The sequence below is a fragment of the Tiliqua scincoides genome, chromosome 2, assembly GCF_035046505.1.
Source record: "Tiliqua scincoides isolate rTilSci1 chromosome 2, rTilSci1.hap2, whole genome shotgun sequence".
Classification (NCBI taxonomy): Eukaryota; Metazoa; Chordata; class Lepidosauria; order Squamata; family Scincidae; genus Tiliqua; species Tiliqua scincoides.
In genome coordinates, this window is record NC_089822.1 from 21,650,816 (window position 1) to 21,722,904 (window position 72,089).

At 42.1% G+C, this 72,089-nt stretch overlaps 1 protein-coding gene across 1 annotated transcript; it reads left to right on the top strand.

Annotated features, from left to right (window-relative positions):
• Positions 1–6,231: 6,231 nt before the first annotated feature.
• NDUFS4 (NADH:ubiquinone oxidoreductase subunit S4) lies at positions 6,232–53,337 on the top strand. The gene is made up of 5 exons (XM_066617835.1): positions 6,232–6,442; positions 18,219–18,297; positions 46,645–46,817; positions 49,386–49,459; positions 53,123–53,337. The coding sequence occupies exons 1-5, from the start codon at positions 6,315–6,317 to the stop codon at positions 53,224–53,226; spliced, it is 558 nt and encodes a 185-aa protein (XP_066473932.1). The 5' UTR covers positions 6,232–6,314; the 3' UTR covers positions 53,227–53,337.
• The last annotated feature ends 18,752 nt before the right edge of the window (positions 53,338–72,089 follow it).

Sequence of the window (72,089 nt, forward strand, 5' to 3'; positions counted from 1 at the left end):
AGGCTATTGCCCGCATGTTTGGGCTTGCTTCATAGTCTTCTCTTCACCTATGTGGCTCCACTTTATTCAGAAGATTCACTTAGTCTTTGTCTCTTGCCTCCATGTCCCCTGCATTGCGACACACTCAAGTCTTGCAGAAATGGTTGTTGGCGCAGCCTTGCCACCCCGTCACAAATTCTAACTTCTATCAAGGTATGCAGTCAAATTGATGACACGCTTAGTATTTGTGACTCTCTCTGTGAGTGCTGTGTATGTGTGAGTGAATTCTATTTTTTCAACCTATTGGAGAATGTCAGCCAACATACTAATCCCCTACCAATTCCTTTTAGAGTCCTGGAATATCAGTGAAGGGTATTTATCCAGTGAGAGAGACTAGCTTCTCCATAGTGAGCAGGGGAAGAGATTTCAGGGCCACCTCTAGGCCTACCCCTTGGCCATAGTCCTTGGTTCAAACTACAACAGCTGTCCAGCCATGGTCTTTCACCATGATCTGAATTGCAGCAATCTTTTGCCATCCCTTTTCACTAATCTCTCCAGTTTGCCTCTCTGTTCTCTAAACCCCAAAATTTCTTAATACCAGATCTTTCTGGGAAACCCATCTAATTTCTCTTCACCCTTTCTTTTCCCTCTTATCGCACTGCCCCCTCTTTCCCCTTCTCCTTTTATGGAGTCCCTTTCTGCTCCTCTCTTCTCTTCCTAACAACCGCAAGGGCTTCATTGTGAGAAAATGATTATAGTTGTTTGTTCTCCTGCTTGCCTACAGTAAGTTCAGCTTGGCACCCTTTTGTATTTCCCCTTTTAGCCTGTTGGGTCATTCCAATAAATCTTTTTTGTTGAAATTTTCATCTATGTTTCCCTCTTTTTTGTTTGCCACTGAATTGCACAGCTGTGCCATTGGCCACTACGCATGACCCCTGTGCCCAGATTGATTTCCCCCACAAATGTGTTTTTAAAAAGCACTGCTGGTAACAATATTGAGTCCTCAGAATCCCCATCAATATTGGGACTGTCACAGGATCTTGTTCCTCTTCTCCTTAGGTTCAAAGACCAAGACTTAGCTTCTTGGTCCAAAGACCAAGCACTGCTGAGTTAAGCACTTGTGGGTGGCAGTCAGATGTATCTGATTATAGCATATCATTCCAATATATAGCATATTCATTAGGAAGCTGGTGGGGAAACCTGTCTAACTCTGTATTATTGATACTGACAATCTCCAGGATTTCAGACAGGGATCTTTCTCTGTCCTGCTTGGAGATGCCAAGGACTCAATCTTTCTGCATGCAAACCATGTGCTGTACTAGTTATAGCAATTTCCTTTATTAATTATTAATTATTAATTATTATTAAAAAATTATAACCTGACTTTCCCCTCCCCAAGGTGGCTTAAAGTTGCTGCTTTTACAATCTTTCTCTCAGTGTCTCTTCCATGGCACCAGCACACATGTTGGACATGAAATTCTGACGCAGTGGCTAGTACCAAGTGGCTCTCAATGTGAATCCCAGCAAAATTCCAAAAATATTCCCAAATCAACATCATTTTCAGAAACAGTCCAGAACAACAATGTTAGAGGTTATTTCAATACATCCTTAATAAAGAGAGTCATTCTGAGAGAGATGTTAGCACTGATATAAAACCACAGTGATTTATCAAGAATGTTCATGTGACTAAGTACCACTGGAGTTGTGAGCAATCATTAATAGCCACAGTGGTGCAGGGAAGGTATTCATGACCTCATTTCATGGAGGGATTTCACGCTGTAATTGCAATGGTATCACCTGTGGAAGCAAGAAAAATACCTGTGATTTATTTGCTTTTGAGAGTGGTCCCTGGAGTACCGTCTCACAAAGTGACACTATACAAACCAAGGGAAACTCAAAGAGCGCAGCTCAAAGAGTCTACCCTGACTCGTTCTGATAGCAGATGTTGAGTGGGATTCTTACATAGCTCTAGGGTAATATTTAAACAGTAGATTTCAATGTATATCCTAAAAGCCAGCAGCTTGAAATGGTGCCCGTTAAAAATGATTTTTTGCAGACTTATGGAGAAAAGGTGGAGTTTCCTTGTAAGTCTGTTTGGTTGCATGTGAAATGGACAATGGAGCAGAAGTTGCCTGTTTTCAATTTTTCTTTTCCTCCATGGGCTGTGATGTTTTATTGAAGACTCATGCAAAAGGCAGAAAAAATTAAAACCAGACAGCTCTGACTTTATTGTCAATTTCATATGCAGGCCTTCACAAATTGCCTCCCTGCCCCCCAACCCAGTTATTTGGCTGCCCCTTTTATTTATCCCAAATAAAACATGTCACGTGAGAATCCAGACTGATGTCTTAGGATGGAAATTGGTGTCAAAATAAAAATGCAATCTGTTATTACCGTATAACCTAACAGCAAGTTTAGTGAGACTCCAGGGATGCAGAGGATGGAAAACTACTTTTATACCTCTTCAAATCCTAATTTGGACAACACAAAACGAGAGTGGTGGCTGATATTAGCAACAGGAAAGAAAATTTTGCATATGGAAAGGAACTGACGTACAGTATACCGAAACAAATTATAGCTCAAAAAGAATAAAGGAGTTGTTCTGTCACAATGTTTGTTTTTTTAAATATTTTTTCACAAATATTTTGTTTCACCAAGCCAGTATGTCCAGGAATACTTACACAATCAAAGAGTCATGATTAATGGAAACTAAAGCTTCACTCCAGAACTCATTTACTAGGAAGCAAATCCCATCCAAGCCAGTGGGATTCACTTCCGACAATGCAATGTTACACATCTACTCAGAAGTAAGCCCCACCGAGTTCAGTAGGATTTGCTTCCAAGCCTGTGTCTAGATTGCAGCTATGCATCACAGTCTTAACTTTACTTAGGGCCCAACTTTCTAGTGCCAATGCAGCCACAATGCAGGCCTGAGGTAAGGTCACAAACATTCCCTTATCTTGAGGAGCCCTCCATAATTGGCTCCCCACTCTAGGATGCAGCGCACACCTTGTTGGCATGGCTGCATTGCTACTGGAAAACTGGATAGGATTGGGCCCTTAGCCTGTGAGCCACCTCTGCAGGCAGCGCATAGCCAGCTCGTAATTGATAAATTATATGTAATAAATAATATGCAATTTAGTTTTTAATTTAATAATTTGTAATACAGTGTTTATATTTTGGTGTGCCTTGTCCTCTTTTGCAGTTATGACATCTGGTCACCCTGTACAGTGCAATCCTAACCCCCACAGGAGCCAGCACGTCCCTTAAGCCAGCTCCCATCTGTTGCGAACGTGCCATAAAACACATTTGCGACAAGTCGGGAGGAGAATGGGCCAACCCACACATGTGAGCGCATTGGTCTCATAGAGCTGGCACAGGGGTTGAGAAAGGACGGGGGAGGGAGGCAGGAGGGAGAAACGGCGGTGAGGAGAAGGAGTTTCTAGGCAGGGAAAGGCAGCCGGGGGGGGGGGTGAGACTAGCTATGGCAGTGCAGGCCGGATCCCAACATAAGAACAGCCCTGCTGGATCAGGCCATAGGCCATCTGGTCCAGGTTCCTGAATCTCACAGCGGCCCACCAAATGGCTCAGGAAGCACACAAGAGATCTGCATCCTAGTGCCCCCCTTTCCTCTGGCATTCTGAAGTAATTCATTTCCAAAATCAGGAGGTTGTACATACAAATCATGGTTTGTAACCTGAGATGGACTTTTCCTCCAGAAATTTATCCAATCCTTTTTTAAAGGCATCCAGGTTAGATGTCATCACTACATCCTGTGGCAAGGAGTTCCACAGACTAAATGCATGCTTAGTAAAGAAATATTTTCTTTTGTCTGTCCTAACTCTCACAACACTCAGCTTCAGTGAATGTTCTCTGGTACTGCTGTTACGTGAGAGGGAAAAGAGCATCTCTTTATCCACTCTATCCATCCCCTGCAAATTTTATGTTTCAATCATATCCTCCCTCAGGCACCTCTCTTTTAGAATGAAGCACCCCAAATGCTATAGCCTTTCCTCATAAGGAAGGTGCCCCAGCCCAGTAATCATTTTAGTTGCTCTTTTTTGCACCTTTTCCATTTCCGCCAAAGATCTCCAGCAGCTCATGGATCGTTTTAGCAAGGCCTGCCAAGATTTTGGACTGACGATCAGCCTGAAGAAAACACAGGTCATGGTTCAGGATGTGGACTCACCTCCCTGCATTACAATCTCTGCGCATGAACTGGAGGTTGTCCATGACTTTGTGTACCTTGGCTCAACGATCTCCAACACTCTTTCTCTCTATACCGAACTAAACAAACGCATTGGTAAAGCAGCTACCACGTTTTCCAGACTCACAAAGAGAGTCTGGTCCAACAAGAAGCTGACGGAACATACCAAGATCCAGGTCTACAGAGCTTGCGTCCTGAGTACACTTCTGTACTGCAGCGAGTCATGGACTCTTCGCTTACAACAGGAGAGGAAACTGAACGCTTTCCACATGCGCTGCCTCCGGTCATTCTCGGCATCACCTGGCAGGACAAAGTTCCAAACAATACAGTCCTGGAACGTGCTGGAATCCCTAGCATGTATGCACTGCTGAAACAGAGACGCCTGCGTTGGCTCGGTCATGTCGTGAGAATGGATGATGGCCGGATCCCAAAGGATCTCCTCTATGAAGAACTCGTGCAAGGAAAGCGCCCTACAGGTAGACCACAGCTGCTATACAAGGACATCTGCAAGAGAGATCTGAAGGCCTTAGGAGTGGACCTCAACAAGTGGGAAACCCTGGCCTCTGAGCAGCCCACTTGGAGGCAGGCTGTGCAGCATGGCCTTTTCCAGTTTGAAGAGACACTTGGCCAACAGTCTGAGGCTAAGAGACAAAGAAGGAAGGCCCATAGCCAGGGAGACAGACCAGGGACAGACTGCACTTGCTCCCGTTGTGGAAGGGATTGTCACTCCCGAATTGGCCTTTTCAGCCACACTAGATGATGTTCCAGAACCACCTTTCAGAGCGCGATACCATAGTCTCTCGAGACTGAAGGTTGCCAACAAGTATATCCATTTTGAGATGTGGCAACCAGAACTAGATGCAATACTCCAGGTGTGGCCTTACCATCAATTTGTACAATGGCAGTCCCCATCCCGAGTGGCATTAGAATTAACTTTTAAACTTTGAAGTTTTAAAAAGTTTTATTGCAAATATCAATGAGAACTGATCCTCTTGTGATGCTTACTATTTACATCATTTATATCTATATCAAGAGATAGAGAATAAACAGCCCACAATTTATTGTGATTGTGAGAACGGCCCCTCCTGACCAACAAATTAAGTCAGATAGAAGTTAAAAGAGAAGATGTTTCAGACCTCATTAAGAACATAAGAACAGCCCACTGGATCAGGCCATAGGCCCATCTAGTCCAGCTTCCTGTATCTCACAGCGGCCCACCAAATGCCCCAAGGAGCACACCAGATAACAGGAGACCTGCATCCTGGTGCCCTCCCTTGCATCTGGCATTCTGACATACCCCAGTTCTAAAATCAGGAGGTTGCGCATACACATCATGGCTTATAACCTGTGATGGATTTTTCCTCCAGAAACTTGTCCAGTCCCCTTTTAAAGGCGTCCAGCAGGTCAGTCGGGCTAGGTGCAGTGTGCCCACCTATAAAAACCCTTTTGCAGACGTAGGGGAGAGATTGTGTTGCATGGCTTCTTGCTTTTCCAAGATGGGGCACACCGGACAAAACACAGGCCCACAGTATCAGTGGGCAACTTGGTTGGCAGCAAGCCTACAGCACCCCGTATTGCCACGCAGTCTCCCATCCAAGTACTAACCAGGCCTGACACTGCTTAGCTTCTGAGATCAGGCAAGTGCAGGTTGACAGTTGCTGCAACTTAGGGAGGGTCAATTAATACTCTGTGCAATGGTTGAAGTGGTCAAGATACAACTTAAGGAGGTGATCAATATAGAGAGGTGGTCAGCTTTGGAGGTTCTGCTGTATATAACTATATAACAACAATTATATAAGTTATATAGACAATAATACAGGATAAAATATTATTAAAGACTAAAGAATCCTAACAGTATAATAATAATTAAACAGGTCATTTCTAGAACTAGCAACAATTAGTAGTTACTATTCGTAATTTCATTGGAAACATTGATAGATTTGATGAATAAAATTAGCATTAAGAGTAAATATTGCGGCTGGTGCCAGTTCTCAGCCCTCTGCAGCCTCCTCGCCGCCCCCTCCCTGCAGCACGTGCAGAGGCTCCCGCAGCGGCTTCGCTTCCTGGGCGACGGCAGAGTTTCGTCCCTCGCGGCGCGCCGTCCCGGCCGCCACAGCTGAGCAGCGTCATGGCGGCGTCGGGGCTGCTGCGGAGCCGGTTCTCGGTGGCGGCGGCTTGGGCCGGGCGCCTGGCCGCGGGGGCGGGAGGGGGGCGCGGGGCGGCCGCCCCCCCCGCGGCCCGCCTCACTCCGGCCAGGTACAGGCTCTTGCGGGGGGCGGGGGGGCGCGCTGCGTGTGCGCTGCAGTGACCTTCGCCGCCGTCCCGGGGCCGCAGGCCTGCCGCGCTCCCCCCGGAGGAGCCCCTCGCCCCTTCGTGGCCTCGCTTGAGAGCAGACACGCACAGGCGGGCTCGGAGGCTGCGTCCTGTCCGCGCTGTCCTGGGAGGAGGCCCCACTGGCTGTCCTGGGACTGGCTTCTGAGTGGCCAGGCACAGGAGGGGCTCGGACGCTGCGTCCTGTCCACCCTCTCCTGGGAGGAGGCCCCACTGACTCCAGTAGGACTTACTTCTGAGGAGACAGGCACAGGCTGGGGCCCCTACTGCCTTCAAGACCACAGCAGCTCTTGCTGCTCCTCCCTGCCTTTCCTTCTCAGATGTTTGCTCCTCTGCCCTGCTAAGGCCATTCTGTCCCGACTTGACTTGGAAGAAGAAGCTCTATGGAGTTCTACTCTCAAGCATAGAATCAGGCAGGGACCTGTACTGGATGGGGAGGCAGGTGAGGCAGAGCCTCCCCACTGTAGACCTTCCATAAGCGGCACCGCCATGGGAGGTGTGAAAGCACCCATAACTGATGCACTGGGCAGAGGGAGGAAGTAAGATGATTACGGGGCTGGGGCACCTTCCTTATGAGGAAAGGCTACAGTGTTTGGGCCTCTTCAGCCTAGAAAAGAGACGCTTGAGGGGGGACATGATTGAGACATACAAAATTATGCAGGGAATGGACAGAGTGGATAGGGAGATGCTCTTTACACTCTCACATAATACCAAAACCAGGGGACATCCACTAAAATTGAGTGTTGGGCAGGTTAGGACAGACAAAAGAAAATATTTCTTTACTCAGCGTGTGGTCGGTCTGTGGAACTCCTTGCCACAGGATGTGGTGCTGGCGTCTAGCCTAGACGCCTTTAAAAGGGGGGATTGGACAAGTTTCTGGAGGAAAAATCCATTATGGGGTACAAGCCATGATGTGTATGCGCAACCTCCTGATTTTAGAAATGGGTTAAGTCAGAATGCCAGATGTAGGGGAGGGCACCAGGATGAGGTCTCTTGTTATCTGGTGTGCTCCCTGGGGCATTTGGTGGGCCGCTGTGAGATACAGGAAGCTGGACTAGATGGGCCTATGGCCTGATCCAGTGGGGGCTGTTCTTATGTTCTTATGAAGTGCAGAGAGTATGGGTTCTGTGGGTTGCACACCTCCCAATGTGGTGCTTTTGGAAGGACTTCAGTGGGGAGGCTCTGCCTCACCTGCCTCCCCACCCCACTGCATGTCTCTGGAATTTGGCTGTCAAGGTGTGGGAGGGAGTAGCTCTTATTTCCAGTAAAAAAAAATAAGCACACATAATGTGGCAGCCTAAAAGCCCAACAGATTTAGGGCCCAATCCTATCCAGTTTTCCAGTGCCAGTGTAGCTGTGCCAATGGGGCATGTGCTGCATCCTGTGGTGGGGAGGAAGTCACAGAGGCCTCCTCAAGGTATGGGAACAGGGCTGCATTGCAGCTTCACTGGTGCTGGAAAGTTGGATAAGATTGGGCTTTTAGACTGCAATCCTGTACACCAGTGGTTCCCAAACTATGAGCCGTGGCTCCCTGGAGAGCCACAGAAAGCAGCCAGGGGAGTCATGGAATCCTTGCAAAAAACCTGCTACAATGTATAGTAGGGGTCTCCAGACTTTTTAGTACAAGGGCCATGTCACAGCCACATTGCAAAATTTGTACATTTTTGTGGGCCAAAAAAATCAGTTTTATGAATGAATGAAATTTAAATGAATGAATAAGTTTTATTTGGATTTGTAATTTGCATGATTTGATTGAGAATTTATTATTATTAATAATAATAATAACTATTTATATGCGAAGAACAAAAGTATAATGTGACAAAGAAATAATGCCATGCTTAAACTGAGAAATGATATATAATGAGTAAAAATGTCAAACAGAAGCAAAACATGCTGACAAAAAAGACAAGTAGCTGAGAGCTGGATAAAATCTTGTAGCGGGCCACTTATGGCCCCCTGGTCACATGTTAGAGACCCCTGATGTACAGAATTGTAGCTTCAATGAGGAGCTGCGGCCAATGGCCCAGTAGGTCAAGGGAGCCACCAGTCAGAAAGGTTTGGGAACTATTTCTGTACACCCTTACCTTGAAGTAAGTCCTGTTGAAGTAGATGGAAGTTACTTCTTAGTAGACATGGATTGTGCCTTGAGTGTGGTATAAGTTTTTGTGGACTTACTTCATTAGATGCATGTCTATTAATCTAGTCCCTAATAGGAATGCCTTCAATGGCAGAACAATATTTTGCAGTTTAGTTTTGTTAATGAGAAATGAATTTCATAAGTTCTAAACACCTCAGTGGCAGTGTGTGTGACAATAGGGTTTTCCCCCCATAAGACAGTGGTTCTCAAACTGGTGGGTCACGACCCACCAGCTTGTGTAAAGATGCCCCATTCCCTTTAAGGGACGGGGAAAGCAGCAAAGCGATCTGTAGGATCGTGCCCCTGCGGGGGGGGGCTATTTTTGAACAAACCATATGTGCTCCCATGGTCCAGGGATGTGGGGAGCCCCGCAGAGCACTTGCAGGGCTCTCCGCAGCTTTTAGACAGTTAAAGTTCCAAGCGCGATTAAACTGGAAGTGGAATTTCCGGTTTCGTTGCTCTTGGAACTTTCACTGTTTAAAAGCCACGGAGAGCCCTGCAAGCGCTCTGCAGGGCCCCCCATACCCGCTGGACCCTGGGAGCACGTATGGTTTGTTCAAAAATAGCCCCCCTCCTCCCATAGGGGCGCAATCCTGGGGATCGCTTTGCTGCCCCTGCCCCCGCAAAGACTTACCCCAGGAGTAAATCTCCCGGGAAGTTTGAGAACCACTGCCATAAGGTAATATTCCTTATAGCTCAATCCTAACATGCCCTGGAGCAGGCCGGCCAGCTAGCCTGCACTGCATCCAGAGCAGGACTGTCCCAGGCTGCAGAACAACTGAGCTAGGGGAATTCATTCTCTTTACCCCATGTTGTTCAGCAACTGAGGGCCCTTAAACAGGGTGGAAAGGCAGGGTATAAATCTCTTAAATAAATAAACTGCCCCATGGGGCTATGGGCTACTCGGATCTGTGCCACCTAAAGAGGTGGTGCAAATCTGAGTGGCCTGGTGTAAGACCGGCCTGGCCGGGAGGGGAGTTAGGATTTAACATAAGTGCTGGCTGCACGCTCCCCCCCCCCCCGGCTTGGTCCTCTCACCGACCTGCTTGCCCTCTCCTGACCCCTGCACCAGCCTGACTTGCAGTGGTGCCGGATTCGGCTTCCAAAAGCTGACACACTTCTGTGCGCGAGTCTCCTGACTTCTTATGGCATTGTTGCAACACTTCCGAGTTTCTGCAAGAGACTTGCACCGGCCCAAAAGCTCATCTGGATTGCGCTCTTAATCAAAGATTCAGATACTGAAAGAATAAACCAATTTTGACTAGTAGAGAATTGTATATAATAGTAATGTGATTTAAACCACCTTTCAGTGTGGGCTAGTAAGATTTTTGTGCAATGATAAAGAGAAATCCAGGTTTCTAGAACTAAGATGATAGCAAGCCTCTAGAATTACTGCATATTCAACTTCCTCTCCACATGGTATATTTCAAATCATAATGCAAATATGGTTTTGCTGTATTCAAATAATCAAGTTTCATGAGATGTTAAACATTCATCCTGTGTTCTGCAGTGTCATGATTTTCTATTGTGTGTCTTTTTCTTCTGATAGCTACATATTCTCTAGTGGATAAACAGTCCTCTTTGAAAGACCTATTACTTACCCAGCCATTATGTTGCTGCAAGAATCTCAAGAATGTTATTCATTACAAAGCACATATTTGATTGTCAGTGTGAGAAACCTCAATTCTGTTCATAAGGTCATTTTCTGTATCCAAAAGAGAACCAACAGTTTCAAGCAGTAATTGAACTTTGTTCTTCAGTCAATATAATTGCCAATATGTATTGCAGATTTTTTATAAATTAGCAGTTTTTCCAGGTGAACTATCCTTTATTTAGAGACAGAAGAAGCTTTTCCAATTTTATATAAACAAACTTTTCATATTCTTTAATTTGAAAAGTGCCTATTTTTGTTTGATTTCAATGGTATGCATTTTATGTATAAAAAGTCCTTGTAATATATTTTTAGGGATCTGCTTGAAAGGTTAATTATCAGTTAAATGATATCCTTATGAAAATTGATTCTTAAGCTTCTGGTCACAGTGTTTTTCGTTTACATTCCCACAGTCAGTTTTGTACTAGTATTTATTTTATCATTGAATGACTCAGAGCCCAATCCTATCCAATCTTCCAGTGCCGGTTCAGCCGTCCCGAAGAGGTGTGCACTGTGTACTGTGTTGGGGAGGCAGTCACAGAGGCCTCCTCAAAGTATGGGGACATTTGTTCCCTTACTTTGGGGCTGCATTGTGGCTGCACTGGTGCTGGAAAGTTGGATATGATTGGGCCCTAAGATGTGTTTATGTTCCATGAATATAGGGGGTTAAATGCTTGCCAACCCGTTTGCTGACATCTTTGGAAACACTGTCCTCTTTTTCCCAGTTTAAAAAGTTCATCATCAGTATCCTCTTTTTTTCTTTTTAGTATTCCTGCTGTTTAAGTAGTGTTTGCCTGATACCAAAGGATAAAACTATCAGGCTTCTACAGATCTTTTTGAAATCTCTGCTTTTGAGAGCATAATCTTTTTGTTTGCATATAGTGGATTGTATCTTTATGGGACTTTGTGTGTTTTTTGATTGGCTTTTGTTTCTTCTAGAGATCAGTTGAGTCTGCTCTTCACACAGTTATATTGTAAATCTTATATCTGGGTAGCTTGTTTGTATGTTTTTGTGTAGAGTACCATTTGTCTTGAACACCCAGCATGACCAAATGTAATCCCTTCTTGTCTATAGTGTGCTGTGTACTTCTGAATCATCTGGTGCTATCTCACTTTGCACTCAGCGTTTATAAATGTTGTTAGAGGACTGTCTTTGATGTAATCTTTTGTTACCAGACTTCTCCATCTTTCAGTACACTGCTTTAAAAAAAAAGAAAGTGAAGCCTTTGGCTGGCCGCTACTGGAAACAGAATGCTGGATTAGATTAGCCTTGGTTTAATCCAGAAAGAGGACTCAAGTGTCTTTAGGATCTGCAAGTTATTATTATTAATCAGAACGAGATCTGCCATTTAGCTGATTTGTAATTTGGGTTAGGATGTATAGATTGTAATTGGATTTTTAAAACCAGATATCTTGCACCCAGAGTGCATGTAGTGTCGGTGCACCACTAAATGATACGGTGGTACAGTGCTTTAAAATGCCAGCTTGAGGGCAAGAAGCAAGTTCACAAATGCACATGACTTCAAACTGGTTTATAAAGATTGTTTTACAAGCAGTTATTAAGACCCTGATGGAGAGTGTTGAGAGATGTACAGTGGGGAAAGGATGCTGGAATTATTCACTATTCAAATGAATGTTTGAGTTGTGTAAGTGTTAACAGTGAGTGTGTGTTAATTAGAATGATTTAAATTTGTATCAGCTTCTTCCCATAGGTTCCTTGAGAGTATATCTTATGCCCTTACACATTGCGCAGGTACATCAGTGGTGTGCTAAATACTATGTTCTTGTTCATAGTTTTACAGTTCAGGAGTACGTCGCTTAACAACCGTTTGCTTAACGACAGATTGCATATATGACGGTGGTCAAAGCACAATAAAGATGCTCTTAATGAGGCAATCATGCCTGCAGCAGAGTGTCTGTTTACACAACAGAGAGGCTGTTAATGCAAAGAAGAGGCAGTCTATCTCCAGTAGCCTGTGCAACCAGCTAGTGTCTGGCAAGGAGTGTCTTGTTTACACAACAAATGCAATAGATTGGTCTGAATTGTCACTTAATGACCTGATCGCATAACAATGGGAATAGGAGAATGTATACCCGTTGTTAAGTGGTGCACGCCTGTGGTACTCTTGGCATGAATTGTACATATGATTAGTTAATTTATATGTACAGTACGTCTTTGGAACTATTCATAAGGTCATTTATATCAAACTAAACAGTTTTTCTATATAGAAATGATAAATACACTATGTTTCTTTGCATGACTTAATTTCTTTCAATAGCTGCAAACCCCTCTGCAAACAAGCTGCCAGTGTTTACTTCTAAGATTAACAATATAATGGAGATCTTTAAAAACTGCCCTCTCACTGTGAGTTACTGGAGAAGAAGATAAAGATAGACTGTAGCTGCAGATTTAAACATTAGTCCTGAAAAGTGTTTGTAAACAATTTCACTGATATTGGTAGATAAGTCATGGCAGCAGTTAAGAAGGCAGCACGAATTGTATCTTGATGGTAGCTTGTCAATAACCTTTGAGATAATGAGCCATATTACTACATATGATTCTTCCTTCATATCTGATTGGTAAAAACTCTCTGCATATCCTGGGCATCTCTTGCCTCAAATTACTGCATTTTCTTCTTTGATCTCTGTTGTTTCACAGAGGTACTGGATAGAGATGAGAGGTTATCTCATCTCTATCCAGTACTTTGCTGTAAAGATCTTACACCTCTCTTCTTGCTCAGTCTATGTCACACTCCTCCATAGATCCCTGCACTGGCTTTCTGACTGCTCCTGGATTCTGCATCAGCTTCTCATCCTTACTTTCAAAACCTTTCATGGCTTTGTCCTCCTTCCTTATCTCTCTGCCCATGTAACCAGAAACATCCCTACCTGTGACCTGTATGCATCTAGCTTCACTGTCCTCAGCCACCTAAGGTGTTCTGCTCCCTCAAATGTTTCTTCTCTGTCTTACCAGCTGCTTCCTTTGCTGCTCCTTATGCTTGCAGCTGCTTCCCACAAAGCTTTTATGAAGTCACTTCCTTTTCTCCCTCTTTAATTCTTCCACAAAGCCTACCTTTTTTAATGAAGCTGTTTGCCCCAGTTCCCATACTGCACATACTTAAGCCAAAGGAAGCATACACGATAAATATTGTCAAGTTCTTCCCCGGCATCTACTTCCCTCCCCTTCCTCTGTTGGTTCCCTTCTGTCTCTAAATTGTTAACCCTTGGGACAGGGAGCTGTCGCTTCACTCTGTGTACAATACCATGTACATTTTTGGTACTATATAAATAATTTTATTTATATCAAATTAATTCTGGTTTCCCCTTGAAATTTTTGTAATTAATAATTTATTTCAACTTTCAACAAGCTGCAAAAGAGGTTTCTCTCCTGTAATTCTCAAGAGAAGGTTGTATGCTGTGAAAAAGCCTAGTGAAGCTCTGCTCTTGGGGATGGGAAGCCTCTCTTTTTTTTAAAGGCAGTATCTAAACATACCAAACTCAGAAGCATTTTGGAACAGTAAAAGACCATAACGTTTCCCGAATAGAGGTGGGTTGTGGAACATTAGCTTTTTTATTCCTCTCAGTTCTGGAATTAAGCCCTTTGACCTTTGTGCTGCTTTGTGATAATAAAAGCATGCTTGTTGGTCACTGTGGCTCTTGGTATGATCTGAATATATTTGTGTGGGGAGACGTTTGACATTTCAGAAAACACAGGCAGGGCAAAACTTAGGTCACCTGTGGTTTTTGCAGATTTGTAATCCTTCCACCCCCAGTCTTCTGCCTGTTCCCACCAGTCAGCCCACAAATGTAGAATTCCATCACCAGCTAGGAATTAAGAAGATGCTGCATAGGCATTGTTCTGCTAGATTTGTTTGCCTTCTTCAGTTAAAGCTTCTGCTGTTGCAGAACTGGTGAGAGCCAACATCACAACCTGTGTTGTTTGGTTTAGGGCCCAATTCTAAACATCCTCAGCGCTGGTGCAGTGCTCTGGCACTGGATGTCGCAAACATGCTGTAAGGCAAGTCCACAGCTTCCAGAGAGGAGCGAGCCACTGGCGCTGGTCCAGTGCTAGTTGGCGCTGAGCCTTAGCGCCACATAGAGGGCTGGCTGGCACTCCAGCAGTGCTGCCTGGCAATAAGTGGTTTCAGGAGGCAGGGATTGGGCAGGACGGGATGGGACAGGGTAGAGCAGGGGGGGAACAGGGGTGGGTGGGGGTGAGATTCTGTGCCGGCTGAAAAGCCCAACATGGAGCCTCTCAAGTCTGCACCAGCTATTTTGCCAGCACAGACATGAGAAGCCCCATTCTAGTACCTGGGGTTTTCCCCAGGGGAAGGGGGCAGTGTCGGTGGTGCCACTGGATGCAACGGTAGCTGTTTGGGTGCTACTGCACCCAGTGGAGCTGCTGACTCCAGGATTGAACTGTAAGACAGCAGTTTCTTGATCTGTTTATCATTGGCTTTTCTTTCAGAACTACGGCTATTGCACTATTTATATGTCTAAACAACATAGTAGTAGAGCAGTTTAGACACCTGATGTCATGGAAGCATAAACACTTTTTTTTTCCTTCACTGAGTTTGACAGTACTTAAACCATTCCTTGGGACTGGCATTGAAGAACCTTTTTTGAAACATTCAGCCAAGCATGCTTAGTGGTTTGTGTGTTTCTTTAATAGTGTATTTAGTACCTAAAGAGGTCATGAGTTCAATTTTAGGAGACAGGTGAACTTTCTATAGTAATTGGCTTTGATATATGATCCCAAGTAGCTGCGTGACCTTTGGCTAGCAATGTTAAAATTAGTTTTAATTTGTATTTATTTAAGTACCAGGTGACCAGCATCTGTGTGTTCCAAATCAGTGCTGTCCTTGGAGACAAAAATAGTAAATTCACCTGTCCATATTGTTTGGATATATACATGTCATGTACCTGTTTTCTGCAGTTCAACTGTTCCTGTGTGTTTGCCATCTTTTGAATCCTATTCATCTGTAAAACAATGCAGAATGTTTTTGAATTTATTGTAGAATGATGATTGTGTTCAGGCATTTACAAAAATGTAATTCACAAATGGAGGCTTCCTTCTCCTAGAAATACCCCCCCCAACCCTTGCTACGTATATAAGCATGTCAAATAGTAGTTTACCTACACATTTTCTTCTAAAGTCATAGATGTGGTTATTTGTAACATTTAAAGTATCAGAATGGGAAACTGCCGTGCTTCCTGACCATTTGCAACAAATTAAACTTTAGGAGGTTAAACTTTAGAAGACATAAAAACAGATAATTCGTGTTTCTTATGTATGCTCATATATGAGAAACTTGCTGATCTTTTGTAATGCAAATGAATTACAGACTCTGGCCCTCAGTATCTACAGAGACAGGACATTGCGTGGATACCAAATTCTGTGGCTAATGTAATCCGCAGGGGGCATATGTGGTGCTGCAATTACTTACCTGGTGGCTGTGCTCAGCCCTCCAGAGATCTCACATGGCCTCTTGGGCTCATCAGAAGCCTCCTGAATGCAACTGGAAGGCACTTCCAGTTTGTGCTGGACTGAACTGGAAGTACTTTCCGGTTACATCTTGGAGGCCTTCTGAGGCCTTCCAGCTGCAGGTTCCACATCAGCAGTTATTCACATCTTCTGATGCTGAGTCCGCAGTTATCAAATCCTATTAGAGTCTTACACCACTGGAACAGGTGTTCCAGCAATGTGAGGGCCTTTACAGCTTTCACAAAATGTGACAAACCATTTGGTGCAGCCTGGCTGCTGCTAATGGCACTGGTAAGTCAGCACAGGGAACAAGGCCGGGAGGGGCAGTACTGGAGGAGTGATGGGAGAAGTGTGGATCAGGGCCAAGATGGGGGTGGTATCAGCGGCAGTGGCAACACACTGATATCCTAACCCAATCCCAGCTTTGGTGCTCTGACCTGGGTTGCCCAATTTTGCACCAGCTATACAGCTGATGCAGGTCCAAGTAGACCCAGTGGCCTGAAATGGGTAATATTTCTTTACCCCGAGGAGGCCTTCAGATTCTGAAACTTCCCCACAGGATTCAGCAGGCACCGCATTGAGAGTTGAGGAGGATTTTGCCTACATTTTGCAGGATTTTGACTTTCTTGCAGGCCGTCTCTTGCAATCGTGATAGCATTGCTCATAAGAAATGAAGAATTTTAGGATTCTTTACATCTTAGCTTGGAACATGAGAAAGTGCTAACTGCCTGATAGTCAGGTTTTATTTTGTTCGTGTTACATTTGGGAACCATTCAGACATGTTTTCTACATTGGCAGAGCTCACAGTGGCAATGTTTGTGAGCTGCTAACCCTCCACGTCTAATAAGTGGAACTTTGTCAGTAGAATTAAAATATCTTTTTCAGTCAGTCTTTCAAATGCAAGTGAGATGTTCTCCACTTCAGAAGCTTGTCACACTTGTTAAAATGAAGTTTATTGTACATCTGGGTAGGGTGATTTCTAGTAGTCACTTAGAAGTGACACTTGCATACCCTTGTACAACACTACTTAAATTTGCATTCTGAGGTGCTTGAATTTAATCTTAACACCGAAGTAGCTTTCTGTTTTTGGCTTGCTGTAGACATTTGGGTTTTGTGCGGGGAGGATGAGGAACATATTGTCTCTCAAGCAATTGAGGTTATATGTATACCACATAGATAACTTTCAGAAACTGTGTGATGCTTAGTGTTAGAATCTGTACCAGAAGGCAACTATAACCCCCTATAAACAAACTCAAAGTTCACTTGCGTTTGGAGGTTTTTCAGCTTTGTGACTTGTGTTTCTATTCAAAGGACGTCAAAAACTAAACAGTTGTGTTTTTGAGTTCTTGTACTAAATTTGCTGATCAGTGCATTCTGGAGGAAGAGCTTAATAATAGTCAAATATAAAGTTTCATTTTTTTTTGAAGGGCGATGATCCAAACATGAAGCATGCACCTCCATTAAGTTTCAAAAAAAGATGGGTCTTTTTAATCTTTTCTTTACACAAACTCCTTGATTTTATTTTGTTTTCATTTGTTTCAGTTAAAATTGGTAACTCTGGTTGAAAACATCTAGATATATCCAAATAACCTTGAGAAAAAGGGACACAACCGCCACTGCTGTTCCACAAATGCTTGCTTAAGATTTAACACAATGCTATAATAGGTAAATTTTATAGCTGTTCTCATGCTTCTGCTTATGGAAAAGGTTGTCCAGCTCTTGCACAAATGCTGGAGCATATTTGGATTTATTTCATTGGGGTTTTTGTTCAAAGCTCTAGGGCAAAGGTGTGAAATGTCAGAGGAAGATACCATTTGACTCCACCCTGAGTATTTGCAGTAATACACAGATTTTGAATTAGTGTTACGATTCTTTGTGAATTCCTCTGATGCACTCTTTACAGAATATCAACATCATCATTTAAAAGATCTGCCTTCGTAGAGAACCTCAGACTATATCTTTGATCTAGCCTTGAAATGTTTGATGCCTTTACTAAACTCTACAACAATTTGAATTGAGAAGTGAAGCAAATACTTTTTAAAAAAGTTTTCTGATACTGTCCTTCAGGTTTTGAGTTCCAGACGAGTAACAGTAGCTTTATATTTTTTTTTCTGTCTGTTCGTGACAAACCAGCTACTGTACTTTCATAGAGTAGTACAGTCCTTGCCACTGGCAGTCTCTGTGTGACAGCCTGTAGGCTGACATAAAGTGCAGCCTGTTGTGAACTGCTAAGTGGGAGTCTGCCAAAAACTCAGCAGACAGAACTAATTGGGGAGGGGGGGAATTTTGTGCCCTCATCTCTCTTCCATTCTTTTTTTTTTTTTTACAAGACAGATATTGTTAGAGTAACTTGTTTATGTAAGATTTGTCTGTCTCTATTTTCTCATTGCATGAATCATTTTTTTTAACTTGAAGTTTTGCACTGCAGGTCACTGAACACTTCCAAATGGCGTCTGGCACAGAACCAACCTCAAGACACGCAACTTATCACAGTTGATGAAAAATTGGTAAGTTTTCTGATACATATGAGGCCTTAAAGACCATTTCTGTGCAACAGGTAGTACTCCATGGTCGTTTGCTCTTCTAGGGGAAACAATGTCAGTGTAAATGACCAAGTAAAATACCTTTCTTAAGGCACATGTGCATTTTGATAGGACATAAAAGCCTTTGGAAATATGTATACTCTAAATGCAAGTTTTTAAAACATAAAATGCATGTATCTTGATGTTGCTCACACTGTGCTTGGAAGCATAAAGAAGCATTTATGTTTTTCAACAAATATGTCACTTTAAAATTCAGTCAGTTTCTTGTTCAGTGAAGTTATTCATAATTTGCTAATACATCCTGAAATTAACTGTTGAGCTTTCTCATTTTAAAGAAATAAGAAGGAGTTATGCAAATTAATTGCAAACTGCGTACATACACCCTGTTTCAATATGCATTAAGGATTACAATTGTGTGGCATTCTTTTGCTAATCAGTACCAGATCACAAGTTTGGCAGCTTTTAAGTTTTAACATTTTGCAGCGTGTGGTCTGTTACTAGCACTGTGATGCAACTTGATATTTATGCTTACATTATACAATAGTCTAACTTTTGTCAAGCATCCAGAACTTTTGGTAGAGATGCTGTAGCTAAAGTCATAATCTTCATTGTTGTATCACTTTTGATTTGAAAGAGGGGAAAAGGTGCACCTGCACCTAGGCCGCACAATTCATAATGCACTTGTTTTGAGCATTATAAGAACATACCTTTCAAAACAAAAAGATTGAAAAAATTTGTAGAGTAACTTGCCATGATGACTATAGTTGCCCCTCATTTTATGCTCAGTTGACTTGCACAAATTCAACTATACATGCTTGGCAAACAAACCGCCCCCCCCCCAAACCCCAGTTTAAATAGTACAAGTGATTCCACCCACCATTCAGTTACTAAAGCCTGAACCTGAGATCAGTGAAGCTGCTGTTCCCTCAGGTAGTCTCTGTTCTTGCCTGCCTCTCGTAATTTTTAAAGAGACAGTATACATTTTCAGATGCAATGAATTTTCAAGGAAATTTTCAGTATATGCAGTTTTGGCTATACGCTCAGACTGTGGAACATGAACCTTGCAGAAGGCAAGGGATGACTGTACTGTATTCCATTGTGGTATTTAAAGAATGGATTCAGTCCTTTTTCCATGTCCAATTCTGCATTTTAAAATTGCATGCTCAAGGTGAATCTTGTTTAGCTCCCTGCTGTGTGTTTGGGGCTTGTTTTCATGTGCTGGGGAAAGGTTGGATTGTATTGCTTGTTTTCAGTGTTGCTTTAAGATTAATACTAATAATTAAAGGAAATCTTTCATGCTGACTTCATCAAGGATGCAATTCACTAATCTTGAGAACAATTCTTGGCACTAACTTCACTGAAATCTTTGACTTTTGTGTGGGAGCACAGCTCCTACACACTTTCGCTTTTGTATTTTTTTAAATATAGGCATATGTGTATAAATACACACTTGCTAATGTTCATCATGAAAGTAAAATGCACTTATTTTTAATCCCACATAGCTGTTGCATACTTTTCAGCTATCTTTATAAATGAACAGTTTTTTCCTAAATTTTTAAAGCGTAAGTCTTTGTGGTAGGTGCAGTGGTCTCTGAAAAGTTTTTTTCCTTGCTTCTTAAAATTAAAATATGCCCATCTCCTCACTTTCTCTCATCTCAGCCTAATTGTATGAACTTCTGTTCGTTACATTGATAATTTGGAATAGTCCTTGACTGGTTTTTACTGTTTATTATTGTGAATCTTGAGTAGAACAGGCATCTGTAAAATAACTGAAATAACAGAATTTCAGTTTGAATTCTGAAAATGGAAAAATGCAGTCTGCTTTTGACAAAGGTACTGACAACCTTCACCACAGTCAATCTCAAAATCTTGTCCAGATTATGTATCACATTTTAATAAACATAACATCTGAATACCATTACCTCTGAATACCAGTTGCAGTACAACAGTGACTGAGAGGTATGCCTTCATCTTCTGCTTGTGAGTTTCCCAAAGGTATCTAGTTTGGTAATGTGGGAAGCAGGACACTGGATTACATGAGCATCTGAACACTTTCTTCTTATGTAACCTTTCAGACTGGCCTCTCCACCTGCAAGATAAATGTTTAGCTTGATGAAACAATTTGAAAAAAGAGACAGGGGCAGGAGTTGAAAGCATACACTAATGATAAATGTTAATCCTTAGCTCCTCTTCATAAGTTAATCATAACCAACAGCAGAAGGACTGTTGTTTTTTTCCTGACAAAAGTATTGGGATACTCTGAAACAATGTGAATAAAGAAGGATATTTTTAATAAAGAAAAAATTTAAAAGTGGCTGTTAGATTAGGATGTAGTCACTTGGGCATTGATTGATCCATTTTGCAGAAGTTCTCCCATTTAATTTTGTGTTCTCTTTTGCCAATTGGCATTATGGTGAAAATGATTCTTTCCTTCTACATAAAGTGTACTTAAGTTGCATTCTGCTTTTCTTCCAAAAAATATTTCTACAGCTGCAGCGTGTAAGGAATCTCAACTTTACATAGACCTGCCAACAAGTTGTGTAACTTGAAATGAGTTATCTACTAGCTGTAACTAGAAGTCTTTTCCTGACTTTGCTATGTGCAATAATAACTCCTAGGATTAATAAAATAAGTAAAATGTTGTAGATATTCTTGGTCAAGGGAGTGCCACGTGGAACTTTTCAAAGGATATTTTTCTGTTCCTTCGCTCAGTTTAATGGATCATGAAGATATTCTAAATGTAGCAGAGGACTGCTTTGAGATCAAAACATTAAATGTTATGTACAATAAAAAAGATTGCCTTAAGAGAATTTGTGTAAACCTTTTCTAAGAAAGATTCCCCACTTAGTCCTGCCACAGGTGCCACAGTTGCATTTTCTACACAGGAAAAGTAAACTTGAAAAATCAGATCTAACACATGGGTTCTGCTGCAGCATCTTGAGTTTTTGTAGCCTTACAGCGGCCTCAGCTGAGCCATCAGTGGGTTGAATTCCAGAGGTCTGGAGTTTATCCTGAGGAGCTGATTGCTAGGGCCTGCCATCTGATCTTGGCTGATGTGATAAATTGCAGGGTGAGAGGTGGCCCCTCTAGGCTTTGTCTGTGTTGGGAAATTGCCCTGTTGCTGATGTGAGATGTCAGCAGCGGTCTCCCTTAGTGTAGCTTAAAATGATTTAACTTCTAATGTATGAAACAAAATTGGTTCCAGTACTATTATAGAAATCATGTTTCTCTGTGTGTAAAGCAGTGCACCTCCCATATGGTTCTCTTAAACTTAAGTAATTTCTGCAGTGTTTTCTGCATGAGCCATCATGGTTATTGTATACCTGTTAGACCAGCTCACTTGAATTCTGGTTTGTTGTTTCATGGTTATTGTTCTTACAGATTATTTTCTGACTCAAAAGTAGAAATGTACAAAAGTAGCTGTCTTAATTTGAGCAGGTGCTGCAATGAGTGCTGCTGAAACCACTAAGTATTGTAATATCTATGATTAGTGTATCATCAGTGAATTAGTGAATATCTATGAATCACTCACACAAGTGATTCACAGATTCTGCTGGAGTAACTTGGGCTTGGAGGTGGAAAGCCAATTGCAAAGATGATTTTTGTCAAATGAGCTCTTTCATATTGTTGGTGCTGAGATTCTTGATCAATACTAGAATTTTCAAGTTTTTCAGGTCAATGTGGAAGAGACCACCTCTTCTGATTCTAGTTGGTCTTTCTGTGTTTAAAGGCAAAAAGGAAGAATGTCCCAAAATGGTTGACTTCAGCTGGGGAAGAGAATAGCAGGCAGCTATTTTATGGTGGAATGGACCACCAATGGAGCAATCTTCCTGTTCAAGTGGATAGCACTTAGAGGTGTGTGGTATCTTCTGTTTATATAGATACACGCATACCCCTAGATCTTTTCTACCCTTACTGTGGCTTTTAGAAAAGCAACTCTAAAAGTACTGACACAGATGTCTCTGAGGGTCTGATCATACCATAGCTCTTCCTCAATCAACTATACAGTCTATGGATTGGATCAGAAGGCAGTGTTGTGGTGGTCTCTCCTAGTCAGTGGCTTTCTTGCCCACCCACTCCATGCATTGGTAAGTGGTAAGCAGTGCAATCTCTTATTTTTCATGGCCTCTTTGTTTCTGCAGGGGACCTGAAAGCATTTCTCTGATCCCTGTCTGCTTCTTTGATCTGCTTGACCTCAGACTGGAGATGAGTTGAATACTGCCAGTTGAGCTGTTTGTCTTTACTTTGTGTTGGCTACGCTTGGGGGCCCAAATAATTCTTTTGACTTAGAGGAGCTTCACTATGATGCAGTTTTAGAACCTCTTGTAAACAATGCTACAGACGTTTCAGTATCCAATTATTGGCAGACCATAATATACTGAAAATTATGGTCAGTGTGTAAGGTTTTCATGCATATGCTGATTAATCCTTAAACAGATAATGCAACACCGAAGTATTGATATCTTAATATGAGTAAATGAAGAGTAAGTACTTATTCCATGGGTCCCTATAAACTATATATTTAAAAATATCAAACTTGAGTACAAGCATTGCTGATAGTCTTATTTTTTTTAAGATCTGTTCCCAAAAAATAGCTACCGCACCAATAGTCTAATACTAATTGTCCTTCACCCCAGACGCATGGTATGTTGCTAGCAGAGAGAAAAGTTTCTTTTTCAAAAACAGGTGTAATCTTCAGTGGCAGTTTTCAAGAGCTGCTCTTGTAATACAATTTTAAATATTGCTCTTGATTAAAAATAGTCTATAAGCCATAAATAGAAAAATATCAACATTTGACCTACCCTAGAGCATGAACTGCAGCCATAATGGTGGTGATGATGTGTAGAATACAAGCAAAAGTAGAAAGGTATACAGGTAGTGGCAAATTACCTAACAGCACTGCCCAAGGGTAGTGTAGTGGTTTGGGAGTTGGACTTAGACCTGGAAATCTCCACTCAGCCATGAAGCTTCCTGGGTGACCTTGGGCCAGTCGCTATCTCTCAGCTTCACCTCTCAGGGTTGCTGTGAGGACAAAAGGAGGGAAGGAACTATGTACACCACTCTGATCATTTTGAAGGTAGGGTAGTATAAAAATGCAAAAAATAAATTAAAAATAATACTCTCAAGTCAATCCTACCGTGTTCAGTGAAATTTTATCCCATGCATAACATTGCAGCCGAAATAGGTTGTGTACATTTTTTTTTTTAAACTGGGTCACTACTTCTGGGTAGACATGCCAAGGACTGCAATGCTATCCACATTTACCTGGGAGCAAGCCCCATTGACTATAATGGGACTTATTTCTGAATAGATATGCATAGGGTTGGATGTCTCTCAGTCAGCAGTCTGTCCCATCCCCCCCCCTCACTGGCAAGAACTGCAATTAGCCAGCTGGAGCTGTTAGGGGACACACACACACACACACACACACACACACACACACACACACACACACACACACAGGAGAACCAACTAAAAAGTCAAAGCATAAGCAACATTCCTTTTCAGTTCACTCTCAGATTGGATGTCAAGCATCCTTCAAAAAGGGGGATGGGTGGGGGAAAATAAAGCATGTTTCATGGTGAAACTGGGGGGGGGGTAGACATGCCAAGGATTGGGTTCTCTTAGACTGAAGAAGCAGAAATCTGGCAAAATGATACTGTTTGGAAGTGTTTGTAACTGATTAGCTACACCTTTGTTTTGAGTCTGATGTAAATATGCAATGAGGGCAGGGTCATTTTCTGGGCATATTCACATAGGAGAGATCTGAGTTGATGTCAAATGCAAAACTAGAACTATAGGGAGCTAAACCCCAGAAGAGGTTTTTTCTGACTGGCTTGCAGGATTGGATGCAGTGATTATAGTCCCTGAATAATATATATAGTCCTATATATAGGACTATAATGACTATATAAGGACTATATATAAGCATAATGAATATAGTCCTATGCAAATGTGCCATTCTGAGCATTACAGATTTCATATTATAATGATGATAAATGGTATGTCCAACTCTATGGACCCAAACACCTTTGACTAGTATGTAAATTTAAGGGCACCTGCTGGAATGGGGAGCAAAGTCAGGAGAAAGGGGAGTGTCCACTGAGCGGGGCATCCAACATAGCAGTCAGAATAGGAGCCCCAGTCTATCCACCCAGCAAATCCATGGAGGCCACAGGTTCAACTGGGAGCCCTGGTCTACTTAGCAGGTAGATCAGGGCTCCAAGTCCTGGCAGGAGTCCAGGTCTATCTGCTTGGTTGACCTGGGCTCTGGAGTTAAGCTAGTGCTCATCCCCCCCCCCCAAACACAAACTCTGGATCCGCCTCTGCCTTACCCAAGGGAAGGGGACTAAAGTTCCCTTCCCCTGAGGAGCTGTCGGCAGTCCTGGCGTAATAGGCTGCTCAGGATTGGGCTGTAAGTCACATCAAAGGGTCTCAGTTGAGATAAGCACCTGTAAATAAATGAAATGCTTTCCACTGATGAAGCTACTGCATAGAAAGAATAGGCTGTCATGAGCAGGGATATCTGACTGGATCAGGTTTTTGTTTTTGTTTTTTGTGAACTCCTCATTTCACTTCTGTGAACTAAACCAAATAGGAATATAGGAGCATGATTCCCAAACTTTCAAGTCTACCTGAAAAGCACTCAGATTTTTTGAGATTGAGAAAGAGAGAGGAGTGTATCCCCTGAGGATTGCTGAGGCAAATGGGTGACATCCCCATCTTCTTGTTCTGCATTGTCAGGCAAGGAAATCCGGGAAAAACCAGGGCATGAAGAATTGACGATATTTTCTTCAGAGAGAGGGCCTAGAAAACCCTTCTTGCCATCAGTCTCTGGAGGGGAAATGCAGGTTTTAAGGGCTGATAGCTCCAAAAAGTAAATAGATTTTCTTCAAAATAACAAAGGGACATAACTGCAAATAAACATGAATATTTGAAAATGTGAAAATTCCACATAAACCCAAAGGGAATTGACATCTTTGATGGAAAACGTCACTGATGTGGATTAGGGGTTGGGGCGGATACCTGAGGTAAGATTGCAGGTAATTGTCGTTTCTCTAAGGATTTGTACCAGATTTGGAGGAGTGATGGAGACTGTGGCTTACATGAGGGCTTAAAGTGGTGGAATACTATTTGTCTTCTTTACCTTAAAAATGCATATACCCGTGTGCCTGTGTAATATTTTACTTGTGTGCTCAAAAACCTGATTTTCCCTGTCTAGTGACTGAAGACGTGTTTTATCCTCCCTCCTCCACCCAAATATATTCTTACAGCTAGTTCTAGTTCAAAGCATAGTTGAAGAACAGCTGTACCTTGGACATGAGCAGTGGAAGGATTTTAACAGCCACATGACCAAAACTTTGTTTAAACTGAAGGTTATATTGGTGGTGGGAGGAAGCTTTTCTTCTTTGCCCTTAACAGTACTGGCTGAACTGGAGCAGTGAGGGACATCTAGGCCAGACAAAAGGGCGAAACTGTTCACATGTGACCTATGGCACATAAATTACTAGAGAAAATTGGAAAATGTGCCATTTTAATTTGGGGGTATGAAGATTACCACATACCCATACTCAGGTTAGCATTCCACCTATGAGAGCAGTCTCTCCATCCAGATTGCCTGCTACTGCAATTTTCTTTTGCAAACTGGACAGGGGTGCTTGAAAAGGTTTTAAAAAAAATATTTCAGAAACTTCACAACCTACCAACAAACCGGCTCACAGCCCCACTGGTGGGTTCTGACCCACAGTTTGGGAACCATGCATTAGCAAACTGCAAGGTGTTTATGACTGCATATGAATCAATTTATATGAGAATTCTAGAACATTGGCTCCAAAGCTCCATACTTCCAATAAAATGTTGTCTTCCCTTGATTTGCCAGTCAATCCTATCTTCTTGCTAAAATAGCTTCTGTCATTGGTTTATGCTCCATGGTTATTAGCACACACAAAATTATTTGCATATCCATCATGCTCTTGCAAGCAGTCTTGAAACTGCTCTTTCAGCGCAGATCCAGTGCATGATCATAATCGTAATGGATTGGATCTGGAGGTGCCTTGCGCAAACAGAAAGGCATTTCAATGTGCGAGTATGGGGGGGGGTAATTTCTCCCACCTCCAGCCTATGTTGGCAGCCCACTGCAATATCTCACAGTATTCACAAGGGTCTCTAACCTTCAGGATTAGTTTTTGGGGGATGTCTGGGGCTGCACATATGGGAACATTCTCTAGAGAAAATAGCATGGCTTTCTTCCTGTGTGTGTCTGCTCATTCTAGAGTATGACTAGCTTTGTTAGTATGCTGTTCCTTAGCCTAAAGGATATAACCTTTCTTTTTGTTTACCACAACATTAATGTTTTCTATTTTGAATGCTTGATTTCCCCCACTGCTGCCTTTTCCAAGAGTAACTAAGGATCCTCAGAAGTAAATCCAAGACATGCCTACATATCTTGGCATGTAGCCCCAATAATACTTCTTGGGACACAGAGGTCATTATCACTATTTCTAAAAAAGACTACAGTTATTCTTATAGAAAAACTATCAGTTAACAAGTTGTTTACATCTCAGTCTTAGAGCTTTGCAGGTGCTTCAACTCTGATAAGCAAAATAAGTACCACGTAAATTGTATTTCCCTGTAATGTGTTGAAAAGAAAGTGCAGAAAATGATTGTGCCTTTAAAAGCCTGTGACCTTCCTATAAACCAGATCTATCATAAAAGCAGAGCAAACTGATAGCTATAAAAAAGAGGATGAAGCCAGAAGAACAGTTTTTTCTACCTTACATGTTTTTGCTCTTGAAAACTTATTATGTATCCACAGCATGCACTTCTGTGGACTGCCCAATTGTTTCTTTTTGTGTGATTCCTTGTTGCATCCATTTAACATGCTTATAAGGAGCATTAGCTTTGTGTGCTGTTTTCAGACAATAGCTGAATATTCTTCTCTTATGATTAATGGACTGCTTGAATTTTGGGAGCCCCAGGATTCTACATTCATCCACATCAAATTTGGTAACCATATTTGCATGCCTAGAATTGCTAGTGTAGCTGGGTGACACTATCTAAAATGTGGGGGATGGGGTGACTTTGAAATAGATCTCTACAAAGGATTGTGAAACAGTCAAAGGAAAAATATAGTCTTGGATCCAAAGCATCCAGCACAAGTGGAAAGACACTTCCATTCTTGCACAGTATGGAGGGCATTCTCCAATTTCAGAGTGTGCCGCAGCCCTCAGCATCTGCTTTTGGGGAAGTGCTGGGGCTGCAGTGGTGAGAGCAGCAGGAAAGCCCCCTTCTACAAGCAGACTGCCACTTGCGGTTCTTAGGATCCATATATGAAAATCAAGTTTTTTAAAAGGGAGAAATAGAAATAAACTTTTTTCAGGGGGAATGACTGGAGTAAAAGTTGTTGCAACATATTCATCTATGTGATCAATGCTCATAGTAGAGACATCAAAGCAGCATTAATCTTTGGTTTCAGAGGCATTCATTTTAGTAAGTGCTATAAAAGCAGAGGGAAAGCCTTGGACTTGGGTATAGACTTCAGAACCTGCTAGTAGTATTTACAGGACCAAATAATTCAAAACTGATATAACTGGAGGGGGCTATAGCAACCAAACAATTTGGGTTGAACTGTCTTGTAACCTACAGGACTATTTATAAATGTGTGATTGTATTGGCTATATACGCTGCACTGTTGGGGGGAAAAACATTTCCATGGTGGCTACAAGGGCGACAAACTGCAGTATGTTCACTGTATTCCAGCCATCTGCTTTTGATGTTTTTAATGTAGTATGTCTGACTTTATTCCAGTCTTCTGTTTTTCCAGAATGCTTAACCTTCAGCTTCTGTCACATTCTTCCACCACTAATTGTGTTCTTGATTATCACTTTGAAGTCTGCCATGTTAAAAGTGATAATCAAGGCCACAATTAGTGGTGGCAGATTCAACTCTTCAAGTAGCACATATGAAGCAGAAAATAGAAACCACTTGTAAATGGACAGACCTCTGCAGGTGCTGTGAAGGTGTCTTCCCTTAGAGGCTATATTCCGATTAATTTCCTTGGCTGTTGATATCGGCTGCCATTTATGAACTCAGTAGTGTAACTGCTTCTAAAGTCAATATTAATTATTGTGATAATTATTACAAAGACAATAGCATGCTGTATGATTTCAGACTGTAAGAATAATAAAAAAAAACAAAAAATTTATTTAGGACAGGAATAGGCTGATGGCCTACAGCTGCAGTCCTACTTGCACTTACCTGGGAGTGAGTTCCACTGAAATGAATGGGACTAACTTCTGAGTAGGCATGCACAGGTTTTCTCTTTTGAGAGTGTGTCCATCTTGGTAATGGAAACATATACCAACTTTATTGTGGATTCATGTAACTTGAGTTGCCTGCCTACTGGAGTAAATATTACATAGTACCATTTTTGTTAAAATTGGGATTTAATAACCCTTCAGTTGTGGTGGTATTTAAAATAATCATCTTATATGGTGTGTGCATATTTATATAGACAAATATATTCACTTTTTAAAAGATTGCTAATGCGTTGCAATTCATTGCTTGTCAATTAATTCCCTCTTTAATTAGAATAACGTATCTCAATTCAGCCTCCAGTGCTTGCTGCCACTTGCTTTTCTAACTAATTACTGTTTGATTAAGCATGTGGCAGTGTTAGCAAGCTCAGCTGGCTGGCTAGTGATACAGAGCTTTCTGCAAAATGTCTGCAGGCAACAAATACTCTGTCATCCGACAGACTCTATCTGTAGTTGTGGCAGATCAAGCAACAAAATCAATATATTATCCTTGTTTTTAAAGGGTTTTATGGTCTGCCAAAAGAGGACAGAAATGTTTTACTTGAAAAGGTAGTGCTGTGCGATTATGCTAATTTCTCATTATCGCAAAGGGGCATCTTTTTGCTAGCTATTCAAGAAATTATGTGGACTAACAACAGCTCATTCCGAGTACTTAATCTGGCAAAAATATATTCGTGTTGGTGGTTGCCTTTAGTTTTCCACGTGACGGGCTAGTGGGGCTCTTTCATTTGGTCGGTTTCTTTTCTCTTTGGTGCATGGCAGTGCTATCTCTGCTAGGTTAGAGGAGTGTCTAAGATCGGGGTTTTCACTTTTCTAACATCTCAAGTGTCTGTTTTGTCTGGACTTTGCTCATGCAGCATTCTTGTGTAAAAATTTCAAGGCTTTAGTCTGGAGCACTGGGTCAAAGGATATGTCTCTTTGAAGAGCAGACAGGAGGCTTTTTTATTCACTAAGTAGTATTTCACTTTACATCAAAGAATAGTTTTTCAGACCTTATTATAGTGGCAGCTCAGTGCAACCATTTAAAAAAGTGTATATGGTCAATTTTGGATGTTTCTGAGAAATTTACCTTAGTATAGCATTTACAATACAATGTGCTTATTGTAATTATTATTATTATCAGTATTTATATACCACTTTTCAACAAAAGTTCACAAAGCGGTTTACAGAGAAAATCAAATAACTAATGGTTCCCTGTTCCAAAAGGGCTCACGACCTAAAAAGATACAAAAGAACACCAGCAGACAGCCTCTAGAAAAGACACTTCTGGGGTGAAGAGGGCCAGTTAATCTCCCCCTGCTAAATAAAAGAGGATTTCTGCATGTGTAAAATATATTAACAGAGGTTTAATATTTGTCACACCTAGTTGCTCTGATCCAGCAATAGCTTTGGGCACACATAAGCAGGCTTCTCTGTACGTATTTTTTTATGGGATCAGGAACTGCCAATTTCCAGGATTCAGTCTCCGAATGGAAAAATGTCCATGGTGCAAAATAGCTGTCGCTTATTAACAATACTGATCACCTGTTGGGTTAGGGCACTGAAGAACTGAATCCAGCCTTCTTATTTTGGGCGGCAGAAAAAGCTAATTTCAGACTTTTTTTCCAAACCGGTGATTAGGATTGTCTATATAAATAGTAAAGTATCTTCAGAACTCCTTTGAGGGAAAGACTTTTGTTATAAAAATGAATGCTTGAAATGAGATGGAATTCTATTATGGAAGGGACTTTGTCATTTTACTTAACACTCTTATTTGGTAGAATTCCCACCCCTTTAGTGAATTCCCACCCACCCATGCTCCTTTTGAATTCTCCTAATGCAACAAGTAAGTACTTTCTAGAGCTCATTAGTTGAACTGCTTTACTCCAGTGCTGTCTCATATTTCTTGGCTACCAGTTTGTTTGTGGGCTCGATTCTTGTTGTGGTTGTGCCCTTTAAAGCCCTGGATGGTTTGGGACATGGATACTTGAATGTTGGTTACATTAGTTAATCACTGAAGGCCTTGTTCAGCATCCAGTCATCTGCTGAAATATGGTTGGTTGAAATGCAGGAAAAGGCCTTCTGAGTTCCCCACCAGATGTGCAGTTATTCTGTGGAAAAATATATCCATGAGTCACATCTGTGAATTTCAACCCTTTTTGGATTTGCAACCAAATCAGACCAATCCAAGGATTTCTTAATGACGAAAGCAGCACTAGTCCCTCCTCTGGTACTGTCATCATCCTTTGGGAAACATCCCAGCAGCACTTGTCAGCCAAAAGGGGTGGGAGTCTGTTGAGGGTTTGCCTTTCTGAGGGCAATAAACTTCCTGCTCCTGCTAGTGATTTGATAGGTTAGGGCAGTGTAGTTGAATTTGCATGCTTTTTGTTTACTAGGCAAATATGCATAGAGGGATGGCTGGGATGAAGCCACTAGCCAATCTTTGGCTTGCTTCCAAGCAAGCAAGAGTGGGATTGGTCCCCAAAACAGGCAGGTGGGGATGGTCACTCAAACTGCTGCTTCACACTCCTTCACACCCATGCTTGACAAATCTCAATTCCAAAAATAATGGTTTTTATGTAAAAAGAGCTTGACTCCACTAGGCACTGGAGGGGCTTAGCTGCAAAGTTCATACCTCTTGTTCATACCTTGCTGCTGTTACACCCAAGGCCAGCACACTGATTATGCAACTTGGGCTGCCTTTTCATGTTTTCATTTGTTGTCTACTAAAACATCAATATCTTTTTCACACATGCTGCTTCTCAGGCAAGGATCCACAGTCTTACATGTGTGTTTCTGATTTTTTCCTGTCCAAATGCAGAACTTTACATTTATCCCTGCTGAAATTCAATATGTTTTCCTTTGCCCCGTTTTCTGTCCTATCTGACTTGTTTTGGATCCTGTTCCTGTCCTCTAAGGCAGGGGTGTCCAAACTTTTTGGCAGGAGGGCCACATCATCTCTCTGACACTGTGTTGGGGGCCGGGGGGCAAAGAATTCACATTTCAAATTTGAATAAATTTACATAAATTAATATATTAGAGATAGAACTTCTATGAATGAATGAAGGTCTTGCAATAGCTCAAGGCCTATAAAAGGCCTTGCACAAAGCAAGGCTGGTCTTTCCTTTGCTGCCACTGCTGCATCACAAATGTGAAACAGCAAGTAGTGGAGGGAGCCCTCATCCCACAGCTCATGTGAGAGGTTGAATAGTCACCCTCATGCTGTAAGCACTTGAGTTGGGCAACATGGGCTCCAGCAAGTCTCTGGAGGGCCAGAATCTCATTGGAGACTGGGGGCTCCCCACGGGCCACATTGGGAGTCCCTGAGGGCCGCAAGTGGCCCCCGGGCTGGGGTTTGGGCACCCCATCCTAAGGTATTAGCTATTCCTCCCCGCTTGTCTGCAGTTTTGATGGGCATCTCTTCTGCTCCCTCATTCAAGCCATTTATAAGGATACTGAACAACACCAACCCCAGGACCCCCTCCTCACTTCAGGTCAACAAAGAGCCATTGACAAGCACTCTCTGGGTTTGGTCCATCAGCCATCCACAGATTCACCTATCAGCTTGTCCACCAGGATATCATTGTGAAATTTGTCAAAAGCCTTACTGAAATCCAGATATATCCACAGCACCCTCCCAGTGTACCAAGCTACTCTGTTGTACCAATCCACTAAATTTGAGTGTTCCACTAAAATTGAGTATTGAGTGTTGGGAGAGTTAGAACAGACAAAAGAAAATATTTCTTTACTCAGCGTGTGGTTGGTCTGTGGAACTCCTTGTCACAGGATGTGGTGATGGTGTCTGGCCTGGACACCTTTAAAAGGGGATTGGACAAGTTTCTGGAGAAAAAATCCATTACGGGTTACAAGCCATGATGTGTATGTGCAACTCCCTGATTTTAGAAATGGGCTCTGTCAGAATGCCAGATGCAAGGGAGGGCACCAGGATGCAGGTCTCTTGTTATGTGGTGTGCTCCTTGGGGCATTTGGTGGGCCGCTGTGAGATACAGGAAGCTGGACTAGATGGGCCTATGGCCTGATCCAGTGGGGCTGTTCTTATGTTCTTAGATTTGCCTGGCAAGACTTGTTCTTAAGATAAACATGCTGGCTCCTAACAATCACTGCCCTCCCTTCTAAATGCTAAGAGAGAGACTGCTTAATGATTTGCTCAGTTCCTGTTTGATCCCCTTTTATTTTTCCTAACTGTTCCCCGGGGACATAACAGCACTAGTATGCTGTCGTGATCCCTCTTCTTCCATAATTGCATATTTACTTTCTTGTCCTGTGCCTAAAACGACAATGAACGCAGCCAGCTGGGGTACCTGTCCTTGCTTTTTTTTGGCTTAGGAAACTCATTATGACACTGCTCTAGGCTAGGATTTATTGCCAGAAGATGTCCATACCCTTTCAGATCTTCACCTGCACCCTAATTTGGGCCCTTTTCTCAGTGAAGCCTGTCATAGCATACTTGACCCTTCTGATGCTATCTACTGAACCTGTCTGTGATGACAGTGCAATACAGCATATAACAATCACTTTGTTTGCCAAGGATCTTCAATGCACTTCATTTGGGTAATGTTCAAATGTACGGTTTTATGATGGAGCCAAAACTAGAGCACTGCTCATGACATAGCTTGTATAGTACAACCTGATGATGAAAGAGAAACAATGCTGAAACAGAAATTAAATACTATAGTTACCAAGAAAGTGAAATTCATGACTTCCCCTGTTTTGACTGTAACATTAGCAGTTTGCTATTTAGTGAAGCAAAATGATACCCATGCTTTGCTATGGTATTTAACTACTTTAAATCAATTTTCACTCCAATAAACTTTCCTTTGATTGCAGTGAACAATTGAAATTTAGCACAACTATCCCTTGTCAGGCAACACCCTGTAATTATTGGGTATTCCCAATAATTGGAATAGTTGGAAGTCATGGTTCCACTGAAATTTTTTGTATAGTACTAATAGCATAGTACCTATGCTTCACAAAGGTATTCACAAAAGTAAAAGAAAACCAGAAAAATTATTTGTAGTTTGAATAAAGCGAAGCATGTTGATGCATAAAAATGATGAAGTGAAATTAGAAATATAACATTTGATGAAGAAATAACAAGTAGAAGATTGTATTTTAAAAAATCACAAAAAATACCTGTGACCTTTGGTTCTCTACTTAAGGACCTCTTTGTAGACCACATTGGTGGTTCTCCCCTCAAGTGCTAGGATCACCAGGCTGCTGAATGAGCTCACTCTGGAACAGGCCATGTAGAACTACCCATGTGAGAAGCAGTCCTCCCTCAAGTCAACCCCTCCCATCTTCAGCCTCTTGAGTTCAAGAGGATGCCCCTGGAACTTGTTGATGGTCATAGCAAAGCAGACCTTAAGGGGGAACTGCAGCCTCTTGAACTCAAAGGGAAACTCAAAGGGGTACTCTTATGGTATGTGTGGTATGAACACTGACTTCCATGCCCCAGAGCACAACTAGTGGCCTCGATGACATTCCTGTAGAGGTCCTTTACTTGCAGCCTGGTGCCATTGCAGAATTTGGGTGGGTTGAGGTTCTAAAGCAACATTACTGGAGCTCCCACTTTGAGGAGAAGCTTGTGGGCTGGGAAGCTAGGAGGGTTGAGGGTGCTGACAAACTCCATGAGGTAATGGACCACAAATCAGTCTGCACCACTGGCTCCACAGACCTGTACTCCATTTTTGCACCTTTGAATGATTTAACTAGAGTGTTATTAATGACGGCAGCCTTGTCATTCCTGGGGGTCAGAATGGCACAATCGCACAGTCACTCCATGAATTTTTCTGATATTGGTGATATCAGGGTATATCCTGGTTGTGAGTTCTGCTAGGGTTGTCACTACTGAGCCCAGGCTTGCAGGGCTGCTAACCTTTCCCTCAGACTCAGGATACTCTTCGTCCCCTTGGAACACAGGGATAAGCAGAGCAATGCCTCTTGTGAGGCAAGGTAAACTGTGCTACACAATTCTCAAGCCAGTACATAAGAACATAAGAACAGCCCCACTGGATCAGGCCATAGGCCCATCTAGTCCAGCTTCCTGTATCTCACAGCGGCCTACCAAATGCCCCAGGGAGCACACCAGATAACAAGAGACCTCATCCTGGTGCCCTCCCTTGCATCTGGCAATCTGACAGAACCCATTTGTAAAATCAGGAGGTTGCGCTCCCTCCCTAACTTTCCTCTCACTGGAACACAAGGATAAGCAGAGCAAGGGCTGGCGATAGCACAAGTCCGCAGGAGAAGGGCTTGTCAAAATCTTGGGGTAGCAGAACTTCTAATTGAGCCAGAAATGCACTTCATTTTACTGTTCAGAATAAACACTAAAATAACTGTTATTTTTCTGTTATTTTATTGTTACTACCTTTTGCATACCAGTTTATAAAGGGTCAAGTTTAAAGGGCCAGCCTGGCCTCAGTTGCCATGATGCCACAGGCCTCTGTCAGGCAGTAGCACAGGGGGAACCAGCCAGACCTAAGTAATAGGAAGAGTTCTAAAATTCACTCCAGAATTTAGATTTGCCCGTTTAGGGTTTCATAAGGGCGAAATCCTGAATTATGTTTTTAAGCATTTGTATGGGTAATCTTTGTAAGCAAATCCAAGTCAATATTTCATTGGTCCTAAGAGGTATTGAGGAATCGGTGAAAACACATTTTACCCCATTTCACCCCCTTAGGGGTTGAATTTCTAAAAATCCCTTCTTAGGGGGTCCTTGTGTCATCGAAGGAATATAGTGCCCGAATTTCATGTTTCTAGGTCCAGGGAATTGGACTGGGCACTGATGAGTTAGTCAGGACATACAGGATTTGTGTGTGTGTCTATATATCTATATCTCTATATAACCTAACAACATAAGAAGAGCCCCACTGGATCAGGCCAAAGGCCCATCTAGTCTATCTTCCTGTATCTCACAGTGGCCCAATCCTATACAACCGTTTTTTCCTTCTATAGCAAAGTTTCTAGTTTTTAGCCGTTCTGTTCTCTTTGGATTTTATACTAAAGGAATTGTCCATTGCATGGCACAGTCTGGTAGTCTCAGGGTAGCAGTGGCACACTTCCAAAATCTGCAGCTGAGCAAATGTGGTAGTTGGTTATGTGTGCCACACTGCTTCTTTCCAAGGAATTCAGACATTTTGTCTTTTTTGCTCTGACTCCTAATCTCACAGCTTGTTTTCTTGATTTACTGGATTACTAGGCTGCAATTTTAAACACATTTACCAGGGAACAAGTTCCACTAATCACAATGGAACTTAGTTTTGAGTAGACATGAATAGGATTGAGCTGTTGGAGAAATACAAGAGTAAACTGGGCTGTATATGGATATAGGGAACAGGAGCCAGCTGCAATTTCTGTGATTGACAGTGGTTTGGGGGTTTTTTTTCCCCATGCTGACTGTCAGTGTGAACTGTGCTGTATGCAGATATTTTCCCCAAAGTCTGAATTGGTCCTAAATTACTGTATTGCAGAAGACAATGTTCAGAGCAACAAGGAAAAATGTGTGCGCCCCCCCCCCCCCGTCTGTTTCCTACCAGACTCTGTCTGTATCTATTAGTTAAATATTGTCCTTCATCCTAGAAGTCATAAGGATATGGAGGAGCATCATGAAGCGGAACAACGTGAACCCAAATTGTCACAAGCAATTCAAGGGCTAATGAATGAATAAAAAGTACAGACACTGCAGTTGGCCATAGATGCTCCAGTTGCATATTTTGACTTCATGTTCTCTGACTTTTTTGTTTTTGAAACTCCAGCGCTTTCCCGAGGGAGACCTATCTTGCACAACTTCTTAGGGGCCTGTTTACAAAAGAGGACCCTGGAAGAAAACTTCTCTGAATCTATCTAAAGCAGTGATGTATTCTCTTTAGTCTCTCTCTCTCTCTCTCTCTCTCTCTCTCTCTCTTTTATATAAAAGTATAAACTCTGGAGGTTAAGTAGGTTGGGCAACCGGAAGTAATTACTAAGGCTAGTGGCATTTTTGCGGTTTAATAAAGGCAGAGGCTAATTATTCAGTTTTTATTTTGGTGAAATGGTGCCAAAAAGAAGGCTCCTGCAGAGCAGCTGCACTCCTTCAGTGTTACCCTAATTTACCACAGACACAACTGTCACAAATAGAACTTTTAAACTTTTAACTTGAGTACTATAGCCATGGAAGCAAGGGGCCTTTTGTCTGGAGTGCATGCAGAAGAGCTCCTTTATACAAATCAACTGGCAGATGATGGACAATGATGAAAATTTGATTCTTTGAAGTCATAATGGTCATTGAAATGTGTGAAATTCTGGCATTGAAAAGAGGGCAGCTAGCAAGTCTCTGAATCCTGGGTGGCTGCTGGAAGCTTGCTGGGAGGTTTTCTGCATTTTGACATCAACTTCCCCATTGCTTGTTCTTGGCTTCCTTTATTTAGAGAGGAGGAAAAAGTTAAACAGTAGATATTTGCTCTCAGGGATTCAACGTAATCTCTTGTGGCTACATCTGTGTAATATGTCATAGATGTGAAATTAGTGTGTACTACTGATTCATGAATCATAAACTGATGCTCAAATCTCTATGAATAAGCTGGCATAGATACATGGGGTTTTGTTGTTGTTGTTTTTTTTACTTCTTGGATTATTAACTAACTATTTTACAACTTTAAAAGCTTCTGTTAGTAAGCAGTCTATGTCAGGATGGTTGAAATGCCATGATTGCTTTCAGAAACGTAGCACATATGTAATATGCCATTTCTGACACAAAATTTCTCACAGTAGCTTATGTAGCTAATCAAACAGGCAAAAATGATTCCCTGTTCCATAGGGGCTTACAGCCTTAAAAGTACAAAAGAGACCCCAGCAAACAGCCTCTGGGAAAATGTGTTCTGCTGGGGTTAATAGGAATATTTGCTCTTCCCCTGCTAAACAGAAGAGAGCCACTACTTCAAAGATGCCTCTTTACCCAATTAGCAGTGACAGTGAAATAAAGCAGGATGCTAGTGATGCAACTCTCCTTCATTTGATTTTTTGGAAATCTGTTATTTTATTAGATATCCTTCTTCCTCTATGATGAAATATTTTTAAATTCTGCACATATCCAAGTAGTCATTCTTTGTTTTTGTTGCCTACTCTTAAAGTCCATCTTGGCAGTCCTGCAGCCGAGAACGTGACTCAAAATGGAAGCCATTCTGAGCATGGCTCTAGTTTGCCTTATATATAAACTTCACCAGTTGATTTGTCAACAGTCTTTGCTTTAAACATTTTGAAACATTTCTAACATCGACACACTATGAGGAAATCCCACAGGTGCTGTATTGCCTGTATTTAAACATGAATGAACACTAAAAGCTTGAAGTCTTTAAGCTCAACACGAAGAGAGGAATTGTTTAAAAAAACACAAGCCAGCCCTCTCCCAACATCTTTGTTTCAGAAAGTTGGTTCACAGGTAGTTTCACTGAGAACTTGAACTCGGAACAAAGCACTGGAGACACAGTAGAGAGTCGGACTTAGTTCTTTTCAAGTATTATATTGTTTTTAATGGCGTCTTGAAGGGGGAGCTTTAGCCCATTGAAATGTTGCTAAAAGGACAGGTTCTTCTGTCAGTAGCTGAAGCTGTGTGGATGAAATGATCACAATAGAGTGTTGTAATGCATTTTCAAAGTGTGAGAAATCAGTTTGTCTAGACGGAGAGTGCGCCTACAGGGAATAGGAATTTTAGAGCTTCTGTGCTTTTAAGGTGTCAAGTATGTGAGAGATGCCAAGCCTTTATTCCATATCTTTGGCAACAGCTCAGCTATGCTACAGTACCTTGCATGTCTACTGCAAGCAAAAACAGCAGTTCTGTGACAGGACAACTTGGGCTTCACAATCCAGGAACTCATTGTCCTAAACAACTGTCTGTTCAATTGCCAGCTTTAATGTGGGGGAGGGAGGAGGGAAAGGCGCAGGGGGCGACTGGGGGGGGTGAGATATCAATAAACAATTGCTGTATTCCCAGAAGGCATGGAAACTTTGGCTGCAATGAATCAAAAGTACAACAAGCTAGCAGCATCGTGCCACTATTTTAAATTATTAAAGCAGGCCCTGTTTTTCTTCTCGCTCTGAAAAAGGCTTTCAGAGGATAAATCCCATGCCACTACTAAAGGCTTGAAAAAAATAGTTGCAGCCAATCAGATAGCCTCTTTCACATTAGGCGAGGCCTTTTTCTTCATTAGAAATAATTTACAAACATAACAAATCTTCCAAGGACAGCACAGTCTAGTTTAAAATAGCTGCAGCTTAATGGTCCATCAGTGGACTGGGCTAAGGGGGTATGGCGCATACTTCATGCTACATATCTAAGGCATTCTGGTGGGAGTTACGTGTGTGTGTAATTTTCAGTCATAAAGAAAATATCTCATCTTAGAAGCACTGCTTTCAATAAGAAGAGTCCTGTAACCTGCTTTTCCATGGGGCTGGTGGTCCATCTCTTCCAGATAAGTATATGGACTGAACCCCATCTTCGCTTGAGTCACAAGAGGTCCTTCTCGGCAGAGCCACCCTGACCATTTTGACTTCATGTTCCTGCAAAGATTGGACCTAGACTACACATTATACAGATTGAAGTGGTAGTGAGGTTGTAGAATTGGGGGTCGTTTGGCTTCAGACTGCACACGAGAAACCATATGTCTGGATCGTCCTCTATATTTAAAATAATAATAATAATACCCTGCATATAGTAAACCCCCAAATCAGGGAGAGTTCTGCACTGTATTTTGGAATAATTGTATAAATATAATGAAAATGCTTCCTCTTGCTCTTTTCACAGTTACCCATATGGGTGTGTGCTGGCCTCTTTCATTTTAACAATGTCTTTACAGGTGCACATCACAGAGCAGAGAATAGAACTTGCAGGCTGTACCTGCACTGTACGAGGGGGACCTTCTACTGTTCACATTACAGAAAATTTTTTAAAAAAATCTTGGACAAAAATGTCTGGATTTCAGAATAGTCTGGATTTCGTATGTCTAGGTAAGGGATAATCTACCTTGTATTTCGGAAAACCTCAGCATAAGGTTCAACAGGTAAAGGTTTCCCTGAGACACTTTGAAATTGCATCATTGCAGAAAGACTGTGTTTCCAGGCAGATGGGTTGGTTTTTTTGTATGTCTTGTATTCTTTATCTGGGCCCATACTGTACATTAGAGTTTAGCCAGTCTACCAACCGGGATTGACATATGCCAGCTGATTAGACACCCAGGCTCTTGTGATGAGCTCAAAGGGCAAGAAGACACGCACAGGTGGTCATAAACCATCTAATTGAACAGCCCTGTGACCTTATTGAACTTAGTTTTCTGTTGATCAAGCTCAAGGATATTTGTGTATATTGATCTGAATCAGAGGCATCTGTGCATTGCCACATCCATCCGCCTGGGGATCAAAGGGGTATAATGGCACCTGGAAAGCTGCAGCCCTGACTCAGTTCAGTCAGAGATCAGTGAGCTAAGACACACTTGGGAATAATTTTACTTATATGTCTTCCTATAATCACCTGCTTATGCTTTTGCTAAAATGTGCACCTTGGCACTGCGAACATTTAGGTCTATTTCCAAGCCTTCTATTATCCAACACTTCCCCCCTTACTTTTTGTAGTTTAATATACTTCTTTTATGAGTTAACTCTTTGTTTGTAGTTGACTGAATTCAGCCAGAGGTTTGCTCCAGTTCTCCTGGACCCTTGGGAGCATGCTATTGGATAGTTTTTTTGAAGAGTTCTCCACATAACTAGGAGGCAGGAGGTGTTTGAAGCTGGTCTCACTCTGCCCAGCTTTGGTGAGATGGTGGTAGTAGAGTCTAGTGTTTTGGCCCTCGGTAAAGGGGCTAATGATGTGAAAGGAGGAATTGCCTCCCCAATTGCCACACCTTGTCACTGGGCCATTAGCATAGCCCTAGAAGCTCAGTGTCACCCTGACTTCCATTCTAACTTTTGTGGATGTGACAAACCTAGCATTTGGGCCACATAAGGCTGGGTTGTATATTACTGATTTCATGGGTCAATAACTAAGTGACGTTGGCAGTGCATCCGAACAAACGTGTGGAAGGTGCATCATGGAATGGAATGGTGGGGGTTGGGCAAAATGGTAGGCATGCTGGGTCATGAATCCAGAGTCTTGCTGCAGGTCCAGGGTGCTGGTCACCATAGATATCACACTGCATTCTTTAGAGTGAGAGAGAGAGAGAGAGAGTGTATGTGTGTGTGTGGCTATTTCCATCCCTATTTCATGGATACCTAACCTGGGACCAATAATGATGGCTTGTTTCTGCTAAGCATGTGCCTTTCTACTGAACGTTGGCTACGTCCCTGGGCACGATATGGAGAGGTGATGATCATGCCCCTGACTGTGAAGATGTTGGTCTGTGATGTGGGAGTCTTTGGGCCTGTTCCTGCTGTCTCTTTGCTTTTCATTAAAGCGATACCATCAGAAACCTCAAAGGCAGGTTTTCTTCTTGTAAGAGTCTCGCTTGTGTTTTCCAGGATGGTGCTCATATCTCTTGTTTGTTGTTCTTTCCAGGTGAACTTTGGGGATGATTATAGTTTTGTCAGCTTGCTGTTGTAGCGTGGATTCTTCCCTACTCATGTGCTCCTATCCCTTTCCCCTGCAAATACTGATTTTCCTTTCAGAGAGCAATTCAAAATGGGTTGGATGATGTCACAGGGTAAGGCCTTTGGAGGGCTGTTGAAACCCTCCCGGGCCCTCCAAAGGCCTTAAAACATCACTTCTGGTTTTGCCGCAAACCAGTAGTGATCTTCTAAGGCAGTGATTTTCAACCTTTTTATCTTGTGGCACACTGACAAGGTACTAAAATTGTCAAAGCACACCATCAGTCTTTTGACATTTGAAAAGGCACAGCATGCTGTTGGTGGGGGCTCACATCCCCTAATGGCCCTACCAATAAATGACCCTCTTCCACACTCCTGCGTTACACCTGCAGACCATTCGCAGCACACCAGTGTGCCAAGGCACAGTGGTTGAAAATGGCTGTTCTAAGGCCTCTCAGAGACCTTAGAAAGCTTTCTGAGACCCATGGAAGCTTCCTTGGGCCTCAGAAAGGCCCCCAGAGGCTTCAGGTTGGGCCGAATCTGGCTCAGTGCGAGTCCGGGGAGTATGCTCAACCTGTATTTTTGTTCTGTGGACTTGGCTGCTATGAGTGCATAGAATCATGACTATGTTATGCTTGTATAGTGGCCACCTGGCACAGAAGAACAGTAGGATTGCTATATGTAAGTGAGAGTAAATGAAGAAAATATTTTTAAAGAGTAAACCATATCAACAAATATTTAAAGCAACATGATCAAATTTTGACAGTCTTCATAATTTAAAAAAAAAAACCAGTATACAGAAGGTTGATGTTAGTCCATCAATATGAGTTCTGCACATTATTTTTCCTTGAAGTGTTCTTGTTTTCTGTCATTGCAGGATTAGATTTTATAAGTACTGGAGAGTGCATTTGTACACACACCTTTACAGAAATGAGTACTGTCTTTCTTTTTGTCAATGAAATCTTAGGATGCTTTGCTTTGTGTGCTCCAGCTTCCAAAGATATGTTTGCTCACAAGCGGATATATTTGGCAGTTGGTTTCTATAAACAGACAAGCCGGGACAATCAAGCCTCACCTTATTTTTACTGCAGGTGAAACTCGTGTGAACAGTGACAATTGGTTGCCCGGTTAAATAACCTTTCAAATATTTCTTTTTAGCAAGCAAATGCCAGTCTGTCAGGACAGAATATAGGGTTTTGTGTTGCAACATTTCTGAGTAATAATTGGTGTGTCTTCATATTTTGACTAGACGGGTATTCAAAATAAACACTACTTGGACTCAAAGAAAACATTTATGATTAAATTGTTAAAATATTTTTGACAGTTTGCTTTAGGTAGTCTGAGCTCAACTTTTATGCATTGTAATTTCCTGTGGGTTTTTTTCCTTGGTTCTAAATGCAATACAAACATTTCACACTTGGCAGTTGTGACTGATCTCTCCAAGTTTATTTTATAAGTGAAACAAAAAAGAGAGTGAAAAGTGGAGGATGAGTCTTCCTTTCCTTCCTTCCTACCTCCCTGCCGAACAATGGTCTGGGGAGAATATGAAGAACTTTTAAACTTTGTGATAAGAGAGACTGAAACCGGTAGCTTGAGCCTTTTAAAAAATGTACTATTTAAACTTGTTTGCCTCCTCCAATTTAAGTCATGGCAAGGCAATACTGGTTTGGATTAGGTCTGTCTGCCTGCAGTTGGATCTGCAGCAGATCAGCCTTTGTTCCAGGAGAGAAGCAAGAGAAGGGTGTCTGAGCCCCTCCTGTTGACACTGTGCATGTAAGAATCTTAAGTACCGTAGGCAACAGCTTTGGGCCACATTTTGCCAGCTTAGAGTGGTAGCTTTCAGAGGAAGTATTTGATGACCCACACTTCTGTCAACAGATGTTGAGTGGGATTTCAGTGCAAATTATTCAGAATTGCTATAAGATCTTTCATTAAGTTTACTTTTGTATTCCGACTATCCAAGCCTAAGGGCTTGAGGTGGATGTAATTGTATCATACAGCGTAAAGACATAATTCTCTGCCCAAAAGGATCACACACAGAGTGGGACAAAGGGTACAAGGAGGTATGCCTTTCCATTTGCTGATTTTAACTCTCCCTCTGCATCCCACAGTTGATGACTGTATTCTTGCATCACCTTTCTACCCACCCAATCCATTCCTTGCCCCTTTCCTCTCAGATGTTAAGTGCGCATGTTAAGTATACATCAACATTTCTCTTAAACTCCCCCCCCCAACACCATGGCTGCCACTAACCCTGGAAAAATGCTTCCATTTACACCTCTGGGTCCTTTTTTCCCCAAAGCAGTGAGTGGGGCAGGAATCAGGACTGTGGGATGAATAGGAAATACTGGGTGACTCTTTCTGTACAATGTAGTTCTTTGGTTTTAAAAGCTTATGCCGATAGTACCTTTCTCCTGCACTGATAATTTATTGCAACAGGAAGGAAGCTGGTGTGTGATGCTGTGTCACTGTCACCCAAAATGGCTGGAATCCAGAGCGCTCTTGCTCTCCATGGTACCTGAGGTTTATCTACCATGGTGCCTGAAGTTCCCTTTGCTTCCCCTAAAGATACCAGAAGATGGGGGACCCTTTCAGGAAGTCTCTGATGCTGTTCAGCAGCATTTCCCAACCTGGAGGTCACAACCCTCCAGGGTAGACATGCACGTTTTTGGGGGGGAGGTGCTATCCCCTTAAGGAGGGTGGTAACCCAACCAGGGACCTGTACCTGACATTAGTAAAGCAGTTTCAGATTTTGCTGCTGCAGCTGCCAACCACACATGACTAAGTAATTCTTTTTTTTTTAAAAGAGGTAATGCCCCAACCAAAAATTGGGAACCACTGCTGTAGAGGGACTGACGTTGGAAGAGGATAGCCCTGATGTATACACAGAAATGCTAGAGTATATGTCCCAAAATCTGTAGATGCCAGCAATTGTGTTTTTAAAATGTGGAATTGAGCTTATTTTTTTGAGACTGTCATTTTATAGAAGACTTAAAAAGCCCAACAGCCTTTTGCATAAACAACCAAATGTTCACTTCAGGATTTTATTCAGTATACTTGATTCATCAGATTGAAATCCAATCACCATTCATTCTAGTAGTAGCTCTGAAATCAGTACAACTAGTCCAAAATAAGTCATTCAGCCACTGGTATTGCCAGGGAGGTGCGGGCCGCACCGGGTGACACGCTGGGGGGGGTGATGCGCCCGGGAGGAGGATACGCTAACTTTGTGGCTTCGGGAGCTACCCTGTCGTGCCATACACCATTGGATGCGGAATGTCCAGCGGCATGCAATGCAAAAAACAGAATTGAAATAGCTCCTTTCGTTCAAAAGTTATGGCCCAAAAACCGGAAAGAAAAAATGCATGGAGCCCTATGGGAAATGAAAGTGAGCCATATCGCGCATTTACTCGCGAATAGGCATACTTGCCATAGTCCATCAGAAAGGGCAGGCTGAGAGGAATCTAACAACACCAGAATGGTCCCGATCCAATGAATGCACCCAAAATAACAGGAGAAGGAGGTCCCTGCGCGTCTATTGATCCTGAAATGAAGCCACATGGCTGCATTTACTTGCGAGTAGGCGAACTTGCCCTAGTCAGGCAAGGACTGAGAGGACTCAGGGCAGGCTGAGAGGACTCCAAGGACATCAGAATGGTCCTGATCCAATGAATGCAGCCCCCAAAAACTCAAAAGGGAGAAGGAAGTCCCTCCCTCCCGGCCCTATGGAAAGCGAAGCAGCCTCACGGTCGCATTTACTCAATAGTAGGCAGATGAACTTTGGTTGGTGGTCAGGCCAGGTAAAGGGGAATGTGAGGACACCAGAATAGTCCTGATCCAATGGAACTGGAGCACAAATGCTCCAGAAGGCATCCTCTCCCCCCCCCCCTCACTAAAAAGGACCAAAAAAGAGGCTTCAACTGGTAAGGGGAAGTTTTCTATTTTGCACTTACAAAGCCAGGTGGGTCTTTATATGGATATGCCTGAAATAGAAGAACTTTAAACTGGGCACTGGGGAGGGCTGGAAATCTCACTGATTCTTTTTAGGGGGTTGTTATTGCAGGCAGACTACAGAGTAAGCTCCATTGACCACTATGGGACTTACTTCAGAGTAGACATGCATAGGATTGGGCTCACAGGCTGCAATCCTACCCACACTTTCCTGAGAGTAAGCTCCATTGACCACAATAGGACCTACTTTAGAGTAGATTCACTTGGTGGAACAGGACTGGCTCCGCCTTATTCAATTATTTTTTTTCTTTTAATTTAATTATTTATAATTATTTATTTTAATTTTCTTGATGATGTCACTTCTGGCCATGACATCACTTCCAATGGGTCCTGGACAGACTATCGTTCTAAAAAGTGGGTCCCAGTGCTAAAAGTTTGTGAACTGCTGCAGTAAGGTGTTAGTAAGTTGACATGGGTGTGTGTGTGTGTGAGAGAGAGAGAGAGAGAGAGAGAGACTCTACAAGTTTTCAAAATCACTAAAATCAGAGTTTGGAGAACTAATACCATCATGTTATATATCAGGGGTACTCACACTTTTTTGGCTCGAGAGCTACTTTGAAACCCAGCAAGGCCCGGAGATCTACCAGAGTTTTTTTTACAATGTTCACGCCATCATAACATATAACATTTATGTGTACAATGTATGTTGGTGTACCTTGAGCCCCACTGAGTATAACAGGACTTACTCCTGAGTAGACATGCCTAGGATTAGGCTGTGAGGCTGCAATCCTAGCCACATTTACCTGGGAGCAAGCCCCATTGAGTACAGTGGGCCTTACTCCCAGCGTTTCCTCCCAAAGGCACCTGAAGGGGGGGTCGACACTCCGCGATCTACTCATTTTGCCTCGCGATCTACCAGTAGATCGCGATCTACCTATTGAGCACCCCTGTTATATATCAATCAATGCGTAATTTCATGCAGAATGCAATGAAACAAACCACATTGAAATATCTGTATTCTAACAAAAGGTACAGCCAAAAAACCAGTGGGGTGGGGCAATGGCACATCACCACACCCACCACCTGGGGCTTTGCCCTGCCCACTGCATGGGGTGACGCGCAGGCCTCCCACACTGGGTGACATGAATCCTAGTGATGCCACTGCATTCAGCACCAAGGACCACAGGAGAAATTCTTACAAGAACCCACTCAACCCTCTCTCTGCAATTCTGAAGTCTCAACCCCTCTTCCACTTTTGTTCTTCTTCTTGAAGACTGGGATTCAGATAAGAGCCTACAGACAGCACAGATGTGTCTGATATCCTGTAGGTTAGGAAGAAATTGTGTTTAAAATGGAAGGTATTTCATTGACAGCAGACATCTTTGTCCTCTCTTAAATATTTCATTTTTCTCACACACTGAATTTTGCAGGGTGTGAATAGGACAAGATGAATAGGACACATTATTCATTCTCTTTCTCTTCCTTTCTTTTGTAGGACATTACACCTTTAACAGGTGTACCAGAGGAGCATATTAAAACCAGAAAAGTTCACATTTTTGTTCCTGCCCGTAATGCCATGCAATCAGGTGTCAACAACACCAAAAAATGGAAGATGGAATTTGACACACGAGAGCGCTGGGAAAACCCACTGATGGGCTGGGCATCTACGTAAGTATAAAACAGCACAATAATTCAAACCAACACGGCCACATTACAAGAATTGAGCTTGCTGTCTCACCACCTCGTCGTCTGACCTCTTTTATGTAGCAATCTCTTCCTCAGCACTTTATCTTCTGTGCTGCCCCCGCTGATGCCACTGGCTGATCTATTCTGATATCCCAAGAGAGCATGTCATACAGATGTCATAGTCCTTCTGGCCACCATTGGCTTAGCTGCTTAAATACCCTGGAGGGGTTGGACTTATCTAGGGCCAGACATCCTGAGTGCATAGTAGAATGCGGGAGATGATGGATTTCATTTCCACCGCCCTGTACATCCTGGGCTTTCAAATATAAGTCAGGGAGTTTGGATGCTTTATGTACCTAGACAAGCTCCTATTTCTTCGCCTGTCCTACTCATTTGTAATATGGGAATAATATTACCCTCTTTACAGTGTTGTTGAATATAATGTGTTTTCTTGCTTTTCAAATGTAAGAGATACAGAGGGTTTTGTTAGAAAGTTAGTTTTGTTAGAAAGAAGTGCTGTTCCACTGTCTCATTTTTTTTCCATGTCATTGAATGAGTTATGTGCATCTGTCTTCACTGTCAAGCAAGTATAGCAGACACTATGCCTGAAGTGATCTTCTCAGGGAGGATAGTGGTAATGAGATGAAGTTTGGAGGCTTTTTGTCAAAATCAAGAAATTAGCAAATCACCAGGTCTGGACAGTGTCCACCCAAGAGTTCTTAAAGAGTTCAGTTATGAAATAGCTGATCTAACAAACATGTAACCTGTCCCTAAAATGTGCCTCTCTGCTAGGTGTCTGAAAGGTAGCTAAAGTGACACTGATTTTTAAAAGAGATTTAGGGGAATTCTGTGAAATTACAGGCTAGTTAGTTTAATGTCCATTCTGGGTAAAATGGTGAAATGCAGAATTAAAGCTTAAAATTATGATGCATGTAGAGGAACAAGACTTGCTGAAGGAAAATCAGTGTGGCTTTTACAAAGGTAAGTCTTGCCTCATTGCCCTTTAGGAGTCTTTGAGAGCATGTATCCGCATGTGGATCTGTTTGACATTGTATACTTAAACTGTCAAAAAGCTTTTGACAAAATCCATCACTAAAGGCTCTTGAGTAAACTCAGAAGTCATGGGATAAGAGAACAAGTCCTCTTATGAACCAGTAAGTAGTTGAAGAACAGCAAACAGAGTGGGAAGAAATTTTTCAAAATGAAGGGAGGTAAGAAGCAGGTCTCCCAAAGCTGACTTTTAATTTGTTCATAAATAATCTGGAGTTGGGGATAAGCAGCAAGTTGGCCAAGTTCATAGATGACACCAAAATATTCAGAATGGTGAAAATCAAAACTGATTTTATGATGAACTTGAAAACGATCTATCCAATTGGGGTGAATGTGCAACAAAATGGCAAGTGTGTTTCAGTGTCAACAACTATAAAGTAATGCACATTGGAGCAAAAAATAAAAATTCCCAACTTCATATATACACTTTTGGGATCTGAGCTGTCAGTGACTACCCAGGAAAGAGATCTTGGAGAGCTCCATTAAAACAGCAATCCATTGTTCAGCAGCTGTGCAAAAAGCAAAATCAGTGCTAGGGGTTTTAGAACAGGAATTAAAACTAAAACTGCTATTAAAATGTCCCTATACAAATCTATGGTGCTGCCACATTTGGAAAGCAGTGTACAGTTCTGGTAACCACGCATGATTTATTTTGCTACATAAACCGCTTTGTGAACTAACCTTTTTGAAAAGTAATATATAAATATTCTTAATAATAAATAATAAAATCAAAAAGTATATTGTACAGCTGGAAAAGGTACAGAAGATGGCAGCCAAACTGATCCAAGGCGTGGAGCACCTTCCTTTTGAGAAAAGGCTACAGTGTTTGAGATTTTAATTTAGAAAAACAATAGAGTAAGGAGAACACGATCAAGGCTTATGCATGCTGTGGAAAGAGAAATTTTTTCTGTTTTACTCAATGCTGGAACTAGGAGCCACCCACTGAAACAGGTTGATGGGCAATTTAGGATGGACAAAACAGGGTGGTATTCTCTGCCACAAGATGTGGATATGGCCACTAGCATAAAAGAATTTAAAAGGTAGTTGCACAGACACATTTAGGGCAGATTTATCACTGGTTACTAGTCATGAAGACTGGACATGGCCTCCAGGATCAGTGGTTGTGTGCCTCTGAAAAACCAGTGGCAAGGGTGGGAAAAGGGCTTGTCTCCCTTTGTGGAAACAAAGGCAACTGTGATGGCCCATGGTGGAAAACGAGATGCTGGACTAGATGGGCCTTTGTTCTGATCCAGCAGCATTTGTCATATATTCTTTCATTCTCTCCACTGACTAACCCACCTATGCATTAATTTGCTATACATTTAGAAGCCAGATTCAGAAACCTGATTCATAACTTAAGCAGATATATTAGGACAGAGGTGGAAATGATTGAATGTTTGGGTTGTTTTAACATGAGTCCTTTGAAATAAAGTATATGGAAGCTTGCCTGACTGCTTTGTATATTGAAAAGTGTATAACTATGCTCCTAATTTCTTACAGGGCGGATCCTCTGTCCAATCTGCTTCTAAGTTTTTCTACAAAAGAGGATGCTATTGCTTTTGCTGAAAAAAACGGTATGTGTAGCAACTGTTTGTGTAGATGTTTTCTGGCAGACCACCAGCTTTCCTTGCTGACTCTAAGGTGGTGGGGGCATAGAGCTGCAATTTCAGCATCATGCAGATACAGAGCTGCTGAGTGAGATTCAATGCCTGTTGCTGTACAGGTTGCACAGTGCACTTGCACAGCAGCTAGGCACTTGCACAGTGGTGAAATAGCAGCTGTGTGCCTTCCTTATCACCACTTCATGGTGTTCTCCAAGGGCACAGATTTCTCTCCAGGTGAATGTAATTCAGGATCAAGTTCATATTTGCTCCTTTTGTACCCTGTTCACTTGCTAAGTTTGACCTGCATACAGGCTTAACTAAGGAAGTTCACTGAACCTAGTCCCTCTTCTCCATCCTTTCAAGTTTGCAAGCTGCCTTACCCGCTAGGCAGTTTGTCCCTTAGACAATGTGTTTCAAGCATGCCAGGAAGTTTTCTCTGTATCAAGCCCTGAATGTTAATGCTCAATTGATAGACTGCCTTGTGTTAGGGTGCTGTTTCAGACCAGTTCTTCCCCAATGAGTGTGGTTTGCAAGACTGACCAAAGGACTGTATCTCAGTCTTTTGTAACTTTATTGCCATAGGCAGAAGCAACTATATTGTCTGTCTTAATCCTAAACTTGCCACAGAAAGTGTTCCAGATCTGTGGGAAGTTCAGTATATCATGTAACATCAACTTTGCAGTTTGCTGTGTAACTTTGGATGAATTTGGTTTTGTTTTTTAAAGAAGTGAGGAACCGTGCTCATTTTACAGAGACCATAAAGTTTAATTTTTTCACACTAAGAAATGGTATTTTTTTTAACTTATTGAATTGCACATTTTTGTACCATCATAGTGTAATCTGTGTTTTATTTTTTAATTCTTTGCTCAATTCCTATGACAAGCATTGTAATTCAGCATGACTTGAAGTATCCAGGCTCACATGACTCACATACATGCATCAATACAATTGTGTCAATTCCAAAAATGGCACCCAGATGGTGAACGCATTTACTGGAAGGAAATTCAGTTGAGGTCTTTGGACCTGGCTTCAGATTAATATATTTAGTGCCAAGGAACCATTAACAAGCTTATCTCTGTTGAGACTTCGTCATGATGAGCATTTGTGATAAATATTGTTTGACGCTCTCGCAAAGGTGATTAGATGCAATGCTCCAGTTGTATCAAGCTGAGTTTGGAATAATCTGGCTCTGCTCAAAGTGTTGATCCCGCAGTCTTCCTAGGTAAACTAAAACACATTTTGAATATGTCACTCTCCCTTAGCATCTTACTGGTCTGAGGATTTTTGAGGAGGAGGATTTCTTGTAAGTATTCATAGCCCCTTAAATGTTGGCATAAAAAAACCCTTCTGGCCTTTATCTTTTTTCCTACAAATATTTGACAAGAAACTTAGTACTCACTGAAGTGAGGAACCAAGAGTGTTGGCCTAAAGCCCAGTGTAAGTGTGGGTGAGGTACACGTTTCTCTATATGCCTGTGCCAGGGCACCTTTATCTTAGCCTACAAATTTCACAAACTCCACAACTAGGCCTCCTGAGCACAGAGATTGCCAGGCAGATTGGATGATGCCAAATTATGTGGTAGTTTATGTGCTAGTTTATAACACTTGGAACAAGGGCCATTAAACTCATTTTCACTCCTGAACTCTACAGTCAAAAGTTGAACTTGTCTCTAGGGGAATGTAGACTAGTGTGTAGAACCCAGGCCTGTCTAATATCTTCTTGTGTAGTGTATTTGTACTCTAGGATAAACTTTTCTTATGTATATTTCATTGCTCTGAATAGCTCGAAGATATCTGAAAAAGGTGGCTTCTTTTATTTGGGGACTTCCAGCACCTTTTCTTCTCATAGCCCATTGTACATTCAGATACAGATTACTTTGTGTCTGTTTTGGGAGAATTGGAGCTTGCTTGGACACACGGTGTGGCGTGAGACTAACTAATCAAAGGCAGAACAGGAAACTAGTTTGTACCACTACATGACACATTAAAAAAAAAAAGTAATTCTTTTTGATGGCCTTTAAAGTTGTCATCCATTCCACTTCCAACAAAACTGGATTTTGGAAAGGACAGTGATTTTTCAGATTGTTGTACCACCATCCCTTAGTTACTAGGCTGATTTGGAGAAAATTAGATGTGTGAAATCTAAGAGGGTCTGGCACACATCAGACCTTTTTGATCATTTCCTGTATTGTGTGCCGTAGTTTGGTAATCTGGAACCATCTGCTTTGCAGGCATGGCATTATGTTCGCTTTGTGTGTGGTGCGCTTAACTGGTTGTGGAGAGGGAACAGTCAGCTGATGTGCCTAGGGTGGTGATGTTTTGGAAGGTCCACTCTCTTGTACGTAACATGCAATTTTTTAATCAAGTCCTAGGGAGAAGTTCAGCAGTTTGAATTCCTCCTAAGTTTTAAATAATTGGTTCTTTGAAAGTTTATTCTAAAAGCAAATCTACTTGTTCATGGCATATGTGATCCAGTGTACTCATATATAATATCTCCATCCACACTTAGGTGTGGCCCTCTGATTGTGTTTTGTGCTGTTCCCACCCACTCCATTCAGCCTCTCACATATGGAGAGTTCTTGGTAGCTTCACCCACATAATAGTTTGTTAGAAGACTGACCGGAAAATCTTCTAAAAAATCTTTTAGTGCATTTATTGAAAAAGCCAAAGTAGCCATAAAAATAACTTAATCAAACCCAGTCCTAAAATTGCTCATGACTGACAGACTCCTGTATCTTACATAAAATAATATGGTTTGATTCCAAAGAACTACTTTAGGTAGCTAGTGGAAATTTTGACTTCAAACAACAAACCAGCCTGCAGGCCTTATTACACACTGCTTTTGAAAAAGTTCATTTCAAAATGCTTTTGTCATGCAGCACTTGCTAGGGGTGGGAAGAAGGCTGCTGTTCCAGGAGCACAGGTCCAAAGTCACCTTGGGCACATGGCGGTAGTTGCATAATTCTTTGGCTCCTGGTTTCTGTGTATGAGAACAGAATGAAAGATGCTTCATTCCAGGTCACTGTCTCCTAGCCCCTCACCAGCTCTTACAGCCTGATCACACCCACAGAATGCCTTCATTGCACTTCATCGGTGTCTTTTGATTTCATTTGTTTTGTATTTGAAGTTATAGAAGCAGTTGGTAGTGTCCTTGCTCTATAAAGCAGCTGATGTTGATTTGAAGGTTGCTTAATAAATTCTCCTGAGTTCACCTCCATGCTCCCCTCGCTTTTCTTGTGGCATTGTGGCACTCCGCTACCATGCATATTTCCAAAACTTGGCCCGACATCAGATAGAGAGGTGTAGATGCATAAGATTACAGGACTTCATGTGTCAACTGTCGGTGCTGGTCTATCAGCAGGAGCGGCGAAAGTTGGAACATGAAATGCCAGAGATCTAACGAACCTGGGAACAGGTGTGGGTCACATTTAAGGCATATCTGTCTTAAAGGATTATTCTCCCCTGCTTTTTGCAAAAGAATAAGCTAGTAATTACATATTATATATCAAATATGCTGGATATTTCTTTTTTGTTAGCTCTTAAAAGCTCGACGTTGCATTTGTTTGTGTTGCACTTGCTCCCTATTATCAACTGTATCTGTGTTGTTTAGAATTCTCGACGTGTTTTTTCGTAGGCTGGAGCTATGATGTTCAAGAGCGGAGGATTCCAAAACCTAAATCCAAGTCTTATGGCGCAAACTTTTCTTGGAACAAAAGAACAAGGGTGTCCACAAAATAGGTTGGCATTGGCTGTCTCTGCATCTGACTGTGAATAAAGTCAGCTGTGCTGTATTTATAGTCCATGTATAATACATCTCTTAATCTCCTAATAAATTTGACCTTTAAACTACTCATGCATCTTGTGGTGTCTATTTAAAATGTTTTTGATGTCTCCAATTGAACCTGTTACAAACTTCCCTATATTTAGAGAGGAGATTTGGGACATTCATACGTCTAGGAAATTGCTGTACGTGGAATTCATTAAAAGGAATGTTTGAAATGAGCTGTAACTTTAAGGATCAGGCCTTGCCTTTTGGAGTCGTTTTATAGTTCAGTAAGGTATTTAAACCACCACTCTATGAAAAAGCTGTTTGTACTATTTCCCTCTTTTTTTTCTCATTGCATAGAAAAGGTTGATTGGGCTGTGAGCCAGTAGAAGTCAATATCTGCTTCTTGCTTTGAACTGTTCTGTATTTTCTGGAAGCGCTTTCCAATTCAAATGATCATTCCTGTTGCAGAGCTAGCATCCCAGAAGGATTCCTGGTCTGAATAAAGGCTGGCACTGAAAGACTGAATTAAGTGCCTTATATCTATAAACCTCCATTGCATTCTGAGCAAAGATTGAAAGGCCTTATTTTTGGCACTTAAAGATGAGCATTAATATAACTAAGTACTGCTCCAGATCCCCTGCCATTGTGTGTCCTTGACATGCAGCAGCAAGAAGAGGTAGCTGCCAAGGATCAGCCTGAGCAATTCCCTCCCTTGGTTGCAGAGTGGGAGGGGTATTAGAAGAAGAGCAGAGGCATTTGCCCAGTTAGAATCCTGATGCTTTGGAACTTCCATTTAGGGAGAAGGCAGTAGACCCACTCTGTCTCCTCCAGTTAAATTGCTAGCCAATTGGTCTTGATTGCTGGAAAAAGTCAGACTTTAAAGTAGTGGTTCTCTTATATTTAGTAGTGGGAGAGCAACTGTCCCTATTTACTCCAGCATAAGTGTGTTCTCCAATGGCTGTTTGTTGCTGTTCCTTTATCTTTTTTAGATTGTAAGCCCTTTTGATACAAAGAACCATTTTATTCATTTAGGGCGCAGTCCTAACCAACTTTCCAGCACTGGCCTAGCCACAATGCAGCCCCAAGGTAAGGTAGCAAAAATGCCCTTACCTTGAGGAGGCCCCCTTGACTGCCTCTCCACTGCAGGATGCCACATTGGCACAGCTCTGTCAGCACTGGAAAGTTGGTTAGGATTGCGTCCTTAGTGATGTAAGTGGCATTCTGAACTTTTTTGCTGTTGAAATGCAGTATTTAAATGTTCTTAATAATAATCTGCAGACTTTCCAGGGCCAAGACAAGAATAGTGCTACTCCATTCAAGCACTTCCCTGGTACCTTCTTGAGTAAGGTGGTACATGAGAATGAGAGATGGATGAGAATGTCATCAGCATGCTGACTAGCAGGAAGAAGTCTGTGTTTATTGTAACCCATAAAATAAAGCCATAGTTGCATGTTTATATACCATTTCATTTTAATATATGGTTTTTAAAAAATGCGAATAAAGAGAGAGAACTGACTGTTGGTTGTCTGTAAACCTCTCCCATATCCTATGACTGGTTGAACTGCTATGATGCTACAGAATGTTTGCAGAATGTTAAAGAGGAAGGCATAAATATTGTCCAGTCTTCCCCTAGGGAAAGCCCAGGGAAAGTAACAATATACTAATGTGCATAACAATATGCAACAAATTGCACTTGTTGTATCCTACGCATAAAGTCTGCTGGATTGGAAATAAACCTCTTTTGATGCCTAGAAACAGGAAGAATCATGAGCTTTGATATGGGGAGTCAGAAAGGGAAGACAGAATTTTTCATCCTTCGAATACTCAGTCGGATCCTGGGCTGTTACCCCATTGTGTGTAAACACACACACACACACACAGCTTCCCCACTGGCCAGTTAGACAATACAACATGATACATTGATCTTGAGTTTGAAATGAACTTAACATGCCAACATTGTAGGGCAGCGTTCCAGTTTCATGGCAGCGTTACTGCATTGTTTGCATTAATGAATAACTTGAAACAAATTCATTTGGTAAGTGATTGTGAAATGGAAAATAAATCCCCCCCCCCATCTGCATGTACAGGCACAGAGAGGAGAAGCTAAATTTAGACTAACTTCAGCTTCCACCTTCTAATTTCTTGTTAGGAACTTGCTTGGCTTGAGCTCATTATTGGAGAAGTTATCTGGCACTGTGTTAAAATGCACTGTTTAGTTACTGGTCAGCCCACTGAACTTAAATATTTGCCAAGAAGGTTTATTATGCAACTAACCTACTTGCTCTGTCCTCCAAAATGGCACTTTCCCAAACCCACAGTAATAGCAAAAGATGACACAATGAGAGATCAGTTTTACTATTGGGACTTGTTTGCTTTTGGATAAGACATACAGTGCCTTTAAAGTTGCTTCATAGCAAGTAATACTGGAATTTATCCAGAGCTCCCCTTAAGCTCCCAGTGTCGCAGACTAACATACATATTGATGTACCAGTCATTCCACCACACTTTGGGCACTCAGATACTCACAAGACTACCTTGATGCGTTTAGAATATGATGCCATCACACAAGGGGCTGATTGAGGGAAGCCAGCATTTCTCCCATCCCACCTTCCAGAACTGTTAATATCGGAGAGAGACTTAAAAGTATGTCTGTAATTTAGAGTTGTTGCTATACAATTTTATTATATACTGTAAGCCTGTTAGCATGAACAGGAATTTGTTTTAGGAGGAGAGAAGCGGCTGCAGTTCAGTGATCCAGCACCTGCTTTGCATATAGACAGCCCCAGCGTCAAATCCCAACAACTCCAGTTAGAGCTTGGAAAAAAATCCATCAAACCTTGGACAGCTGCTGCCAGTCATTGTTGACAGTACTGAGCTAGATGGACCAATGGTCAGATTTGGTATGAGGGCCGAATCCTATGGTTGGCCAGCGCGGGCACTAAGCTGGGTGTCATAAATGTGCCAAAAAAGCATGGTCCCCAACATGTAGGGAGCATTGTTCCTGGGCCCAGTGCCAGATGGATGCCACCTGGAGAAAAATAAGAGCTCCAGGCAGTGGTGATGGTCTTCGGGGTGGGGGAGGCCACCATATTCTATCCACTGTGTCAGGCTGTAAAATAGCTGGTGCAGACTTGAGAGGCCCAATTGCAGGGCCCGGGCCTTTTCCAAGATTAAGGGGACAAAAGACCCTTCCCCTGAAGAGACCTCCACCAGCCTTCGTAGTGCTGCTGGATACAGCAGTAGCCATTTTGGCATCACTGCACCCGGCAGCGAATGTGGGAATAGGATTGGGCTGTAAGGGAGCTTCCTACATTAGCGTCAAGATTGATACTTTTCTTTGACATTTTTCTTCCTGAACAAAAATATGTCAGACCAGTGCTTCCCGAACTGTGAGTCAGGACCCACCAGTGGGCAGCCTGATTTTTTGGTGGGTCGTGAATCTGACAAGCTGATAACTAACAAGGAAAATGTATTGAGCCCTGTGGAAACCAAAGGGAGCAGTATGTGCATGTTTACTTGTGAGTAGGCAAATGTACCTTGGCCCAGTTCAAAGGATAGGCCAAGGGGAATGCAATACCACCAGAATAGTCCCACTCTGATGAATGAAGGTCCCCCAAAAATACTTGAGAAGGAAAATACTAGGAAAATGTAGTGAGCCCTATGGAAAGTGAAATCAAGCCATGTGTGTTTATTCACTCATGAATACACAGCCATGCCTCAGCTCTTATCAAAGGGGAATGCAAGACTAACAGTCTTTATTTGATTAACGTGAACACACACTCCAGAAGGTGTTCCTCCCCACCTGTTGTTGGCAACCTTCAGTCTCGAAAGACTAAGGTATCGCGTTCTGAATGGTGGTTCTGGAACAGCGCCTAGTGTGGCTGAAAAGGCCAGTTCGGTAGTGACAATCCCTTCCACACTGGGAGCAAGTGCAGTCTGTCCCTGGTCTGTCTCCCTGGCTATGGGCCTTCCTTCTTTGCCTCTTAGCCTCAGACTGTTGGCCAACTGTCTCTTCAAACTGGGAAAGGCCATGCTGCACAGCCTGCCTCCAAGCGGGCCGCTCAGAGGCCAGGGTTTCCCACTTGTTGAGGTCCACTCCTAAGGCCTTCAGATCCCTCTTGCAGATGTCCTTGTATTGCAGCTGTGGTCTACCTGTAGGGCGCTTTCCTTGCATGAGTTCTCCATAGAGGAGATCCTTTGGGACCCGGCCATCATCCATTCTCACGACATGACCGAGCCAACGCAGGCGTCTCTGTTTCAGCAGTGCATACATGCTAGGGATTCCAGCACATTCCAGGACTGTGTTTGGAACTTTGTCCTGCCAGGTGATGCCGAGAATGCGTCGGAGGCAGCGCATGTGGAAAGCGTTCATTTTCCTCTCCTGTTGTGAGTGAAGAGTCCATGACTCGCTGCAGTACAGAAGTGTACTCAGGACGCAAGCTCTGTAGACCCACCACCACAGTAAAAGAATTTAAAAAGAGGCTTAAGCAGCTGTCTGGTAAAGTGAAACGTTTTTATCTCATAAAGCTAGGAGGATCCCTATAAAGTGTTTTAAAAGTGGGTCCCAGTGCAAAACGTTTGGGAACCACCGTGTTAGACAATGCATTCAGATTGCAAATTTTAACAAAGTACTTCTCTCTCAGATGCGTTGTCTCATTGACTGGCAGGAGCTTTTCAAAGGTCCTAAGGAAAAACATGTGATTAAAAACGGTTAAGGAAAACCAAATAAAACATACATATAGGCACATAAGTTGAAAGCTCATATAATTAAGGTGGAGATGAAAAGTTTTGGCAGTCAGCTAGGTTACAAAGTGCAGTTGCATTAGTCATACAGCTCCCACACACCTGGGTACATATGCAAAGTAGTCTAATACTGCTGTGAAAAAGGGAGAGATGGGCTAGCAGAGTGCTCTGAAGTGCTATGGCGGAGCTAATACCAGGGTAACGGGTAGTCACAATCCTTTTTAACAACACAGCATCCTTGGTAGCTCTTGCCACTCATCAGTCATAACTGATGTGCAGTGATATCACCCCCTATTTGCCATGCAGGAAAGGCACCAATCATGCACAACTAGCTGGATCATCAAGATGATGTTGCACTATCCATCGTCTTCTTGCAGAAATGTACTCACAGGAAGAGATGGCAGTGCATCCACTTGCCCAGTGATTAGGAGCCATACAAGCAGGTGGAAACCAAAGGCTTCTCGTGAGAAGGGTTCTAGGTCTGTCAGTGAGTTAACAACATTACACAGTTGTTTCTCTATGAGGAGAAAAAACAGGTTTTTACAAGGCAAACAAACAAACCCTTGGAAAAGGAAGAATGAAACCTACAACAGAAGCTCACAGGAGGCGAGCTGTGCAGGATACTGGAGGCCAATTACCTCTTATTTGCATTAAGAACCTCTTTGTTGTGTAAATGCTCTGCTGCAAGCTATTAGAGACCTGACTGCCTCATTAAGAGCCTCTCTGTTATGCTTTGACCACTGTCATATATGCGGTCTGTCATTAAACAGAAGGTTGTTAAGCAGCGCAGTAATGGGTGATAATATGATGGCCTTTTTGAGAAGATAAATGGGTTTCGACAGAGATGACATTTTGTTCTTGAGGATTTTGTTTTGTAATGAGGGAAATTTGTACATCTAAGTTGTGACCCACTGCCCTGAACCACACAGAAATTGCCACATGTAGGTAAGTTCCCTGTTCTTTGCTCTACACATGGGAAAGCTCTAGCGAAGGGCAACGGGGAATCTTATTCCTAGTTCAGAGTCAAGAAAGCTGTTGAGAAAAACAATACACATTGTAACACAAAATTGTTTGTTGATTTTTTAATGTTCCTCATTCAGATATGCTGATTCCAATGGTAATCTTTGTTTTAGTTTTTAATCAAAACTTTTTAATCTATCCTATTGCCTAATACATTGTAATACACATTGTATTATACAATTGCACAGCATAAATTGTGACTAAACTATTGATGCTATGCCAAGAATAGCAGCAGTTTTAATTACCAAAATAAATGAATATTGAAATATTCAGATAAACACGAAATTACTCACATTTTGCTACATAGCGTAATCCAAAGACTGAAGGACACCAAAACATGAGTAGAACCAACTTCTGTTTTGTATTTATGGGCTGCTAGGCTAATGTGGAACCTTCAATTTCAAGATGTGACACAGAGAGACAGTTCAATGCGATTACCCCTCATGCGCATGAAGCTGTCTGGCTTGCATGTTATCCAGCAAGTGGGACCTCTTTTCTGGTGTTACTGTTTAATATGCAAAGATCCCAAAGAATCAGTATTTTAATCCAGATTGTGCTTTTCAAGTGAACCCTGGAAACTGGGCACATGATTGCAAGAAAGAAATTAGGGATGTGGGTGACATATTTTCACCATAGAAATGTGTCATGTTTCTGACAAGGTTATAACATTAACAACAGTTGCATATGCATGTCATCTAGGAGGCAATAAAAATTAAGGAAATTTGTAAAAATAAATAAATTCATGATTGTGCAACAATAAGGATAAATTTAAGAATGGGACATTTTTATTTTCCACAGTTACATAATGAAGATTACATCATTTTTAGCATGCCTCCTTAATGAAACAATTGTTCCATGCTATGACTTGATTTCCTGCTATAAATGTTTAAATATGTAAGGTTGAATGCAGCTCATTGAAATTATATGTCCAACTGAATACAAGCAATCCATTGCTTCTCTCTTTAAACACGTACTGTACTGTGGTTAAACAAGAAATCTGTTTTGCTTTGTAAAAAAAATATAATTCATTGCAACTTGTCACTAGAAATGCATAAACAACAACCATAAGAACTGTGCAACATTCTTATGGACAGTTTAGGAATGCTTTGCTGCACTCTTTGAAGTACCTTGCAGTCAGTGGCGTCGCTGGGGGGTGTGGGCCGCACCGGGTGATGAGCGGGGGGGGTGTGATGTGCACTGGGGAATAACGCGCTAAAATCGCAGCTTTTAGGAGTAACGCTATCATGCCATATACTGTTGGATGCAGAATTCCCAGCGGAATGCAGTGCAATAAACCAGAGTGAAATATCTCCTTTCCATCAAACGTTATGGCGAAAAAACTGGAAACAAAAAAAAACAACGCATGGAGCCCTACGGAAAGTGAAACCGAGCCATAATGCGTGATTACTCGCAAGTAGACGAACATGCCTTAGTCCGTTGGAAAGGGCAGGCTGAGAGGATTCCAATGACACCAAAATGATCCCTATAGAATGAATGCAGCCCTCCCCAAAAGCACCTGAGAAAGAGGTCCCTCCCTCCTTTTCACTATGGAACTTACTTCAGAGTAGACATGCATAGGATTGGGCTCACAGGCTGCAATCCTACCCACACTTTCCTGAGAGTAAGCCCCATTGACCACAATAGGACCTACTTCAGAGTACTTGGTGGAACAGGACTGGCTCCCCCTTATTTAATTATTTCTTTTCTTTTTATTTAATTATTTATAATTATTTATTTTAATTTTCTTGATGATGTCATTTCTGGCCATGACATCACTTCTAATGGATCCTGGACAGATTGTCATTCTAAAAAGTGGGTCCCAGTGCTAAAAGTTTGTGAACTGCTGCAATAAGTTGTTAGTAAGTTGACATGGGGTGTGTGTGTGTGCGTGAGACTCTACAAGTTTTCAAAATCACGAAAATCAGAGTTTGGAGGAATAATACCATCATGTTATATATCAACCAATGCTTAATTTCATGCAGAATGCAATGAAACAAACCACATTGAAATATCAGTGTTCTATTAAAAGGTACAGCCAAAAAACCAGTGGGGGTGGCGTGGTGGTGCATCACCATGCCCACCACCTTGGGTGTTGCCCCGTCCACTGCATGGGGTGACACACAGGCTACCAGCACTGGGTGACACGAAACCTAGTGATGCCACTGCTTGCACTGCTATATTTTTCTGGCAGGACTAAAAAAAAGGCCTGTTTGATGACTTCTTCTTTCCCAAATCAGTCCATATGTGTACATCACTTAATACCCAGTAACAAAAACAGAGAGAAAAAGGTGTTCTGAATATATTTACTAGGGGCATTTATGTTTTTAAAAATATGTATACTTTGCCTTATCTGTGAAGATTCAAGCCAGATTACAAAGACAAAAATTGAATAAAACTACAATTAATCCCTCCCCCCAATTAACAATTAACAACGAATGGCAATCACAAAAAGATTATACAACACACACCACCCAAAAACAGGGTGATCAGAAAAGGGAAACCTGGTACTCCAAGCAAAAGTAATAATTAAGAGTGGCTGAGGAAGGACTTTTTAAAGTGTCTCTTCCTAACACTTAAAAGTAGGGACTACAATGATCCTCTCACAATAGGAAATTCCACATGAAAGGAGCTACCACCAAGAAGGCCCTCCTGCACATCTCTAAGAGCCAGATTTCCAATAACCAGGTAACACACAAAAGCACCTTCTCCTAAGATCTCAGGGTTGGCAGGAGTAAAAGGGTCCTTGAAGTAGCCTCAACACAAACTGTTTAGGATGCCAGACCAGGATGGGTAGAGAACGCAGACAGGCGATCGCACACTTCCAAAGATCTTGTTATCCGCAGGCTCTGCAAGCTGAAAATAATCGAAACCATTAATAGTACTGGAAATGGCATGTGGCTTGATTCATTCTATAGTTGGTTTGTAACAGAAAATGCTCAGACAACTCCCAAAGCAGGCAAAAAATTTAGGCACTATTTGGTCCATTAAAAGTGAACAAGCTTTCAAGTTGCCCAATTCTTCAGGAAGAACAGTAAACAGAAAAGGGGGGAAAGGGAGGAGAGAAGATTTTAAAAATGCGTTTTAAAAATCCATTTTTAAAAAAACAATAATATCCAAAGTGGCTAATAAAGGAAGCACCAAATATACATAAAAACAATCAAATTAAAAATAAAAAAGCAGAACAAACTGGAGCAGGACATAGAAAAGAAGTCTTTCTAATTCATTCCAAAGTCTCTGTGAAACAAACGAAATGCCAAAGGGCTGGAAGTAAGGGAAACCAATGATCCTCTAGGAAAGTGATTTGTACATTTTTAGCACTGGTACCCACTTTTTAGAATGAGAATCTGTCAGGACCCACCTGAAATGATGTCATGACCAAAAGTAGCATCATCAAGCAGGAAAATTTTTAACAATCCTACCTACACATTCCCATGAGTAAGCCCCATTGGCTATCATTATTAGAAGCATATACAGAGTAAACTGTTAAAAACAGGGGTAAACTGTTAAAAACAGGAGCTAAAAACAGCTCTCTTTTTGGCTCGAGAGCTACTTTGAAACCCAGCAAGGCCCGGAGATCTACCAGAGTTTTTTTTACAATGTTCGCGCCATCATAACATATAACATTTATGTGTACAATGTATGTTGGTGTACCTTGAGCCCCACTGAGTATAACAGGACTTACTCCTGAGTAGACATGCCTAGGATTAGGCTGTGAGGCTGCAATCCTAGCCACACTTACCTGGGAGTAAGCCCCATTGAGTACAATGGGCCTTACTCCCGGCATTTCCTCCCAGAGGCACCTGAAGGGGGGGGTCGGCACTCCGCGATCTACTCATTTTGCCTCGCGATCTACCGGTAGATCGCGATCCACCTATTGAGCACCCCTGGTTAAAAATATCTATCTGTAACATTTCCCCAGATGCAGTCACATACCATGGTAGCATCAAGTCTAATATATGAAAATATTGAAATATTTGGCAGAAATGGACAAACTTACAATTTTTCTTAAAGACAAGTCAGTAAAATCTTTTATGGACAATTGGAAACCATTCCTGGACTTCCTGCACATTGAGGGGAAAGTGGGCCAAGTGATCTATGGATTTGATGAGTAGATAGGAGTTAATTTTTATGTTTTTTTATTTTTCTATTTGTGTGGAAAATGTATTTCATAACAGGTGTAGACTGTTAAAGTTTGATAATTTTTTGTATGATTTTGTAGTAGAATAAGGGCCCAATCCTATCCAACTTTCCAGCACTGGTATAGCCGCAATGCAACCCTGAGGTAAGGGAACAAATGTTCCCATCCCTTTAGGAGGCCTCTGTGACTGCCTCCACACTGCAGGATGGAGCACACACCTCATTAGTATGGCTGCACCAGCACTGGAAAATTGGATAGGATTTGACCCTAAGAAATGTCGTTTGAGATTTCCACATTTGCCATACAACTTGTAATGTTTTTTTAAACATTTGTGTGTGTGTGTGTGCGTGCGCGCTTTGTGTTTGTTTTTAATGAAATTAAAAAGTATTTTTTTAAAAAAAATTGAAATGAATGGAAACCCACCTGAAATTGGCTTGTGACTCACCTAGTGGGTCCCAACCCACAGTTTGAGAAACACTGCTCTAGTGGAAAGCATCTCAGAACCTTGGTGCAATGATCAAAAAGTTCCTGTCATCTGCAATTACCATTGTTGTTGTTTTTAATGGGTTGACCAATTAATCAGGGTGTTTAATTAGTTAATTAAAATGGTTTTAATTGAGTAATCTAATGAGTCAATTAAAGGTTGAGGCCCTAATTGATAGCAACTTGGCCTTTGTAGATTGTGTCCTTTATGACTATTTGCAGGATGAGAGGTGGCTATGGTCCACAACATAAAATATAACAATGCAGGAGCAGGACTAACCTTACAGATATTGGGAAAGCCCCCAGACAAGCAAAGCTTTAAGTCCTTGAAAATGACAGGAAAATGCAAGTGGAGGCAGTGGCCAAGGTAACAAAAAGGAAATTAGTTTTGTGTTTTCTGGCTAGAATAAGAGTGCTTTCGGTGAGGCCTGTACCACCAATGTTTACATTCCATCTCGCTGAAAAGTCGTGCCAAACATTTCAGTACAGCCAGCTAATCCGATCATTATTTGTGTGTAATTACAAACCCACTGGATGAAAGAGAAAAGGAAGCTATCTATCAGAAATGCAGGCCATCAGTGACAGGGGTACCTTATTGTTTGCAACTGTGCAAACACAAGAAACACAATCAGAATTCGCATGACTTGTAATTTTGAGGCCGCCCACTTGTGCAGAAGTGGGCATTCATTTTACCTCTGATCATGTGGGCAGAAAAAATGGCATCCTAGTGGATATTTGTTTGGTGCCCATAGTTTTGGTGCCCCACAAGACTCTGTCCAGAATATTTCCCTCCTAGATATTCTCCTAAGCATTCTCCTCCTTCCTTTGTGTTTCCTCTTATGTGGCTTGAAAGACATACAAAGCATGGGGGGGCGGGAGCAGTTGGTGGTTCCATGTTTACCAGTACAAAGTGCTTAATTCTCACAAGTGCAGAACATATAGCAGCAGTAAACATTTATATTTCTTTACACATAAATTCTTCTTTTGTATGGTAAGCAACTGGTGTACATTCCACTTCCAGTTCATGATCTCGGTCATCTCCTCACTCTAATGGAAGTGTTAAATTTCTCTCATTGAAACTAATCAGATTAAAAAATGCTAAACATATATAGTGGCGTGGAGTCAGACTCCTGGTCCATCTCGCTCACTGGATGGCAGTATCTCACCAGCGGTCCTTCCCAGCCTGGCCTGGAGATACAGGGACTGAATCTGCATGCAGAGCATGAGCTCTGCTAGTGAGCTTTAGTATCCCTTTCCTTGACACTTAAGATTGGTTTGTCATTAAACCAATCCTTAAGCTTTGGTTGAATTGCGTTCTTCATTTCTAGGGCCTGTCTGCAAATTTAAGGAACCTTTTACTAAAATGGGCCAAGATGTTGATTTTTAGGAAAGCTAAACACACTGGACACTTTTCCAGATTTCAGATGCCCTCAACCAGGCTCAGCCAATTGTGTAGAAACAACCCTTTGTGTGAATATGTGATGGCAGGGTTTGTTGCATTAGCAGCAAGGCGTGCTTGTGCATATAGCACCTGATAGTTTGCCAGCAGTAATGCACCAACTCCAACCTTTCACCTTCCTTCCAGCCTCTGAACAGATGCACCATGTCTCAAGATCCCCCTGATGCCAAAACTGTAAGTTTCTTCTGCATCCATGTACACCTGGATCAGGGCCGCGGGCTCCATTGGTAGTGTGCTAAAGATCCGACATGTACCCTCCTTACATGTCTCTAGTATGGATCCAGCATAGACACACTGTCAATTCAGCAGAAGCCTCTAGGATGGCAAGCAAACATCATAGGACTTAAATTAACAGTTACCATCAGATGTCTGAGGCAACAGCTTGTGATGACAGAGACCTCAAACCATTGAAGACAAAAGAGTTCCAAAGAGGAACTTAAATGTGTCTCTGATGAACCAATCCAGTCCTTCGAATTGTGACATGCCATCACCACAGAAAGTAGAGGTCATACATACATTGTTATCCTCCGCCCCTTTCCCAGTCTCAGTGATCAGGGTGGAGTTAGCTTGACACTGGTTTAAGAGGATGCAATCTGTGGAATAAGGGGAGCTTGGAAGTAGGAGACATTTGCAAGGTTATTTCCAGCGCTGAAGCCAAAGCAAGAGCAAAGGGGGAACCCTTTCTTGCCTGCCCTTTGGAAACCTGAGATCTGTAGGAAACTGCAACCAAGCATTAATTTCAATGGAAACAATGTCCTTATACATAACCTACACATTATGTCCCTATACATAATCCACCCTCACCTCCCTCTCACAGAGGTTTAGGCTTTAAACCCAACATGGAGGATATGATCAACCTGCCCTCACCCCATCCTGGAACACCTCCGCCCCACTCTTTTAATTGGTGCCAAAAATAGGTTTGGGATCTCCTGTGAGCAAAGTGTGCATTGTACCACCTTCTCAATAAATAGGTGTTCTTTCTTGTTTTTCTTTGCCATCTCTTTAAATCCCCATCAGTGGCTCTGAAATGCAAGATTGATAAATGGCTGTGCTGTGGACTGGAGAGCTTGTGAGAACATGCTCACGATCTAATCCAGTGCTCTGTTCACTTGTCAATCTGCAAACATGCAGGCTACCCCATTCACTTAAATGGTAAGAGCCAATGTGGAGTGCACATCTGTTTGCATACCTGGACATGTGCCCGCCACCCAAGTGAATGAGGAAATCCTTGGGGAGCTTTTTGTTTGCACATCCAAGTTTTGTACTAAGAGTTGCTGCATTAGGTCACATAAGTGCAAGAAGAGAGGACTTAATTAAAGTTAATTAAAGTGTTTTTATTCTGCCTTCCCCATTGTTCAAAGTGGTTTGAATAATTAAAACAAACCAAAAATTTCACTTCAACCAGGACAGCTCATATGAGCCCTCGGGGGGGAATATTCCAGCTCACAAGTTCTACCATTTCATTTCATTTCTTAGAACTGGCGCACACAGGGAGATGTACCCAAAGCACACATCCATTGGTACAATGTTTCTAGAAACACATGCCAAGGTCTGCTATTTCTGGTTGTAACATACTGTGTGCAGGCATTAAGAATAAACAATTTCTATGAACTATTTTTAAATTGCTTTTCCTTGAAGACAGACTTAATGGCTGGCACAACTCTGACTCAACTGTTTAATTGTGCGTAACCAATAAAATATGTGCTTACAACCCATCTATGATCTGCTACACTGTCAGCAACCAAATGTAACCAAATGTGCTGGCATCGCTTAACTTTAGGAAGCAAAGCAAGGATATTTTTGACACAGGCAAAAAAGAATTAATAAATGACATCCTTTCTACTCCGTATTATTACATCCAAAATAACAGGCTCTGTTTTTATAGCCACAATCATGAAACACAGATTATAATTCTCAATTTACCCATAATCACACAATAACAAGTTAGAAAATCCCTAATTGTAAAGCTCTCCTAAGATTACTTGTGGGAGCATAGGAGTCTACTGGTGGGATCATGATTCAGCAGAGACTACATGGAAGTAGTACTGCATGGAAGTGTTCAAACTGGTGCCCCCCAACTTGTACAATTGAAGTAATTAAAGGGGGGGGTGCCTGTGACCACACAAATCAGGATGGCCATATATTCATGCTCCAAGTGAAAGTGCCAGTTTCATGCACAGTCCCGTCCCCCCCATAGGTGATAGTGGGAAGAAGCAGAACATCTGCACAAGGCCCAAGTGCAAACTGTTAACTATTCTTAAGGAACAAGTAACACAAGATTTGGAGTATGTGAGAGAAGGAAACATGTCCTCATTGACTGGAGCAGCATTTGCTGGTAAGACTTTGACAGGTCTGCTTGAAAAAGAATTCTTGGAAGCTTGAGACATCCACCTTTACAAAAGTTGTTCAGTAAAAGAGATAAGATAAGTAGAAAGCTTTTAGGGTATTTCATAAATAGTATAACTAATCAGAAGAGCAGGCAATGATGTAGCTGTAGCTGCAGATGCTGACTGTAGGAGGACTTGTGTTTGTCTGCTGCCCAGTTCCTAGACCCCATGTGGGAGAAGGGAGCTTGCACATGCATGTATTTTCCAAAGCACGGGGGAGCACACCAGGCAACAACAATATGGCCCACTCAGGAAGCTGGACGCTGAGATCTTGGGGGTGAACATGACATGGGCCCTCTGATGACACTGCACCCCCCAGTCATTGGCCAACTTAGCCAAACCCTAGCACAAACTGTGCTTGGCAGTAACTAACACTTTCATTCAAAGAGGCACTTTGGAAGCTGCAGACTCTCCCTCACTCTTTCCTCTGGTAACATGGTGGACCCGAAGAACTGAAGCAGAACAGTAACATCAAAGCTGTCTGGATGTGCTTCTTAAATGGATAATTCTCCATTAGTTCCTTGTAGTGTTGAAATGCATCATTTGAAGCTTACATAAGAACATAAGAACAGCCCCACTGGATCAGGCCATAGGCCCATCTAGTCCAGCTTCCTGTATCTCACAGCGGCCCATCAAATGCCCCAGGGGGCCCACCAGATAACAAGAGACCTCATTCTGCTGCCCTCCCTTGCATCTGGCATTCTGACATAGCCCATTTCTAAAATCAGGAGGTTGCGTGGCTGCTATTCGGAAGGCAGTTCTAAGTGAGGTGGCCCACTGGCTGCAGTGGCAAGGCTGCTGCTCTGTTCCTTTATGTTCTTTACTGCTGGGTAATATGATCACAGTGACAGGCCCCCTTTCACGCATGTCAAACACAGAGCAGTCCTTTCCCCTTTCAAAAAGGCTTCCTACACAACAGCATGTCATTCACTGCCGAGGGGACATAAAATCTAATGAGAGCCAATTAGGGACATTATTTGTGCAGTTCTAGCATAATCACTAATGGGGCTGTTATATTTGGGGTCTCTGTTTCAACAAAATAAAAACCATTTGTTTACCAATCCTTCACTTGCCTTTATTACCACATTATAAAAACCTGAAGGAAAATATTAAGCTATATCGCTCTTAAGATGAAGATTCTGCCAAGATTCTTTTGAGCATCGTTCTAACATTCAGACAACTGCTCCTTAGCATTGAGTGGATTGCAGCCGACAAAAGGCGAAACAAGTTGGGGGGAGGGGGAGACAGCTGGAAAAGTCTTTGGAGCCCGTGTCTACCCATCCATGTGGCATCAGTAGCTAGATACAGTAATATGGAAAACCAAACCCAAGTTTCTCTAAAATCCTTTAAATATAGAAAATCATTGCAGAAAATTGGCATCATCTTATTTAGGCTCTCACTAGAAAGGAAAGTGACCTGTGAGTACCAAAACCTGCTTCTGCAGCAGCTGTAGTCTTGCAGCTGTGTCCCTGAGCTCCTATACACTCCTTCATGGTAAGCAGATCCACAAGAGGTATTGTAGCAGGCCAGTTTCCTCCCAGATTTGACACTGTGTTAACGAGTGTCAGGTAGGCATTCCTCGACCCAGCATATATGGCTTGCCAGTAGCTGCACATGTTCGGGAAGCCTCAGAAGGCTTTCTGAGTCATCCTCAGCGCTATGTGAGGCTCCATTGCTCTGGGTAGGTATCGGGGCAGGGGGGGTGGCATGAGGGGGCAACAGCATCATGGACCTGTGCCTCGGGACACAATGAAGAGCAAGTCCATAACTGCCTTTCCTGCTGAGCGCTTTTCTCATGCACTATCTTGATTATAATTACAATAGTACTTCAAGGAAGGCCTGCCATGTTAACCCAGAAGAAGGGAGAACAAATATTTGCCTGTCTTAAAAGATAAGTCATCTGAGGCACACTGTCATTAGTTCCAATGACTGTGCCTATACTAATTTATAAATGTTTCAGATCAGCTGTGCACTATCTTCAGTTCAGCACTGACCCATGGGAAACAAGCCCCCTTTAGGGTGGAACACAGGGAAGAAGACAGTGCTGTAGGTATACAGTATATGGCTGGAACTGTGAAAATGAAGAGGGAAGGTTAAAGGGTTTGGTGCAAATGACCCACACCTCTTTTATTCATATTTACACATATCTGTGCCACTTGTGGGGCACAGTTCAGAGAACCTCTTTTGCATTTGATTTATAAAGGATTGAGATCCATTCTGTGTAGCATTCTATCCATCACGGGCAAAGGTAATTCTGGGGCACTGAAGGCAACTGACAAACAGAAGCCCAGCACAAAAGGAGTTACTAGAAGGGGTATGATAGGAGGAGAGGGTTAGCAGAAAGAAAATAGCCTGACACTCTTCCCAGCTTGTTTGATGGAGATGAGACCTGGCAGCATTGAAAAGCTTTAAGATTAATGGAGAAAAGGGGGAATCTGACAGCTTTTCCGCTGGTTTCACTTCTCCTGGGTGGGCCGATTGGTCTTGAATGTCACTTGCTACTTAATCTTGTGTATCTGAAACAGACTGACGTGTTTGGGGAGCCCCGCTTGCTCTGTATAGACATCAATTGGTAAGGCAGATAAAAGGAAACTGCATTGAATTGTTCTCTTATGCCTTTTATAGAGCAATTTCTGACAACAAAATAATTAGAAGCTACAGCCAATGAAACTATCACACCTAGGATGCTCCTGTTCAATACCAAAAAAATATTGCCTATTCCCTTTCCAGCAGCTTTCCAAAATTTATGCTGTGTTCAGGGAAACTGGAAACTTCTCTGGATAGCACCATTTTATTAAAACTTTCCCTGCTGTTTTGAAGAAAATTTTCAGAATTCTCTTGCTTTTTGCACAATCCTCCTGCGTGGTGCAGGTGGAAAGATTTATAACTTATGAAACGAAGAGCCACACAACTGACTGCCCAGCAAAACAGCAATGGAATAACTACTTTTTAAAAATTAGAGGCAATCCTTGGCCACGTGCTCCATTTTTGGTTTTCCTTCATGGGGTAGATTATGCAGAAGAGGGTGCATGTCTGGTGAAGAACTAGCAATGGTCCGAATGGCTGCACTCCCACTTTTATTTTATTTTATAGAGAGGACTCACTGTCCCCTACTGCAGCTTTATGGTGGTTCATTTATAGAAGCACAGATTCTGGAAAATACATAAACATTCATTTGGAACCCCTGGTTAATCCCCTCCCCCTAATTTGTAGCATTGAACTAACATTTACTTAGCATGTAGAACAAGTTAGAATTAAGATCACCACATAAGACTGAGCAGAGATAAGTAATGAGTAATGAGTCAACCCCTGCTAATTGGGTAAGAGGCACTTTTTCAAGTGGGTGCTCCTCTTTTTAGCAGGGGCAGAGTAACTGGCCCACCTCACCCCAGCACTGTCTGTTCTAGTGGCTGTCTGCTGGTATTCATTTGCATCTTTTTAGATTGTGAGCCCTTTTGGGACAGGGAGCCATTTAGTTATTTGATTTTTCTCTGTAAACCACTTTGTGAACTTTTAGTTGAAAAGCGGTATATAAATACTGTTAATCATCATCATCATCCCATTAAAGGTGCAGCCCTATACACACTTTTCTGGAAGGAAGCACCATTGAACACAATGCTTAGGATTGCCCTGCACAAGAGTTAGCAGCACTTTTTGTATCCATAATCAGAAGGCAGAAGGAAAATGAGTAGTCTCCAGTCTCTTAAACACACATTTTAGACCAGAGGGACAATTGCCGTCTGATAAGGGATTGCTGACAAAGAACTAGGCAACTGCAATTGTTCCAAAATAAAATAAGCAATATCTTGACAATGTATATTTACAGCACAATCCTACTGTATACATGTTTATTCAGAAGTCAGTCCTACTTTGTTCAATGGAACTTACTTCCTAGTTTAATGGTATACTTACAAAGCAAAAACTTGCAGCTCTGATATAATGTGTGACTTCAGTGGTACTTACTCTCAGATAAGTGCACAGAGGGTTGCAGCCTTAATTGCAATGAAAGCTAACAAAATTGGTGGTTGTTTTTTTGTGTGTGTCAAACTGGGTTTGTCAGGAGCAGTGCCACTGGTAAGGTCTTGTGAGACAAGGGTCCAGGGACCCACACCCAGGCAAGGGGCTACCCCAGACAGATCTAGTCTGGCAGAAGCTGGCATGGATCCTGGCAGCATACAACACTTAAAAATACAGAGTCATAGTGCAACTCTGTATTTTCTTGCCTTTGTGTGACTCATGCAGCTGCCAGAGCACTTCCTTCTCCACCCCTCTTTCCCCACTGGCCAATCAGACTCTCCCCCAGGTGGCTCTGCTTTATCAAAGAGCCACCTGGGAGACAGCCAGCAATGGCAGCGACTCCTGCTCTTCCACACTTTGAGGGGGAAAGGGAGGGGGAAACATCTGCTCCCTCAGTACACCTTGTAAGCTGTGAGAGCAAGGGGATGGGGTGGGGCTGTGCACATATAGGAGCCCAGATGCCAGCCTTGCCCCAGGGCCTGATGCAACCTGACGTTGGTGCTTGGTTTTGTATTTAAAAGCAAGAAAATTTACTACCACTTTTGAAGAAAATAACTTTACAGCTGGTTGAAGGAACCTGTCTAA

What these genes read in the sequence shown, in the direction of transcription:
- NDUFS4 (XM_066617835.1), top strand. Translation starts at nt 6,315, where the DNA reads ATGGCGGCGTCGGGGCTGCTGCGGAGCCGGTTCTCGGTGGCGGCGGCT. An exon ending in GCCCGCCTCACTCCGGCCAG is followed by an intron (nt 6,443 to 18,218) that starts GTACAGGCTCTT and finishes TTTGCACTGCAG; the next exon opens with GTCACTGAACACTTCCAAAT. An exon ending in TGCTTTTGCTGAAAAAAACG is followed by an intron (nt 49,460 to 53,122) that starts GTATGTGTAGCA and finishes GTTTTTTCGTAG; the next exon opens with GCTGGAGCTATGATGTTCAA.